Source organism: Hemiscyllium ocellatum, chromosome 6 (assembly GCF_020745735.1).
Source record: "Hemiscyllium ocellatum isolate sHemOce1 chromosome 6, sHemOce1.pat.X.cur, whole genome shotgun sequence".
Lineage (NCBI taxonomy): Eukaryota > Metazoa > Chordata > Chondrichthyes > Orectolobiformes > Hemiscylliidae > Hemiscyllium > Hemiscyllium ocellatum.
In genome coordinates, this window is record NC_083406.1 from 72046427 (window position 1) to 72118515 (window position 72089).

Genomic DNA, 72089 nt, shown 5'->3' on the forward strand with positions numbered 1-72089 from the left:
GGACTACTTCCATTAGACTTTGAGACATGCAGTGTGTTTGCCACATAACCCATTGACATATGCTGCAGGTGTGAGATTAGTGTTGCATGGGTCCCGTACAACAACATATCCACTCCTTTGACTGATCATTTCTGGAAAACATTACAAGCTGTTTGGCTTTGTGTCTGTGTCAAAATGCAGAAGCAAAACTGAAATATAGTGAGGTTATAAGTTCTAAGTGAGGTGATTATCCCCAAAAAAGCATGTCAAGGTAGTGACGCTGTGAGCAACCAAGTATACAAAAGTGAATGAATGCTAAGAAAGCAAGTGAAGAGTTCTGGTTTGTACTCTGTCCTGATGCATGCAATAAGTACCTGTCCCTATGTGCAAAGTGACCTGGTAGCAGCAGTAAAATGAAGGCTTTCAATGATATAGAGAACTGTATTCTAAGTGAGTCGGAGATGTACCATGATGTTGTAATGAAGTTAGTCTGCTGTCACATGCAATCATCTGTAAACAAGGGATGCAGGTTGTTGCTGCTCATGGAGCATGCCCAGAGATGTTAGTGACTGCTGTCCATAAAGGAGATCCAGAGGAGCAAGTGATGAACTAGCAGCCACCCACTCTGCCTTTCAGAAATATCACCGTCTAGTTTCTCTCACATGTGGGAGAATAGCAAACTGCACAAAATTGAGGTGAGAATAGGTAAAAATAAGTTGTTAATACAAACAAATACGCCTCTTGCTGCTCGCCAGTGAGATTCTCATTTCATTGTTCAAACTTCAAATGGAAAAATGGACTTTGTTTCTCGACATTGGGAACCTTACTTTTCCGTTCGTGTCATTTTCCCCAATTGATTCACCATTGCCCATTCGGGCAGCACGGTAGCACAGTGGTTAGCACTGTTGCCTCACAGCGCCAGAGACCCGGGTTCAATTCCCGACTCAGATGACTGACTGTGTGGAGTTTGCACGTTCTCCCCATGTCTGCGTGGGTTACCTCCGGGTGCTCTGGTTTCCTCCCACAGTCCAAAGATGTGAAGGTCAGGTGAATTGGCCATGCTAAATTGCCGGTAGTGTTAGGTAAAGGGGTATATGTAGGGGAATAAGTGGGTTGCGCTTTGGTGGGTTGGTGTGGACTTGTTGGGCCAAAGGGCCTGTTTCCACACTGTAAGTAATCTAAATATCGTTCAGAGAGGATTCCACTCGCATTCACAATTATAACATCCACCCCCAGAAGTGAGTTTTCATAAAGATGATCAAAAATATAACAAGTTCTACATTCGACATATTTTACCAATTAACTTAATATTTATAGTGTAATTAACATTCTCCCCTCTAAGCCATCATATTGTCCATCTTGGCAGCAACACTATACGCAATTTGCAAAAACCAAGTGCTTTAACAGTTAATATTTTTTATGATGATTTTTAAACTCTTTCCTCTCATGTAATTGAGAAGTGGTTTCATTGCTAGTAGTTCCTTTCTCAAGATGATTAAAGTTCACATTGTCTCTGTTTGATTCATAGTTCTGAAACTCACTCATGACTGATTAAGGACCACCCAAGTACAGGCTATGATTATAGATGATGATAGATTTATTAAGCAATACAAACTAAACAATGCGGTACTAACATAGGTAGAGGTGTACAGCTATGTTTTTCATGACTCCAGACCTGGTCTTCTCAGTAGCTGTAGCATTGATACTTCCAGTGTTCCATTGACTGATAATCTTTGATTCTTTTCTATTGGTTCCATTAATGTTTTTAAGTGTCTCACCTTTCTTTCTACCTTTCTGGTGATCTACGGAATAGGACATATTCCAATCTCTTTTACATGACCGGGTTAATCTGATGTCATAATCTCCTTAGATTTCAGTTCACAGATCCTTACGGACTTTTCGTGTACTTCTTAACAGTTCTTGCAAAACATTCCAAAGGTCAATTCCTTATTGCATTTCAAAGCATTTCTCAGTACAACAAGGTCTACACATTTTACATGAGACATAACCATATTTGCTTTTCCAAGGCATTAATATGTCATTCGCCATTTAATTTGTTGCTCAATGTAATGACTGGGTCACTAAGTTTGAAGATATGCTATAAACCACAATACCACACATTGCTATTTTGGCAGAAGGTGTCAGGCAAATGATATTTCAGTTTGTCAAGCACTTTTATCCTTATTATAGCTTGCTTAACTACGTTATTCAATAACGAATTTTTCTGACGAAGATTAATGGTCACACTATGCCTTTTGGCCATGGCATTAAAAGACAACCAGCATTATGGAAAGACTAGAAAACCCTACATTTCGATTCATGAAAGGTTGGTACAATTGATTCAGTTAGGGAAACTGTCAAGGATAATATTCCTGACTTCTGATAGACACTCAGGTTTTTGAAAGCTACCAGAGCAGCTTCAGAGATTTTTTCTCACAATATTTTTATACTCTGGATTCATTATTTCTGTTGAATCCTATTTAAAACCATTTTTTAGATTGTCATCAGGGTGTCTTATTTTTAACTCATCACTCTGTTCATATTTTACCTTCTGATCTCCAATCTCTTTTAGAGCTAAATATTTTTTAACGTCTAAGATTGAGTAAAAGAGACATTGTGACTGACTAACCATCTACATGCAGGAGTATAGTTCTCTGACATCACTTTACAAACTTTGTTGAGATTATGTTCATGTTGTGAACTTCCAAAACAAGGTCAAGAGCTGTCCACTTGGCCCTTAAAGCCTGCTCCATCATTCAATAAGGCCATGGCGGATCTGATTCTTGCAACATTTCTGCATATCCCAAATGATGTTTCGTTCCCTTGGTAATCTTATTAAATTTGCTTGCAGAGTTTAGTCCCCAGGTGCTAAACCAAAAGATAGCAGCAATGTTCCAGGCTAAAGAAAAATAGAGGATAGTGCTTTGAACAAAAATAACTTGTTTAAAACTCATGCTGATACAGTGAAAACATGAATGTAGTGAAGTTTTAGCTGGAAAATAAAATTTCAAAATGAAGAACCCATAGCTCTTTCTCATCTGGAAAGATGAGAAACAGAAATAGAAAGAATCAGTACTTTATCGGAATATTGGATGTAGAATCTTTAAGTATTTTTTAGACAGGGCTAGAATAGATCCTTGGTAATCAAGAATCTATTCTAGCCCTGTCTAAAAAATACTTAAAGATTCTACATCCAATATTCCGATAAAGTACTGATTCTTTCTATTTCTGTTTCTCATCTTTCCAGAAGAGAAAGAGCTATGGGTTCTTCATTTTGAAATTTTATTTTCCAGCTAAAACTTCACTACATTCATGTTTTCACTGTATCAGCATGAGTTTTAAACAAGTTATTTTTGTTCAAAGCACTATCTTCCTCTATTTTTCGTTAGCCTGGAACATTGCTGCTATCTTCTGGTTTAGCACCTGGGGACTAAACTCTGCAAGCAAATTTAATAAGACAGATTGAATTTGCTTTCAGTTGATATTAACGATTTTTTTTGCCAGTTTGAGGTTCTAGTGTCTCTCAACTCTTGGAAGTCTGAGCTTTTGATTCCTTAACTGTATCTTGAATTGAAATAATATGTTCTATAGAAGGACTATAAATAGCGCTGGACAATTGGGGCAGCACGGTGGTTCAGTGGTTAGCTCTACTGCCTCACAGAGCCAGGGACCTGGGTTTGATTCCAGCCTTGGGTGATTATCCGTGTGGAGCTTGGACATTCTCCCCATGTCTACGTGGGTTTTCTCCCACTGTCCAAAGATGTACAGGTTAGGTGAATTGGCTGTGCTAAATTGCCCAGTGTTAGGTCAGAGGGAATCGGGTCTCAGTGGGTTACTCTTTGGAAAGTTGGTGTGGACTTGTTGGGCCCAAGGGCCTGTTTCCATAATGTAGGGAATCTACAATTGTCAATTTCGATGAACTCCATACCATCCCTGGAGATGGCAACACTCTATTCCCCCATGACGACATTTCCTAGTATGAAATCAACATTACTAATAGGCAGCTTAGACACCATTCCTACAATAACAGACCTAGTTACTAAAACATTGTTTAAATGCACTCATTGGAACAGGTAAAGAATTTTATTAAATGCCTTGTATCAATTTTTATTTAACAAATTCGCATTTAGAAAAAGTCACATAATTTGCTAACATTAGACTTTGAGCTGACCTAGTATCCCAAGAGACAACAAACTTCTTGCCCCCTTTATCATAAAGGATACTAGGGTTACTTCACTGACAAATTTAAAATCCATTTATTTAATACTTTGAATAATACATAGTGTATAGTTTTACATGCATGTTGTAGCTGGCAGGTATGGATTGTGATGAGAGATTTAGGATTAGAACTAGAATTAGGTGTATTGTCACACGTACTCAAGTACAGGGCTACCGGGGTGCAGTGAAAAGTATACAAAGGCACAATTTCTGCTGCTATCTTAGATACAAAGATACTTAGGTACAAAATCTTAGGTATAAATTAGAAAAATAAAGAAATAAAAGTGAAAGTTCAGCTTTGCAGTCTTTCTAACACAAAGAGTCCACATTGGACTTCATCGAGGCTACAAGTCTTTCAACTTCTTTTCAGAGATGGATGACCAGGAATCTCTCCTGCTCTTAATACTTGTAACTGATGTATTTTTGAAGTATTTCTGATTTAATGTGGTTGCATTGTGATCATACCATACTTGGCCATCAAGTCCTGTAGTGGGTCTTCAACGTCATACTCCTTGCAATTCTAATCCTAGTTTGCACATTTCCTTTTCTTTTTTCCTCTCTCTCCAGTTCAACATTGTTTCCTTTCCTTTTCAAACTCACTTCTTTGTTTTACTCCATTTCTTTTCAATTTGAGTCATTTCATTCATAATTAAAACCCTAAACAACTCAATCTATCTTTTTTCTGCATAACTTTTTTCTTTCCCAAGACTCAAATGTAGATCTAATACTTCAAATATTTCTGCCCTTTTAGCACCTAGTTTTAATTCTATATCCAGATTTTCTGCTAGTGTCTTAAACTTAATGTTATTGACTGTCACAAGGCACTTCAGCAGTGGATGTAACCATTTTTAATTTTTTAATAAATACTGTGAAGTCATATTTGTTTAAACTCTGGCCAAGCCTAATGTTCTAATCTCAGCCTAAATCCCCAAAAGAGCCTAAAGTTTGTTATGATCCCTGTGGAGACTAACATTTTTAAAAAATCTTTCAATTAATTATTGAAAGAATGACAAGTCAAGATTTCACATTTTAGGACATTTAATGTAATCAATTATGTAAGATGTTCTTAACTAAATAAGATTTTTGTCGGCATTTATACTTTCAAGGAGGAGAAAATGAAGACTGCAGATGCTGAAGATCAGAATTGAAGAATGTGGTTCTGGAGGAGCAGGAGAGTCGACGTTTTGAGCATAAGCTCTTCATCAGAAAGATATTTCAAACCACAGAATGGAATATTGCCTTCTTATTCTCAGCCAACTCAGAAAACGTGCTTTAAATTGATGTTGAACATTCCCAGAATTAATCCAATGTTATCCCTAAGTTCTGACAAGTTAATTCCTATTATTTTTCTTTTCCCAACCTGTTAACTTGCAACATTAAAACTGCCTTTCACTGTATGGATGTCTTTTTTTTAGAATTTGAATTAGAATCCCTACAGTGTGGAAACAGGCCTTTTGGCCCGACAAGTCCACACCAAACCACTGATGAGTAACCCACGCAGACCCATTCCCCTGCCCTATAGTTAGTCCTGACTAATACATCTAACCTACATATCCCTGGACACTATGGGCAATTTAGCATGGCCAGTTCATCTAATCTATACATCATTGAAATGTGGGAGGAAACCAGAACACTGGGAGGAAATCCACACAGACATGGGGAGAATGTGCAAACTCTGCACGGGCAGTCGCCTAAGGCTGGAATTAAACCCGGGTCCCTGACGCCGTGAGGCAGCAGTGCTAAGCACTGAGTGCATTATGGAGTTGTATAACATGGAAATTGGTCCAACTCGTCCATGCTGACCAAGTTTCCCAAATTTAACTAGCCCCATTTCCTGTGTTTAGCCGATATTCGTCTAAATCTTTCCTATTCATGTACCTGTCCAAATATATTTTAAACTATACCTGCATCTACCACTTCCTCTGGCAGTTCATTCTACCCTCTGTGTGAAAAAGTTGTCCCTCAGGTCCCTTTTAAATTTTTCTCCTCTCATCTTAAAAATATGCCCCTAAAGTTTGAACTCCCCTACCCCAGGGGAAAAACCTTTGCTATTCACCTTATCCATGCCTGTCATGATTTTATAATTCTCTATAAGGTCACCTTCTATCCCAAACTAAGGGAGTCTTCTAAACTCATTCTAATTCTGTACAGATTTGATTTTTACTAAGTGCTCACTCCCGCCCAACATACTGCATGGTGAAGCTTACAGGGATTGACTGGAGGAGTGGGACTGACTATTTTGCTTCACAGAAAACTGGCATAAATAGTTCGATTGACTTCTTGTGCTTTTAATACTCCTAGGCTGGGCCACTCTGTCACAATGTGTTGATATTCATGGTGATTGGTGGACATGTGACATCATGAAATAGGTCATCAAGGTGTCTGTGGGCACAGTGAACCTGCAGAAATTAGCAAAATTGCTTTAATACATTCACAGCTCAGTTAAGGGGCCTCCCCACGGAATAGTGGATGTGGTTCTTCCTGATACTCAGGAAAACAGCATGTTTTTCTTTTATTTTACCTATTTTTCGAATCAACATGTTCAGCTATTTTATAACACACTTCTGGAACAGGTGGGACTCAAACCTTGACCTCTCAGTCTAGGGATAGGGACATGAACACTGCCAATGTTCCGCAAGAGGGCCTTCAGGAAAACAGCATGTTTCTTTTGATTAACCTATTCAGAGATGTTATTATATACCTCTGGAGAAAGTGGGACTTGAACCCAGGCCTCCCTGGTCCAGGGCAGGAACACTACTACCACACCACAAGAGGGCACCCAGAAGAACAGTATGAATTAGATTTTCTTACCCATTGCACCTGAGAGTGAAAACCTTTTCCAAATTATGTGTTTGGATTTAGCACTAGTGGAGCAAGGCCTCTTCTTCAGGCAGCTGAGGAAATTGGCATGTCCAAAAGGGCCCTCACCAACTTTTAAAGTTGCACCATACTATCCAAATGCGTAACTGCTGTGCCCAAGACCGTGAGAAACTATGGAAGGTGGTGTGCGCAGCCCAGACCATCACAGAAACCAACTTCCCACCCATGGACTCCAGATACATGTCTTATTGTCTGGCTAACATCGTCAAAGACGCATTGCACCCCAGTAATGATCACCTACAACTCCTTCTGTTGGGCAGAAGATACAGAAGCTTGAACACACATACCAATTGATTCAAGAACAGCTTCTTCCCTACTGTTATTAGACTGATGAATTGACTCTCTAACTTCAAATAATGCTGATCTTGTTAATGTTCATCTTGCCTCAAGTACACCCTGTGCAGTGTAACCTAATTATCTTACTCTGTGCAAGTTTTTTCAGCCTATGATCTGTATGTCCTTGCTTACTATGATCTGTCTGTACTGTTCATAAACAAAGCTTTTCACTGTACCTAGAGGCATTTGATAATAAATCAAATCAAACAATGTAGAGAAAATTAAAGGATGTAATCACATCACATTTTTGTCTTTCAATAACTGTGGTGCTTTTCACACACACACACACACACACACACACACACAGATTTATGTTAGTGATTAAAAGAACCAGTGAACTTAAAAGAATGTCATTTACAAAATACATTCCAAGGACAATAACAAACACTACACCAGGCAAACAGACAGAAAACTAACCACCAGGACACATGAACATCAACTAGCCATAAAAAGACATGGAGTCATAGAGATGTACAACACGGAAACAGATCCTTCAGTCCAACTCGTCCATGCCGAACTGATATCCCAACCTAATCTAATTCCATTTGCCAGCACTTGCCCATATCCCTCTAAACCCTTCCTATTCATATTTCATCCAGATATCTTTTAAATGTTGCAATTATAGCAGCCTCCACCTCTTCCTCTGGCAGCTCATTCCATACACAAACCGCCCTCTGCGTGAAAAAGTTGCCGTTTAAGTCCCTTTTATATCTTGCCCCGTTACCCTAAACCTATGCCCTCTAGTTCTAGAATCCCCAATCCCAGGGAAAAGACTTTCTGTATTTATCCTATCCATGCCCTGCATGATTTTATAAACCTCTATGAGGTCTCACCTCAGTATTCGACGTTCCAGGGAATACAGCTCCCTATCGCTCAACATCCTTGTAAATCTTTGCTGAAGCCTTTCAAGTTTTACATCATCCTTCCAATAGGAAGGAGACCAGAATTGCATGCAATATTCCAAAAGTAGCATAACCAATGTCCTGTAAAGCTGCAACATGACCTCCCAAATGCTGTACTCAATACTCTGACCAATAAAGGAAAGCATAACATACGCCTATTTACCTGTGATACTTTCACTATCCTATCTACCTGTGATTCCACTTTCAAGGAGCTATGAACCTGCACTCCAAGGTCGCTTTGTTCAGCAATACTCCCTGGGACCTTACCATTAAGTGTATAAGTCCTGCATTGATTTGCTTTCACAAAATGCAGCACCTCACATTTATCTAAATTAAATTCCATCTGCCACTCCTCAGGCCATTAGCCCATCTGATCAAAATCCCATTGTAATCTAAAGTAACCTTCTTTGCTGTCCACTACACCTCCAATTTTGGTGTCATCTGTAAATGTGCTAACTATACCTGACCCACTATCACTAGTATTCTTACATTTGGACGAAGAAGGACACCACTTTGACTGGGACAACACATCCATCCTTGGATAAGCCAAACAGAGACACACACAAGAATTCCTTGAAGCATGGCATTCCAACGGGAACTCTATCAACAAAACATCGATTTTGACCCCATCTACCATCGTCTGAGAAAAAGAATTGGGAGTGACATCACCTACTCAAAGATATCTAAACACATAAATAGAAAGTGGAACATATCACCAGCGCTTCACCAGAGGCTCACTAATTATGTTATCCAGTGTGGTGACAAAATGTCTGAAAACAAACCTCCAGCTCAGCGAGCAAACTTATATCCAGAACCCTGGCTTATGGTCTGTAATGCTTCTCACCTCTCAGCTTTGCTTTGTTGCCATCGGCATTCCCAACAAAAAGCATGACAAGAGCAAAGTGCGCAATTGAATTCTGTCAAGGCAAGAGAAAAAAATTTAGCTAGGAAAGTAAAATACATTCCTGCTATCATAGATATTGTGCACATCCAGTCCTTTTTATTTATCATTTGACTATTAGTGGCCCAGGAGAGAAATATAACATCGCTTGCACAAAGGTTTCAGGTTACTTTTAAGGAGGCACTTTCTGGCCTTCAATTAACATTTCAAAATTTGACTCAAACTCATTACTGATAGCAGGGGTGAAGAATAACAGAAGGTTAAATGCTGGAGGTGTGGGGCCTGGACTGAGGTGACATAGCAACTAAAATTCTACAGCCCAGAGCCAGGTTGCTGCACGTAAAGAGATCACTCTTTGTCTAAAATAGATGAAGGCACAAAGAAGGCTGATCTTGGGTGCCACCACCCATGCAAGTGTTATTTGAGGTCTTTGCACCTTCAGTTCGTTTAGAAGATTTTATGTTCAAACTGCAGTTGTTATTGATGCTGCTCTTGTTCTTTGCACGTGTCCTTGCTGACCCATTGGCCTCAATCTCGCAGCTTCAAGCCCAGCTTGCTTTGAATGGCAACATTGCACAACAAACAGTAGATGGTAGTAATTTTTCAAATGTTGCATCAGCATTTCACTCAATAGCAGGATTGTTGCTTCACATTCAGCGTGTGCTCCACAGTCACTCATAAGATGGCAGGGGCCTCCTTGTAACTGTATTCTGCTCCTGTGTAGGGTTTCTTAGAGATCTCACAGTTGTAAAAGGTAATCCTGACCTTTATTCCCAGTGCTTTCAAAAGTACTTGGACACCTAGAAATTGAATTACATGATTACAGATATTAATGTGCAGGAAGACAATTGTGCTCTGAAGCCACCTACACATGAATGGAGTGGATTCCTGTCCATGAGAATTGGGTTTGGAAATCCAGTTTAGAAGCAAACTGGGTTCCATCTATAATCTTGAATGCTCGGAAATTTTGCCGTAAAGGTTTCCTGTAGACTTTTCCTTGGAATATGAATTAGGACCAATCGTGCAATTGATCACTTGCTTAGTGGAGAATTAACTAGCTGCAAATTGGTTTACCCGGCAGATCATTTGTATAGGATTCTGGAAGGATCCTGGGGCATGGACCTTGGTGATTTCAAAACGTAGATGTCAAAAGCATATCTCCAGTCATGAGACACGTTGGATGTAGTGTGATCTATAAATAAAGGTCATAGAATGTTGGGCACTTGTGTGTACATATGGTGGGCTGATTTTTATCCTCTGTTAGCAGAGGATGTCTATAAGATGTTGAGGAAAGCCAGGGTTAACTGCCTGTCATTTTTGCATCATTTTGATATTGTACTGCAATGGAGAAAGTAGAGGATGGTTCTCCTGGCCAGAAGGCCATTGAAGCAGCAGCATGTGAGCTCTCCACCACATAGGGAAACTGACCCCCATTAACTTCCCTAGGTGCCTTTCTGTTCTGGAACCCATGGACAGGCTCCCTCATCGAACATGCTCTCTGGTTCACTGGGAGCTGCCTGACAAGCCCCGGCGCCACCCCACCGCTACCCACTCCATGCCCCCAAACCCCATTTATCTGATTGGTGGATTTACCTGCTCCCATGGTATCCTTATCTTCCACACCCATAGCCAGCAGTGGCTGCAAATCCTGGTAGTGCTGCTGAAACAGCTGAACTACTGGCACTCCATCTGGTTGGTAGCTCTTGGGGATGGGTGTCCATCCTTCAGAGGATCAGGAGTCCTGACAGCAACCAATTAGTTCCAAACAGCTGGAAAATGCTCCTGGGTGTCCACGATAGCCAAAGCAGGGTTACCTCAGCTTTCAGGCCTGTCATCGAGACCCCAGCTGCCGCAATATAATTTTAGCCAATGGGTGAATTTCTCTAGGGATTCTCTTTCTCCCTCTGGCAGAAGAGAGATTAAAACCCAGTGTTTTGCCAAAGTTGCAGACACAAGCTGAAGTTCCCTACCACATAATGTTTGCAATTTTAAATTCCCTCCCTACTTAAAAAACAGTGCAATTTCAAACACGTTATTCAGAAAAAGGCTATCCCTTTTAATGAACCAATGTAAGTCAGGCCTCACTTACTCATCATTCATGCAATGCTTAAACTGAAATACAGTGAAGGATTATATTTTCAAATTCTACTAATTTAATTGAGGATTCCTCTTCAAAATAATTCATAAGAAAATAGACCAAGGTTGCATACTTGATTTGTCAGGTTCTGCACAGTTGGCATGCCACTCAAAAATCAGAGTCAATGCTGCTTCTTTTAAATGCGTGTAATATTATGAAAGCAATTACTGTGATAGGAATGAAATATATTCTGCAATTAGTAAAGCAGGAACAGAGAATCGTTGCAGTTGTGTCCCTGGTTGGTCTATCTTTTCAATACCGATTATAATTCAAAAGTATTGTTGCTAAATGCTCATAACACTAATTCCCCACCGTTGCCTTTTCTCTGATGTGCATACAAAACAACAACTTATGCAACACCTTTTATGACATAAAGCATCCAAAGGCACTTCTCAGGAACACTATCCACAAAATTTGATACCAAGATATACCAGTCAAAATTAGGAAGGATTGCCAAAAGCTTGGAATTGGAGGGAAAAAGAAGAGATGGGGAGATTCAAGAGACAATCTCTCTGAAGCATCATTTGCTTAATGATGGATATGGCCAAATAGTGCAAAACTAACCTGATGGCAATGATATACAAAAAAGACCAGACTGTTAAAAAAAAAATCGACCTTGATTCCAGTGATCATTTTGTATTTTCCTGCACACAAGCAGCAACTTTCAGTGCTAAAACTGATTTTAAAGTTTAAAATTGCTTTCGTTCTGTGCATTTAGTAGAATTATATCTCATTTCCATAAAACTTTCAGCTTACTCTTTGAAGGTCATATTTGTGCTGTACTGTAAGCAGACGTCTGAACCGAATTCTTTCAAACTGTTCCAGAATATAGCAACCTGCACTGTTGTGACATAAATATAAGTACTGTTCCAGATTAAACTCTGAATGAAACATCAATTCTTCGTTTGTGTTTATCTTTCATAAAACAAGACAGTAAAAGCAATAGTTTCCAGGTATTCAATCATTCTCCCTGTCACAGGAGAGGCAGTTGTGTGTCTGCTCACAGTTCACAGCTGACAGTACTGAGATGGAATCATAAAAGTCAATTAATCATTAAAAGCTGTTACAAGCACACATCGAACAACTCTGGCATGAAATGTTAATCAGTCCAGTATCAATATAATAAATTCCTGCAAATTGGAGGGATCAATAACTTTGAAGCTGAAAAGATCAATTGCAGGGCACCAGGCCACTCCTTTGGGCCCTGGTGACATGGTTGCCACACGAATAAAACACCTCCAGGCATGTTGCCAACAGAGGTCATCTTCCCAACAGGCTGTTCACTTCAGCAATTGTTACCACGGTGACAGCATGTCACAGTTGCCCTAGTGTCCTGCTGGGGTAGGTGGAAGCCAATGCATCACTGGCTTTGATGGATTTGTCAATAATGCTTAGCAGGGGAGGAGAACTGTTCACATAACACTTGCAGGTTTGCTGTCCCAGAGTGGGTCAGGGTGATTTAATTGTTTGCAAGGAGGTGTGAGCCTGCATACATACAAGGATTAAATAATGTGCACAAAAAGCACAAGGTTTTCATCAGAAATTGCTGTAGGTTAAAAACCCAGGGAAAAAGAACAATAAGCAATGCCTGTCAAGTAACTATTTCATTCAATGACAAAATATGAAACCATTGTAATCATGCTTATACCAACATAATATACCAGATTTTAAAAGGTTAAAATTAATAAGTTACTGGTATCAGTTTTAAATTTAAATAGATGTCTGTTGATCATTAATTCTTCAATGCTTGTAGCATGAATTTAGTAGAGTCAAAAGGTTCCAGAAGAAATTTTTGTCTTGCTTTCCAAGCAGAGAAGGAATAGCTTTAAAAATATGAAAATATGCAATAGCATGAAAAGAAATTGCTGTTAAGAAATGTTAATAGACTGTCAAATGTTTTTTATTGTTTACATGCTTTATTGAATATTGCAAATACATGTTAGTGGATGGATGTGATAGGTCAAAAAGTTATTTTCTGATCTCTAGGATCTGTAGATAAAAATTATTTTCATTCCAAATCTGAGGGATGAATTGATGCAAGCATAAAACAGGATTTGTAAATGAAACAAGTATACTAATGCAGCAGCGTGGTCCAGTAAGGCAGAGATCTAGTAAGGCACAGTATTATGCCCTAACCTTACCCTCTGTTATATCTAAACTGGGCAAACTCAATTATGTCACTAAAAATGTCTTTTCTCCTGTATTTTAATTGACACAAATTTAATTGCCTCATTTGCAAGTCACAAATTACAAATGCTTTATGTGGTGCAAATGTGAACAAGATTATCTGGCTCATATATATCATGACCCTACAAGCAAAGATATCTTAACTCTGAAAGAAAATTGAGAAAAATTAGAAAACACAAGAAATAATTCTACACCTTTATGATGCTGGCAAGAAGCAACAGCTACCAGTAATACATACAAAAATTTAAAATGCCCACTACACACAATTTTTCCAATGCATTTAAATGATTGGAAAGTGATACATGGCAATGATAAAACTTCTGAATTGTGGTCTTGTAAAGTTCTCTGTCAGAAAATAGAAATAAGAAAAGTACTCCTGTGCTATCTAAATAAAGTGAGCAATCAGATCAGCTCAATCATCTGAAAAGGTCCATATAAATCTGCACACAGTACCCTTATCTTGTTAATGGTGGGTCAAGAAGTACTGAAAAGCCATGCTTAAAGATGCTGGATTGAAGAAGGCCCAATTCAGCAATAATAGAAAGGTTCTATTCTAAATTATGCAGGGAAGGAAAAAGCAAGGCAAAGATTAGTAGTGAAAAATCTTCCAACAAAGATAGTCATGGTAAACAAAAATCAATTCCGAAAAGGTAAAAAGCATGTGTAACAGAAAACAATCATAAGTAATGATTAAAACCAAGCTGAAGCTTAAAGTGAAGGTATCTCTTGAGAGCAGAAAGCAGCCCATGTCTTTATAAAATGAGGCAAAATAAAAATGTAGGTGTGTCACAGAAGAATGTGGAAAAATCATGGGAAGTAACTTAAAATATTTAGTTTGAAACAATTAGCAAATTTGATTTTCAACAGGAGCACAAAGCAGCTAATAACAGCTTGGCAGTTTGCTTTCCCCCAATTTTTTCGCACTGACTTTAACTAAAGATAAAATGAGTCATATGACAAGTATGCTGTCAATGCATCATAACCTGATGAATACTACTACCCAAGGTACTGGTCAGTGTGTCTTAATGGAATCTCAGAAATGGTCACAATTTTTTCAATCCTCTTTAAATCTGCAAATTGAATCTGGGAAAGAATAACATCAATTAAGGGCAAACTCCTACTTCACAATTCATTCAGTAAAACTTTAAAGAAGTGTAGATTGATCCAAGGTGGGCAGTAAAGCTATGTTAAGGCCAAGGTAAGTTTGCAATCCTAAGAATTTTTTTAACAGATGATAAATCAGATATTTAAAAGGAATGCTGTAACCATCATAGAAGAAATTTAACAACATGAATTTGCATTATTTTGTGCTTTTAACATAATAAGCATCAACCAGAGTTCACAGAGGAGCATTAGTAGATAAAGCTTGCCACAATTGTCATAAAGACAACTCACAGAGGTTTTGTGATAAAAGTGAAGATATGAGATAAAATATAGCAATATGCATGAGATGTTGGATGACAATTTGAAAACTAAGTATTGATGGATTGTAGAAGAATTTGAAGTGATAGTTGGATGATAATTCCATTATTATTCTTCATAGGTGCAGATTATTTAGACTTGCCCAATGCTATTGTCTTGTTACATGGCCACTTAAACCTTCACATACTTCTGCAACATAATTATTCACCATTTAAATGATTTTGAGTATTGTTTAAAAAAAGACTTTGTGGAAGCTTTTCTACTTACATTCATTAAACATACCAATATTAAAAGGGCAAAATATTTTATATGGACTGAGCAGAGACCGCTGATTTATTGCTTGATAACTACCATGTTTTATTTAAATTTAAGTCAGGCAGATTGGCTTTGATTGGTTAAAGCATTGCCCGAGGAGTGATACCTAGAATGAAGGTTGGCTATTTTGTTAAGTTGGAACAGGTGTAATATATGTACATGTTCATTCTGTCCATAAAGAGCAGTTTCTTTAGTTTGTAAACAATAATAAGGAAGATAGATGAGTCCACATGGTTTTACAATGAATCATATATGTTACAAATTGGGGGTTCTATCCTTTCTATTCAGTAGAGACAAATTGTGGTTTTGTATGCAATATTGATGATAAAGACTACTGCTTTCAATTTTCAAGCAGAGAAGAACTCAGCATTTTTCCGGATAACACTTGAAATTTCAAATTGAAAAGCAGACAAAGTTTGCTTATCATAGTCATAGAGTCATTCAGCTCGGAGACAGACCCTTTGCTCCAGCCAATCCATGCCCAACATAATCCCAAACTAAACCTGTCTGCTCCTGCATATCTTAAATAAAATTGCATTTATGTACGTTATCACTACTAATTATATGAATCTGTGATAGAGTTTGTTTGTCTATACATAAAACAATAAAAATAAGTCCACATTGCATGAATCAGTAAAAGGAATAGCCCATCTGATTCTTAGGAAAATGGCCCAAGACTTGTACCTTAATGCTGTGGATAATCATTCTTTTCCACAAATAAAAACTTGGAAAGGCGACTAAACAATTATATCTCATCCTGTTAGGAGTTGAACATATCAATGCACTGCAATTTTTTGGAGGTTGCCTTTGAGGTGCATTGGTAGTATCTCTACTTCTGAGCCAGAAGATCTAGATTCAAGTCTTGCCTGGCATGATACGTGTCATAGCACAACCACACAGCTGGATTGAAAAGCTTAAATTACATGGTGGCTCAGTGGTTAGCACTGCTGTCTCAAAGCACTGGGACCTGGGTTCAATACCTGCCTTAGGAGACTGTCTATGTGGAGTTTGCACATTCTCCCTATGTCTGTGTGGGTTTCCTCCCGCTATCCAAAGAGGTGCAGGTCAGGTGAATTAGCTACACTAAATTGTCCATAGTGTTAGGTGCATTAGCCAGGGTAAATATAAGGGAATGGGTCTGGGTGGATTATTCTTTAGAGGGTCGGTGTGGATTTGTTGGGCCAAATGGCCTGTTTCCACATTGTAAGGAATCTTTAAAAAAGGTCCTTTCCATCCTCTTAAGTGGATGTAAAAACTTAATGGTACTACTTGAAAAAGAGAATAAAGGATTCACTGATATCCTGATAAATATTTATCCTTCGACAAACAAAACTAATCCCTATTAACTTATCTCACTGCTATTTGTGTGACCTTTCTGTACTCTAATTGACTGCTACATTTGCCTCCCTTATACCAATGAAAACACTTAAAAATTATTTCATTTTGGAAATGCTCATTTTTGTATTGAAGTTCCTCTATGGGAAGGGATTCCAGAATTTAGAGTCAAGATAACTGAAGGCATGGCTGTCTCGGAGATGCTCAGAAGTTCAGAATTGGAAAAGCACAAATATCTTAGCAGGTTGAAGGGCTGCAAGAGATTACAGAAATAGGGAGACATGGGGTCTTGGAGAGAACAGAAAACAAGCAGGAGAATTTTAAACTGAAAACACAACTTGACCAGGAAGCAATCCAGGTCAGCAAACACAGGTGAGTGGTAAGTGGGACTCGGTGCAAGTTAAGACATAGGCAGCAGATTTTTGGATCATATCATGTTTATGGAGGGTAGAAGGTGGGAAACCAACCAGGCTCCTAGTTGGAAAAATCAAGTCTAGAATTTGAAAAGGTGTGTTGAGGGTTTCAGCAACATGAGCTAAGAGAGGGACAAAGTCAAGTGAAGTCATTGAGGTGTAAATAAAGAGGTTAGTGATAGCGCAAATTTGTGATTGAAGCTCATTTCAGGATCAAATATGACAGTATGTCTGTGAATAAGCTGGCATAATCTCACACTGTTGCCAAGGGGAGGGATAGGATCATAGCTAGGGAATGGAGTTTGAAGCGAAGACTGAAAATGATGGCTTTTGTATTTAATTGCCCTTTAAATTATTAGTTCTAGTTCCCTCCGGAGAAATGTCTCACCTTGGTATCCCCTGTGACTTTACAAATTTATAATGCAGAGAACTGTGAGGAGAACTGAAGTGGGGAAGAGGTCGGTCTGTGTGCTTAGTCATGCAATAGGATTTCATTATTGGCTTCCCATAATGCAAAATGTTAATTTTGCCCTGGAGGTCATATAGAGTTCGAACTAACATACCTTTAAAATCAGATTCCAGGCTTCATTTTCTAATCCCCTGTTATGTCTGTGGAAGAGAAGAATGCTCAGATACATTCAACACAATGGAAGGAGGGAATTATCAAAGCCTTACGCATGCATGACAAATCCACACTGGAGTGTGTTCTAGCTGTCTCCTGTATTACTATTATTTTCTGCTGATCAAAAATATTTGAGCAGATAAACAAAATCTCACGCAAAACTGCCTCTTGGAATAATGAGGACCCACTGTGAAGAAAATAAGGCAAACAAAAAGAGAAAATACTGGAAACACTCAGCGGGTCATCCAGCATTTGAGATGTTAGCCTGTGCTGAGAAAAGATGGAGAACTCTTATGGAACTCCATAAGTAATTCCTACCATAAATTTGTAAAAGAATAGATGCTTCTCTTCTAGGCCAATATAGTCCCAGCCCAGTTTTACACTGGAAGGCTTATAATATATCAGGATTTTTTGCTTTTTTATGGTTCAGGTTTTCTTTCTGTTGAACAATGGAAAATGCCTGAGGAGTGACCAAATTAAGAGATATGGAAACATTTGCCAATGTGAAAATAACAATGAATTGTGTTGTTTCAAAACAAGGTAAATTATTAACCACTCCATTTATTTGAAGTAGCTGAGAAAATAAAGCAATGCATATTAATTACATTCAAGAGATTGTCTATTTATGGCATTAGATCATACGATCACAAAATAATTGATTTTTTTTCAAAACATCCGCTTAAAAATAATGGTCCAAGTTTACCTTTTTTGTATCTGCCTTTTAAAATGGCAGCTGTAGATAGACATGGATACCCTGCTCCCAGTTCCGACAGATCTAGTTGATTCACACAGGAGGAAAAACCAAACTTAGCAAGGACTGTTGAATTTAGTGATGAGTTTAAACTAATTTCATTTTGGCTGTTTCAAGGGCCTAATCCCCACAATATGGGAGTCATGCGTTAATGACACAAACTCATGAAGGACATGAATTTCTGGCAATGGTGTCCATATGACTGAACAGGACAATTCCCATCCCACAGATATTTGGGCAAAGGGCATACGACATCCCATGAGTTAGTGTGATCCTGTGTACAGGAGTTTCTTTCTTTTCTTTCCTTCTTTGGAACCTCTCTGCCTCATCATAAAGGCATTTGAACTCATATCTGATGCAGCTTGGTGGACAAGCCATCGCTATTTTGAACAATTGATAGCAAGCGCCACCTGGTTATTAAAGTCAATGTTGCCACACTTTAGACGAGGCGTGAAACCATTGGAGAGGGTACAGCCAAAGTTTACAGGAACGAATACAGGGTTGCGTGTCCTCAGTCCCATGAACTGAAGGAGAAGCTATGGTAGTTCTTCGCAGACTGAAAGTAGGTTTGATTAGAGGTTATGATGATGATGGTAATGGCTCAACAAACATGGAAACAGAGCACAGAATTAGTCCTATGTGCTTCTAATACTTTTGAGCCATCTAGCCTTCCACCTTCATACCCTTGAATCCCCTCGGCCCTTCATTCCCTCATACTAATACATGTCTCTTACTTACTCCACTTAGGCCTGCACACTCCAATGCTACATCCATATCAATTTACACACAATCCATCATGCACAGATTTCAGGAGACACGTGGGGATGAGAGAATAGAAACAAATAGGACTAATTCTGTGCTCTGCTTCCAAGTTTGGTGAGCCATTATCATCATCACCACTGTCATCCTGCAGCAAAATCTGTGTATTTCAGATTACTTTTCACCAAGGCAAGTCTGTCAAGTGACACCAGCTACGTGTTTTAATAGCTAAGAATGGGCTATATGCCTCTATTTATAAGCCATATCCTCAACTTGCCCTGTAACCTTGAATGATTAATGCCTATAACCACCCATGAGTCTCTGGCACTGCCCTCCTTTTAAGATTGTATCTTTTATTTTATCTTCCTTCATCTCATTTTTCTCCAAAAATGTTTAGGATGAGAGGGGAAATTTTTAAGATAGAAGCAATGGGCAACGTTTTCACACAGAGGGTGGTTTGTGTATGGAATGAGCTGCCAGAGGAAGTGGTGGAGGCTGGTATAATGACAGCATTTAAAAAGCATCTGGGTTGGTATATGAATAGGAAGGGTTTAGAGGGATATGGGCAAGTGCTGGCAAATAGGACAAGATTAGGTTATGATATCTGGTTGGCATGGACGAGTTGGACCGAAGCGTCTGTTTCCATACTGTATATCTCTATGACACTCTAACTCTAAATATTATATATGCTGTGGATAAAGGATGAACAGTTCATGTATTGTACTTAGATGTCCAACAAGCGTTTGATGAAGTGCTACATCAAAGTTTATTGCAGAAAGCAAAAGCTCAGGGTGTAGTGGGTGGCATTCAGCATGGATCAATGATTAGCTGGCTAACAGAAAATAAGCATAATTGTGTCTTTTACAGGCTGGCAAGACGTAGTGAGACATAAAGGTTGGTGCTCTGCCCTCAAGAGTTGCAAGTTATAGAAATTAATTGGATGAAGATATGGAAGGTACAGTTGCCAATTTGCTGGTGGCACAAAGATAGTTACAAAAGCCAGTTCTGAACAGAACATAGGGGCTAAAAAAGATATAAATCATAAAATCCCTATAGTATGCAAGGAGACCATTCAGCCTATTGAGTCCACAGTAACCCTCCAAAGAGCATCCCACCCAGACCCACCTCATTAGCTTGCATTTCCCATGGCTAATCCACCTAGCCTGCATATCCCTCAACACTCTGGGCAATTTAGCATGGCCAATCCACCTAATCTGCACACTTTGGACTGTTGGAGGAAAGCAGAGCACCCAGAGGAAGCTAAAACAGACACAGGGAGAATGTGCAAACTCCACACAGTCATCCCAGGGTAGAATCAAACTCAGGTTCTTGGCACTAATCACTAAGCCACCATGCCACCCTCAGTTAATAAGTATGCTAACTGAGATGCAAAGATCAGGTAAATGGAATATAATTTGGGAAAATGGGATTTGTCCATTTTGGCAGGAAGAATAAAATATCCAAATGGTCACCTTATTTAAGGAAGGATGCAAATGCATTGGAAGCATTTCAGAAAATATTTATCAGATTAAAATCTGAAATTAGGGGTTGTTTTATGAGGAAAGGTTGGATGAGCTAATCTTTTATTCATTGGCATTTAATAAAGTAATTAGAGGTAACTGGACTGAAAGAAACAAGATCCAGAAGGTGAACAGGATGTTTCCTATTAGTGTAGAGGAGAATAATAAACTGGGGTTGCTGTTTAAAAATCTCCCACTTAAAACAGAGATAAGGGGATTTTTGTTTCTCTCAGAGTTGAGAGCTTTTGGAACTCACATCCTGAAAAGGTGGCAGATGCATAGTCTTTTTTTAAAGACAGAAGTGGAGAGATTCTTGTAAGCAAGGGGGTGAAACATTATCAGGAGTAGGCAAGAATGTGAAATTGAGGATAAAATCAGATCAGCCATGATCTTATAGAATGGGAAAGCAAGCTCAAGGGGCTGAAAGGCCTTCTACTGCTCTGTTTATATGTTTGTTTGCATCCCTTCTCCTTTCTTACTACATTTTTAAACAGATGTTACACCGGTTACTTAGTCCAACCAAAGTGATGTTTGTTTGATCCTACCTTGTTCATTTTTGGTAAGTATTTACATTGCATAATCAACACAACCCAGATATTTTACAGTTGATGCTGATCTTATGCAAAAAATCTTGCTCAAAATCTGCTTGACTTAACCAAAGCTTCATTGCTCCTGGTGGTAGAGATAGATGATGGAAGATTGTATGCCATAAAACTTTGCTGTTCAAGACCATTGTTACTTACCGAAGGTTAGTCCTGAGAATGTTTGAATTCGTATTTGACCATGGAAAAAGTAGGACACAAATTAATGTAGAATTGAAAACTGCTGAACTGACTCCTTCCAAAGACTATTAATGACAATGGAACCAAAATGCATTATGAGCAGTTACTTGCTGATACCAGCCTCGGGTGGAGGGAGACCTCCCTTTAATTATTGCTCTCCAACTTCATTTAATCCTCAAGTTCCCTCCTGCTGTCTGCAACAGACATTCTCAGAGGATTTCTCATAATAAAATCTGAGTAATTAAAATGAGTTTTAATTTCCATGGTACTATAGTATAAATCAAACCAATGTAAAAGGACAAAAACTGGGCGGATAGATAAATATCTGCTCAACATGCTGTCTAATTGGCCCCAGTTAAGTCCCAATGAAAACATTCTGAAGATGAGCCACTAATGAGCAGTAATTGTATTGATAGCCAGTGATTTATGGCATGAAATCTTGAGTCACCTACCCAATACAAAGGACTGTTAATAGTTCTCACTGTGTCAGCCCTTATAAGTGGCTTGTTCTGTGTCTATTCCCAAATTCTCCAGGTGCACTGCACAACATTGAAGGTACTTATAATCTCAATGGATGGTACTCTGAAGTATTAAATACTGAAATCATACTTGCACTCACCTTATGCTACAGGAAGAGCTGGATGTGTGTGTGTGTAGGTGCATTACCCACCCCATTAGGCAATCAGTTGCAAAAGATACTGCCCTGCAACAATATTATGTCATGGGTAGTCTTAACAAACAGTTCAGAGTCCCATGAAGAAAATTGATAGTGACTGGGTGCATGTAATTTATAAGTCTGGGGAAGGGAGGTAGGGATCAGACCCAGAAGGAGATGGTGAGGGAGGGAGATGGCTTTGAAGGCACAATGTGGGCTACAATCTTGGGGAGGTGGTCCTGATGTGCACAGTGTACCTCCTAAATGATGTGCCTCCATTTGCTTCATGCCTTTTCACCAACTTTAATGAAATACAGCCTTTCCACTTTCATCTGCCTTTCATTACCCAGCATATTATATCATTGAAGGTGGATTGTGGTCTGTAAGTGACCACTTAAAGGCTTCAATTGACTGAAGGGGTTGGGGGGGACTACTGGGTGCTTTACTCTCCCCATTGTATGAACAGGAATCAGGTTAGGAGTGGACTGGAAAGTGGTGAGCTGTCTAGCGGCAAGATTTGCATGCCACAATTTGAAAATATGTCCAGTGGGAAGGGCCATAAAATCCAGCTCAAAGAGTATCTCGATAGCCATCAGGCAGAGAGTTAGACTCTAAACTGTCCCATTATATACCCATTGACACTTTACATACCTTCATATTTGATTTATTTTCATTTCATATTTGCATCTGTTTCTTGTCTTCCTCTGCTCTCTAACCTTGACAAAGTCAATGCATATTTAAAACTAAAATAAAGGTTGAAACAATGGTTATTTTCATATTAATCACTTACAGTGCACACATCCTTTTGAAATAATGGCCAATAATGTTTTTGTCTATTCCTCATAAGGCTAGACTCCTGTACAGAGTCACAAAGTCAAGGCTGTTGAAGGGACAAAGCACAATTATTCAAATGAACTCACCTATCAATTTGCAATTATACACAAATAGAATCACAGCCGAGACTGAAAATTAGCTTCATATTACTCTGTCTCAAGGAAGAATAATTCTCTTTTATGAATACAACACAAACATTTCTGAAACAACACTGTAATAGCATAAAATATAAAGGTGGCTCATTTTGGCAGAGCAAAGCCTGTACTAACAGCATCTCAACGTAGGAGTGTCACCGACTTATTCAAAATAATCTATGCATTAAATAAAAAAAGACTAAGTTTGCCACCCTATAATTCCCTTTTGATCTTTCTACTTTTGCTTTCTAGACAATTTTGGTACTTTAGTGGTGTCAGCATTTTTAGCTCTGTTCCAGGATACGTGAGAGGCATATGTTCCATTCGCACTGATAGCGAGGCTATAGCCTTACTTGAGCTGATAGCTTGAAATGTTTCATTTCAAGGTGAGGTCTCTCCTTTTATGAACTCTTGATCTTCATTTGGACTTCTTTTTAGATCTGAATATTCATTATTAATTCTAATGTTTGAACACGGTCAGAAAAATAGCAAGGTTTTCAGCAACATCCACCTGAGACAAAATTATGGAATAAAAGGTACATTGACAAAGAAAAGGAAAGTTTATATTTTATTGATAGCTTTGTGCTTTCACCGGTTTCTGAGTGGTTGCTCAACGCTCAACTGTTTGGAACGAATATAAAAATTTCAAATATATTTTTACATTGTAATAGAATTATGAACAAAGCATCATTAAATGATACTTAAACAAATGTTACAATTGCTGATCCTGAACTTACATTTCCCTGATGAAATTGCTTTCCTTCCCACCTGATTAGAATGCGAATGCCATGCCAGGTCTGTCAAAGCAAATGCTGTCACTGTCTGCCTCAGGACACAGCAAGTAAACAGAGATGCTGACACATGCAGGATGAGGGGAGCTTCCCTAGGACTTAACCTTTAACCCTGTGTTTCAACTATCAGCATCGCATTAAAGATGATGTCAGAAAGGCTAGTTTCATTGACACCTGAAGGATGCAGCGCTTTCAATATTTAACAATGAATTCTTAAGAATCATCTACCATTTACCGCAAAACGTGAAATAATAAAACAATTTAAACAATAAGATATATCTTTAAATAAGCAGCCAGTGGATTCAAATTACCTAGTCCCTGAGCATTGTGGGCAAAGGTGAGTCAGTTGAGGAAAATATGGTGAAAGCAGAAAAATTAGATTCTTGATGATGAGAAAGAAATCATGTTTTGCAGCCAAGGTTTGAATGGCACAAAAGGGATCTCATTAATGAGTGGTGAGGGGCCTATTTGCATGCTGTAACATCTCTTAAGTCCGTAATCTCACCTCATTTATATGCAGTTTCCTATTCTTCCACACATCGGAGAGAAACGTGATGGTGACAATCCCCAATATGAAAGTCAGAGCAAGGACCTGCCAGCTACAGCCCACTGTCTGCTCCCTTGGGCCTCCATCTGAGACAGCTGTCCCCAACATCTCAGGTTACGCTCCATGGCCAGCCTGTACCACATCGGTCCAGCCTCACCATATCCTCACAGCACATCTCCAACTCACTTAGAATACACTTCGGAGTGCACTGATATCTGTTATGCTGTTACCAGGGCACTTTACAGCAGGGACAAGCACCCACCTCTTAGAATATGGCAAGGTATATCCTGGAAATCCTTGCTTGGTCTTTTAATGCTCACTCATTTTGTGCCTACTTGGATGCCCACAACATCTCTGCACTGCCTTGATTTGTCTTTTAGCACTTTGCTACTCATTTGGAAATATCATGCTCCGGGCACTTTCGCCTTGCCTTGACTTTTAATACAGACACAAAGCCAGGCAGCTTGCCATGGTTATCAGCAGTGTGGACTCAAATGGGAAAGGGGGTTGGCATGTTCCTGATTGACACTGCGCTATATCAATGTCACATCTACACCATGTGCCAGTGGCATACAAGGTGAACGCACTGCGTGTGCTTGAAGCAAATGGCCATGTCTCAAACTCTAAGGGATGTAATTAGCAATGAAGTTAAGATAAACTGTTTTCTGTCAAGATATACTGGCACAGTAAGTTAAGAACATCACCAATTGCTGTCCAAGGGCATGGAAATGGTCAGTTGGCCACTTGCAGTGATCAGAGACAAGGGGGTCAGCATCTCTACAGTCTGGGTCAGTCCTACGGATCCAGTCTGGGAATTATTGGTAAGTCATTTGGAGGGCTGCACCATCAGAGATCTGTTCAGTCATCGGTCACGGCTGTCTTTCCAAGTTGGGAATCCAGGACATGGTCAACTCAGGAGGTCTGTATACTGAATATTAGGAACAGTTTTCAGGAGCTATTGTTGTGGAGAGGGAATGAGAGAAGTCAATTATTGGGATTCAAAGCAGCATGCTAGAATGTAGATGGGTAATAAATGTAGAGGGAGAAATTCAATCTATAAATTTAAAAGTTGATACAGCATTACTCAACTTGATGGGATTGAGGTGTGAGAAATTCAAGAAAGTATGAAAATAGTTTAATCTCCTGGGCCAGATGGGATTTATGCTAAGATTCTCTGGAAGCTAGGGAGGATATTGCCAAGCTTTTGGCTTTGATCTTTATGTTGTCATTGTCTACAGGAATAGTACCAGAAAACTGGAGGATAGCAAACATTGTTTCCTTTTCAAGAAGGGGAGTAAAGACACCCCTGGGAATTATAGACCAGTGAACCTTACTTCGGTTGTGGGTAAAGTGTTGGAAAAGGTTACAACAAATATATGCTCGGAGCTCAGGGGATAATCTGGGTAGATGATCAGTGATTGTCTGAGAGCAGTGAGTGACTGAGAGCAATGAGAGTGTAAGAGCAGGTAACACCCGAGGCTTTGTACTTTTACTGCTAAGTCGGAAGCTGGTGGAGTCTGGTGGGCCCTTGGTGGTCCTGAGGCAAGAAGAAAGCTTTACACTATGCAAGACCTCCAGATCCCTGTCAGAGAATTGAAGGACCAAGTTTGTCTGTTGGCATTCTCTGGGGCACTTCTGCCAGGATTGTAACTCCTGAATCACAAAACTCAATGTGGTGTACAGTTGTTTTGATTTGTGGTGAGAAGGAAATCATGTTTGTTATACATTCAACAGATGTTATAATTCTTAAATCTTTTAGCAATTCAGGCTTCCAGTAATAATTTTTGTATTTTTCTCTGAAGATGTGCTTTTAAAAATAAATTTTAATGCAATGTATTTTGTTTTAGTACAAAAACTGTTTGAGACCATGATTTTACATTTGCAAATCAGAACTACTGCCATCCTGTGCATGTGTAAAATCTAGCATGATGGTATCAAATTGTAAACCCAATGACAACCTACTGGTTCCCCACAATATTGTAGATGGCAGGTATAGAATTCAGCAGACCACCATTAAAGGGCCAATTGACAAAAATGTTATGCTGCCCATCCCAAAATGCTGTTGAATTTATGTTTTCTTAATGTCTTTGCGTGAATCGCAAGAAGTTAGTATGCAGTTACAAGTAATGAGGAAAACTAATAGCATGTTATCATTCATCATGGGAGGAATTGAATACAGAAGTAGGAAAGTTATGCTTCAGTTATATGGACACAAGATGTAGGAACAGAAGCCGGCCATTCAGCCTATTAAATTTACCCTGACATGCAACGACATCTAATAATCCTAAACTCTTCTTTCCTGCTTTGTCACCATAACCCTTGATTCTGTTACTGATTAAAAGTCTTGTTATCTCAGCCTCAAATGTACTTAATAATCCAGCCTTAACAGACCACTAGAGTAAGGAATTCAACAGATTCACTACCCAGAGAGAAGAAATTCCTCCTTTTCTCTGAGATTATGCCCTCTGGTTCTAGACTCTTCGCCAATGGAAAGAAACATTTCTGCATCTATCTTATCAAGTCTTCCAAGAACATTGTATATCTAACTTGTATATCTAACTAATGGTCACCACTCATTCTGTTCAACTCCAATAAGTACAAGGTGAACCTATTCATCTCTTCAAAGGACACACCCTCCATACAAATGATCAGCGTAGTGATCTTTCTCTGGACTACCTTTACTAATTGGTCTACCATGCAGAAAAAATTATCAAAGGCTTTACTAACATCCAAGTAAATAACATCTACTGCTCTACCCTCATCAATCTTTTTGGTTACCTCTTCAAAAAACTCAATCAAGTTTGTGAGACACAATTTCCTTCACATAAAACCATACAAACTATACCTAATCATTCCTTGCTTCTTCAAATCCTACCTTTCAAAATCACCTTCTACAATTTACGCACCATCCATGTCAGACTCACAAGTCTATAGTTCCCAGACTTCTTCTCACAGCCTTTCTTAAATAAAGGCACAACATTAACCACCCTCCAGTCCTCCGCCACCTCATGTGTGATTATAAATGACACAAATATTTCTGCTAGAGGCCCTGCAGTTTCCTCCCTAACTTCCACAACCACTTGCAAAAGATATGTTGAAGTCAAAAACAGTTCAGAATAGTGGAAGTACTTGTGGGTATACACATAAAGAGCTCCATAAAATAGATTATCTACCTCCAGGAAGAAATACACAAAAGTCATTCCTAGGGGAAATAGAAGATTCAACACATCAGGGTGCGATTGCATGAATTTATACCAATGGACATCCAATTCAATTTAAGCTTGATGCAGGGATTGTATCATTATCCTAACTGGCAAATTACCTTTGTCTAAAATACTTGTAGTCACAGATTATTGATCTACAGGTATGTGGTGTAGGTGGAAGGAGCCATAAGATTAAAATAATATGAACAGTCACACAACTGCATAAAGAATACCAGATGTTCAAGAATGTGCATTTCATCCAGAACCAACAAAGCTCACTCTTGAGGGAGGATACATATTTTGCCCTCAACATCCTGCAATTCATTAATGTAGTTCAAACACTTCATTGGAAAACTTACCATTGACTGACATAAGAAAATACAACCAGAGAAAGACATTTTTGGTGTTCCAAGATTAATGGCTGAACCTAAGAAGATACAGCCAATAGAATTTTCTCATTTTGGAGTCTGAGAGATAGTTCGCAGATTTCACAATGCTACAGGAAAGGTTTTCCATCTCTAATATTACTGAACAGTCCTCAGAGGATAACAGTCAGCAAGACTTAATCCCACTCCAGATACGACTGGTAAAATATGCAAGCAGTACTGTCCACTCGAGATCATTGTTGAAGTTTTAATCAAGTCAATACTAACAGCACAACTACATATGATGGTGACCCAGAATAATCAATATCACTGATAACATTGGTGTGAAACAAATTTACTATACCAGGCAAAAGAACATATTGGCATGAAAGAAGCTGTCCAAAGTCTATAAATTCTTGAGAAAGATCAACCATGTGTCCAGTATATGTTACAATGGATGCAGCTACTTCTTTTATCAGCACAATGTTTTCTAAGATGGACATTGATAAATTTAAGGCTGCCCAGATAAGAATACAGAACATCAAAAGCACCAACGTCAATGGTCAACCAAGTCCTCTGTGAAAGACATTTACAAGGTATAGAATCCTCCAGAAGAGAAATAATTGAATAATCAATGTCAAGATCAACAATCCTTGACCTAATGATACAGTGATCTTCCAGGTCCATAACAAATACATTCTGGAAGAATTGTGAATCCTCTAGTATGTTTGAATTTGTGAAGTCAGAGTATTAACGGGAGAAGGTACAATGGTAAATATAATACTGTTGTTTATCCCATTATATAAAAGTTCAAGAAAGGTGGAAAAGTTTGGGGGAAGATATTAAATGAGGTAATTGATATGAAATGGTTAATATATGAGCTAAACTAAAGCTGCACCCACTGGAGAAGCATCAGGCAGTATGGCTGTTACATGCAGTTCAGGCAGACTGCTATTGGAGCCTGGCAGTATCCTGATGGGGAAAAACAATTCCTACCTAACATAATCTGCATATGGTTCCTGCAGTGTAGTAAATGGTATCCTGTTACCTAAGACAAGGACTTCTGCTGAGACCTATTTGTGCATCCAACCTCTGTAACAAGCTACTGAACAGCCTCTCCAACTAACATAAGAACGAAGAGTTGGTGGCATACTCTACTGCAACCACAAGTGGTTTTGTACCCAGGCATCACATCATCTTATGAAAAGATATCAACAATGGGCAGGAGGTGGGGGGTGGGGTCAAACATATAAAGTCAAAGACAAAGGTTGACTTGCAGAGACCTGCCCTTTAATTCCATTAGTGCCTTCTAGCCAGGGAACTATAGACCGGTGAGCCTGACGTCAGTGGTGGGCAAGTTGTTGGAGGGAATCCTGAGAGACAGAACATACATGTATTTGAAAAGGCAAGGACTTATTAGGGATAGTCAACATGGCTTTGTGCGTGGGAAATCATGTCTCACAAACTTGATTGAGATTTTTGAAGAGTAGCAAAGAGGTTTGATGATGCAGAGCAGTAGATGTGATCTATATGGACTTCAGTAAGGCGTTTGACAAGGTTCCCCATGGAAGACTGGTTAGCAAGGTTAGACCTCATGGAATACAGAGAGAACTACGGGCGGCACGGTGGCACAGTGGCACAGTGGCACAGCGTCTGAGACCCGGGTTCAATTCCCGACTCAGGCGACTGACTGTGTGGAGTTTGCACGTTCTCCCCGTGTCTGCATGGGTTTCCTCCAGGTGCTCCAGTTTCCTCCCACATTCCAAAGATGTGCGGGTCAGGTGAATTGGCCATGCTAAATTGCCCGTAGTGTTGATTAAGGGGTAAATGTAGGGGTATGGGTGGGTTGCGCTTCGGCGGGTCGGCGTGGACTTGTTGGGCCGAAGGGCCTGTTTCCACACTGTAAGTAATCTAAAAACTAGCCATTTGGATACAGAACTGGCTCAGAGGTAGAAGACAGAAGGTGGTGGTGGAGGGTTGTTTTTCAGACTGGAGGCCTGTGATCAGTGGAGTGCCACAAGGATCGGTGCTGGGTCCTCTACTTTTTGTCATTGGTTAGGTCACTGTTGGAATACTGCGTGCAATTCTGGTCTCCTTCCTATTGGAAAGATGTTGTGAAACTTGAAACGGTTCAAAAAAGATTTATGAAGATGTTGCCAGAGTTGGAGGATTTGAGCTATAGGTAGAGATTGAATAGTCTAGAGCTGTTTTCCCTGAAGCGTCGGAGGCTGAGGGGTGACGTTATAGAGTTTTACAAAATCATGAGGGGAATGGATAGGATAAATAGAGAAAGTCTTTTCCCTGGGGTCGGGGAATCCAGAACTAGAGGGCATAGGCTTAGAATGACAGGGGAAAGATGTAAATAATACCTAAGGGGCAACTTTTTCATACAGAGGGTGGTACGTATATGGAATGAGCTGCCAGAAGAAGTGGTGGAGGCTGGGACAATTGCAACATTTAAAAGGCATCGATAGGTACATGAATAGAAAGGGTTTGAAGGGATATGGGATGGGTGCTGGCCGGTGGGACTAGATTGGGTTGGGATATCTGGATGGCATGGATGGGTTGGTCCGAAGGGTCTGCTTCCATGCTGTACATCTCTATGACTCTATGATGGCGTCAAAGTAAGTCAGTTGAAGACTAGTCTCCCAACCTAGCAGGCAGATAATCAGAGATTCTCAGTAAGTAAGCTAACAACCTTCCTCACTTGTAAGAGAGGCAAACAATTGGGGTAGTGGTAACTTGAGGCCCTTCAGTTGCCATCAATTGACCACCTAAGAGCTTTAATTAGTGACAGGTCACAAAGATCACCAATAGACATTCTCTCCCAGATTAAATTGCTGAGATGGCAAGAAGGTGGTTGGGGGTTGCGGGGAGGTGGTTAGGCATGAGTTTCTCTCCAGGATATCATCAATTATTTCCCTAATCCTTCAGGGAGGTGAAAATCATAACTCAAGTATCCCAACTGTTTTACATCAAGCCCAAAGGCAGATATTTTTTATGGGCAAAATATTCACAGCCATAATTCTGCTACAATAATATAATCAGCACTACTTCTAATAATCATTTGTACCCTGTCCAATAAAATGTTACTATATTGTGGGACAGAAGGGACCACAGATTTAAAATAATCTGTTATGACTATTAAACCTCATGTTTCTCGTAACCATTCAATTTTTATATGGTTTTCATTTTATTCTGTTTTTATCCCTGGCTTACATGTTCCCAAAAGTCCACTGTTTACTTTTCAATACCAGCTGCTTGAACATAATATTCTTATTAAATTGAGCAAACCCATCATTATCTTTAACTCTCACTGAAGAATGAATTACTTGTGGATTAGTGGCAATTAAAAGGGTTTAGAATACCTCAGGGAAGGTCAATGGGAGCTAGAGGATTTGGAACATGGAAGTCACATGGAAATGCAATCTCAATTTTCCAAGTAAACGAAATTTATATATCAAGAACTCAGTCACAAAGTAGACAGACTCATTTCTGTGTGAAGGTTGAATAATGGCTGCAGAGAGAATTTTGAAAAAGGACCCAGAGAGAAAAAAAACAACCATTGGAGCTAGGACGTTTGTTTCTTATTGCTCTGTACTCAAGTTGAGTCCAACGTCAGAAGGTATGGTGTTTGAGCTCTTCGTATTTGCAGTTCACTCCAAGCACAAATTATCATAGCTGTAAATAAAGAAATCTTATAGCTGCAGTGTTTCAGAATCCAGCAAAACAATTTTTCATATAGTCAACAGAACAAAAAACATTTGTCAAAAGTTGGAATGAATTTTGGTAAGGTTGGATCATATCCCAATGTTGCGAGGCTTTTTGTCCAAATTGTTATTCTATTCAAAATAGAATGTAATTCAGCATGACAAGTACTTTTACTAACAAATTGACACTCTAGATTTAATCTCACATAACCACATTTAAGACAATCACAACTGAAATCTTAGCCCAAGGGTGAAACAGATATCCAGTACAGTACAATTCCAATTATCAGGTTTCTAATTATCTGAACAGAGGCATTTTGTGAATTACATTTACGTCAATCAAACAATTTAACTAGAGTATTTAATATTGACTTCCAGTTAGCTAAACTCAATTACTTGAACTGATTTGCTGTCTCTTGAGTTGTTGGGTTAATCAGGAACCTTTGGTACTTAATACAATTTCCGTATTCATAACAATATTCTTCTATTTAATGTTGCCTTTTCATCTGGCCTTGTGTGAATTGGATTTAAAATTTGTTTTGTGAGCTATATCGGTTAAACACTGTTGAGTATATTTAAGAGTTCTCACTCCATGGTGGGCTGTAGATCTGGTACTAGGAGGTGGCTAATTTTTGGGGGGGTTCTTGTTGCAAAATCTCAGTGTAACTCTTAACCACTTGTCATCGAGAGGTGAATCCAAAGCACTTAACTGTTACGTTTGAGGTCCACACCTGGATTCCGGGAAAAATTAGGATTGCATATTTTGTGAGAAACCAATAGTCACTGAACTGTTCTGAGAGTAGTTAGACCCACATAAAGACCTGCTAAATATTTTTTTTAAATATGTGGTTTTAATAAACGTTTCTCATATTACAATATTTTGTGTTAAGAAGGTCAAACACCTCAAATTATTCGAAGAATAATGAAAAAATAGACAAAAATGCAAAATGAATAGGTTTTGGGGATATGCTTGTCTAATTATAAACTGCATGACTTTACTGCTATAATTGGTTTTGGTGCTAATTTGTTACTGCAGGGCAAAATTGGACACTTAAACAGGACAGTGAATTGATCAATCCAAATCAAACTGTCCTAGTTTCCAGTCTCCACAACACCCCAATTATTAAATAGTTAATAACCAACAAAACAAATCTGTGCAAGTTCCTAGACAAATGTAATGTGTGTATCCTATACCACTGAATATCTACCCAATATTCAAACAAACCAGGAAAGTGGAAACGGGATAACTTTGAGAAACTATGCTTTCATCATCCCTATGTAACAACGCTCCTGAACATGAGGACAGTGTAAGCCATCAGACCATGAATATCATAATAGAGCACATTAATGGATTCCTCAAACAAACAAATAAACATATCATCAAGCCTGGGATTTCTCTACATATATGTCTCACAGAAAATTCTCATTTAGCACAGCAGTGTCTCCGAGCTCAACTTTCATTTGAGTTATTATTATGAATATTTATTGTCACATATATTAGAAAGATACAGTCAAAAGTGTTTTATCACCATTTTGATTTACAACAAGAATAAAAAGAAATTACATAAATAGAGCTCATTTTCAATACAAGGGGTCTTCAAATACAGCTTCTATAGCATGTCCTGGGCCTTAATAAGTCCCCGCATTTCAGGCCTACAGCAGCCAGGAGTCCCCGCACTGGTCATCCTCTGCCTCAGTGACCCAGAAACTGCTGCCAAGAGTTGCCTCTCCAGGCATCACCTCCACCACATCCGATGACCCTCTGAGCACCACAACAGGTGACAACCTGCTGAGTCCATGAGTCCACACTTCAGGCCTACCACAGCAAGGAGTCATCACACCAGGTACCACCACCACTGCAGCTGATGACCCACCAAGCACTGCTCCAGCTTCCACACAATATCAAAAGATGAAGAAAAGAAAAAAGAGAAAGAAAAAGATGAAAAACGAGGGAAAGAGATGAATGCAGCCAGCTTGGAGCAGACAAGCTCAGGGGCTCAAATACTACCTGACATCGTGGGAAAAATGGCTAAGTAAAAGAAATAGCTGATATTGTGGATTCAAACAAAATTGCTCTCATCCTTTCACAGGCTGTTGAATAGCTTGAAGCTGACGCAGCATCAGTACAGTTAGGATTTTTATTTAACCATATGTATACCATATCCAATAATGTTTGCAGATGACATTCAACTATGTGGTAGACTGGAAGAACACAGCAAGTCAGGCAGCATCAAGAGATGGAGAAGTCAAAATTTTGGGTGCAACCCTTCTTCAGGACTGGGGGGTGGGTATAAGGGGAGATGCAGATAATAGTGGGGGTTGGCAGTGGGGATGGTTTTGTGTGAGGAGACAGATGGGGTGGTGTGGAAGGCATTGGTGAACACAGGTAGAGGATATGACCTGGTTGGTCAATGGGAGGAATGAATCTGACTGGTAGCTGGAAGGAACAGTCGATCAGAGGAATGGAAGGGAGGGGGGAGGGCTCGAAAGATGGACGGGGAATGGGAAGGGAGGTTATTTTAAATTGGAGAAGCCAATGTTGAGTCCTCTGGGTTTTAAGCTGCCCAGGAGGAAGATGAGGTGTTATTCCTCCAATTTGCATTCTGATTCACTATGGCAATAGAGGAGGCCAAGGATGGTTATAGAACATAGAACAGTACAGTACAGAACAGGCCCTTCAGCCCACAATGTTGTGCCGACCACTGATCCTCATGTATGCACCCTCAAATTTCTGTGACCATATGCATGTCCAGTAGTCACTTAAATGTCCCCAATGACCTTGCTTCCACAACTGCTGCTGGCAACGCATTCCATGCTCTCACAATTCTCTGTGTAAAGAACCCACCTCTGACATCCCCTCTATACTTTCCTCCAACCAGCTTAAAACTATGACCCCTCGTGTTAGTCATTTCTGCCTTGGGAAATAGTCTCTGGCTATCGACTCTATCTATGCCTCTCATTATCTTGTATACCTCAATTAGGTCCCCTCTCCTCCTCCTTTTTTCCAATGAAAAAAGTCCCAGCTCAGTCAACCTCTCTTCATAAGATAAGCCCTCCAGTCAAGGCAGCATCCTGATAAACCTCCTCTGAACCCTCTCCAAAGCATCCACATCTTTCCTATAATAGGGCGACCAGAACTGGACGCAGTATTCCAAGTGTGGTCTAACCAAAGTTTTGTAGAGCTGCAACAAGATCTCATGACTCTTAAACTCAATCCCCCTGTTAATGAAGGCCAAAACACCATAAGCTTTCTTAACAACCCTGTCCACTTGGGTGGCCATTTTAAGGGATCTATGTACCTGCACACCAAGATCCCTCTGTTCCTCCACACTGCCAAGAATCCTATCCTTAATCCTGTACTCAGCTTTCAAATTCGACCTTCCAAAATGCATCACCTTGCATTTATCCAGGTTGAACTCCATCTGCCACCTTTCAGCCCATCTCTGCATCCTGTCAATGTCCCGCTGCAGCCTACAACAGCCCTCTATACTGTCAACGATACCTCCAACGTTTGTGTCATCTGCAAACTTGCTGACCCATCCTTCAATCCCCTTATCCAAGTCATTAATAAAAATTACAAACAGTTGAAGCCCAAGGACAGAGCCCTGTGGAACACCACTCACCACTGACTTCCAGGCAGAATATTTTCCTTCTACTACCACTCGCTGTCTTCTGCTGGCCAGCCAATTCTGTATCCATTCCTCCTGACCTTTTGAATGAGCCTACCATGGGAAACCTTATCAAATGCCTTGCTGAAGTCCACATACACCACATCTACAGCTCAACCCTCAACAACTTTTCTAGTCACATCCTCAAAGAACTCGATAAGGTTTGTGAGGCATGACCTGCCCCTCATAAAGCCGTGTTGACTGCATTTAATCAAGTCATGCTCTTCCAGATAGTCATAAATCCTGTCCCTCAGAATCCTTTCTAACACCTTGCAGACGACTGATGTGAGACATACTGGTCTGTAATTGCCGGGGATTTCCCTATTTCTTTTCTTGAAGAGAAGAATTACATTTGCCTCTTTCCAGTCCTCCGGTACGCCTCCAGTGAAGAGCGAGAATGCAAAGATCTTCGCAAGTGGCGAAGCAATTACATTCCTCGTTTCCCAAAACAGCCAAGGGCAAATCTGGTCTGGGCCTGGCGAATTGTCAATCTTAATGGTTGACAAAACTTTTAGCACATCAGCTTCCTCTATCTCTATCCATTCCAACATGCACACCTGCTCTTCAAAGGTTTCTTTCTTTACAAAGTGTGTTTCTTTCATAAAGACAGAAGCAAAAAACTCATTTAGGGCTTCCCCTACCTCCTCAGACTCCACACACAAATTCCCGATGCTATTCCCTGATCGCCGTACTCTTTCTTTGACCGTTCTCTTATTCTTCACATTAGTGTAAAATGCCTTTTTGTTCTCCCTAATCCATTCTGCCAAGCCTTTCTCCTCAGACCATTTTTGAGCTCCTTCCTCGCCTGCCTGTAATCCTCTAGAGCTGAGCTTGACCCTAGCTTCCTCCACCTTATGTAAGCTCCCTTTTTCCTTTTGACAAGAAGCTCCACCGCTCTTGTCATCCAAGGTTCCTTTATCTTACCACTTCTTGCCTGTCTCAGAGGGACATATTTATTCATCACTTGCAACAACTGTTCCTTAAACAGTCTCCACATGTCTATAGTGCCTTTACCATGGAACAATTGCTCCCAATCCATGCTTCCTAACTCATGTCTAATTGCATCATAGTTTCCTCTTCCCCAATTAAATATCCTCCCATTTTGCCAAATCCTCTCCTTCTGTTATGTTGGAAAAGGAGTGGGAAGATGGAATTAAAATTGGTGGTGACTGGGAGGTCAGGTGGTCTGTGCATCTGGCTAAGATGCTTGGCATGTTTCACCAAATGTTCAGGAGAAATGGAGAAGGTTACTCAATTAGTATCACAATGACCCAATGCAAAATAGAAAAAGCTGAAAGAAGAAAAGATGTTATCCATGAAATACCATAGAGACAGTTTAAAAATAAAAACTCTTGATCCTGAGGTACTTGGAATAACCGTTCAATATACCAACTGTTCAGTTGGTACTTCTTGAATCTTCTATATGGATAAACTCTAAAAAAGTGGAACTGCAGAAAAAATATTAAATCATTATATATTTTATTGTATCCACTCATGAGCACACACAAATTGATTCACCTTTTTTTGTCCTTTAACCTTAGAAACAAGCTTTTTCTGTTCCTGTTGACCTTGAAGACAACAAGAGTTCTAACTGTAAATAATTGTACACTGTAAATAACAAAGTTTGTTTCCCAAATGTTAACAGAGGAAAATTTAAACTAAAGCAATAAAACTACAGACTAGTAAATTTAATTTTGAACCACAATTGAGAAAAGTTTAATACTGAAAGATAAGAAAAGGGGGTTATATTTGATATACTTCGACAAAATGCCAGAAGTTCTGTAAGCAATATGGGTCAGAGAGGAGAGGCAAGAAATAATGTTGTGGACAGTTTCAAATCTGGTAGTGCTTTTTTTTTCCCCTGTCAATAACAATGATATTTTGCAATGACAAGTACATTTATGATTGTGCATAATCCTGAGAGTCCAAAAACCATGCATTTTTCAGACTACTGATTTCATCAAAATACTTTGGTTCAAAGTTTCAAAAGGTCAATTCTGAGGAAGAGTCATACTGGTCTCGCAAAGTTAACTCAGTTTCTCTCTCCACTGATGCTGTCTGAGCTACTGAATTTCTGCAGTCCTCTCTGTTTTCATTTTGTTGTTCCAGTGTATCTGGAAATCTATACCATAGCAGACCCAGAAGGAATTGTCAGGAAATTGAAAATTGAGATTGTTGCTCTTCAGAAAATCCAGTCCTTAGCGTCATTTACAAGGCCTGGATATCCTTTTCAGCATTTTTTTCTTTTGGATATGGAAGGCTTTGTTCCAGAAGACGCAATAGCATGAGCAGGCATTCTTATTGAACATGAAAGATTGAGATGAAGCTGAGGAAGAAGCAGGAAAAGGAGTGTATGTTCCAAACTGACCAGAAGAAATGAAATGAATGAGTTAATTGCATAACAATTATGCTACCTGCTTATTCCCCTGCCTGAAATTTATGCACTTCTACATCAACACTTTTGTTATATCCTTCACTATTTCCTTTATCCTGTGTTTAAGAGTTGAAACCAGCCAATACTTATATCAATAGCATTTTGAAAAGTCAGACTCAGAAGCTGTTATTAAACTACCAGCAGATAAAAGTGCCAAAAATGAAAAAGGTGACTGATGTGATGGCAAACACATAATTGCCAGTTCTTACCTAACTGGCAGATTTTTACATAATCCAAAGCAATATGCTGAGAGAATTGAAGGTGAACATTTTTAAATGCTCTTACCAGACTTTTAGAAGGATTGTAATTATATTTTGGGAGTCAGTTTGGCTCAGTCAGCTGGACGAAATGTTTGTGATGCAGTGTGACGTCAATAATGTGCGTTCAATTCCCATACAGGCTAAGGTTACCACAAAGGAGTTTCCTTCTCAGTCTTTCCCATTGCCTGAGGTGTGGTGACCCTTAGGTTAAACTGCCACTAGTTGTTGCTCTCTAAGGAGAGAGCAGTCCTACAGTCCATAGGACTATGCCAACTTCATTTCACTTTCAGTTATATTCACACTTGTCATTAGAAAATCACAAAAATCTTTGTCTACCCACCAAGTAAATAAAGCTAACAGTCCCCCACGGTCACTGCACTAAGTTAAAGCTTTCAACATTGTAATTCAGCTGAGTACATTTTCTGAGTGCTAACCATTCATTGCACAAATAAATTCTTGTTGAAATCTGTGCAAACTGACTTTTCTGCCCATGTTAACCATCATCCCTTACTTTCATCATTTGGCTGACGTTGAAGTATTGCTCCAGATTTACATTATCTAAACTGTTTGTCAGATTTCTCTTGATGGTGCCTTCTGAATTGCCTCCTTTTTAAACCTCAATTTGTTTCCTTCTTTTGGATTAGGATCAGTCTTGTTTTTTTGACTCTGCACCACCTCCATGCCTGGAAAGTTTCCTTGATGGTATAGAACTAAGATTCACCAAAGGACATTTGGTTACAAGTGGTTCCTATTAGAGCTGTGATTTTGTTCTCATATTATTTTCCCCTAATTTGTGTGTATTTTCCACATTTGCAGAAAAACATTTGCTTGGGTTAAAGTAGAAAATTGTGTTTAATGTAGAATTGTTCCTGATTTGGATGTGTTTCTCTACACTGCTGAACAGTTGGTATTGGGCAACGTGAGTGAATATAAGAAATTCAACTTCCAGTTAATGACTACACAAGTCTCCTTTCTCCAGTAACTGTGTTGTTCAGTTCTTGACTAAGTGGTTAGATGAAGTACTGTGTTGGAAATGAAGGATTTCACTTAGGGCTCACTTTTCCTGAAGAAATGCATCTTGACAAAATCCAGCAAACTGAATTTCTGTAAAGCTTTCTGCTTGCTAAGCCTTGTATGGTATTCACAGTGTTAGAAAATAATTTTAGAGTATAACATTTCTTGTTGCATGTGTGTGATGGCAAGCAAATTATTTATGTGTGTGCGCGTGAGTGTGTGTGTGCATTTTACTTATCTTCACAGAATCAAAACAGGACTGATTACTGTAGTTACTTTTAATAATAAACTTCTGCCTAACAACAAGTTCAACAATTAATTTTATGAATTGGTTACACAGCTTTGAATTCTAATTTTAAATTAAATGCATTTCAGGAAACATATAAATAAGTAAGTACCCAGAAGTTGCATTTTTTATACGCTTAGTCATGGATGTTGATGAAAAGACAGAGAGCAGGGAGACTAAAAGGTTGAGTTAAGAAAAGAAGTCAGTTCCGTAGGGTTAGAACATGGTGAATTGATAGCTTATCAGAAACATTTACTCCACGATGCAGGTAAGGGGAGATAAAAAAAACATCAGCTTGGAATTTCCAAAGGTCAGAATATCATTTCTGTAGCATCGATGGAAGAAGCACATCAGAACGCTACCGATACCAGACATAGCAGATTCTGAAGGAAATGTCCAGGAAATTGAAGATTCCAATGAGCAATTACCCGGCACCTGAAACTCTCTGAAAATATCAATTTAAATTAAAGAATTCAGAAGCTTCTGTTGAAGTTAAGTAATTAGTTACTCAGGAAAGATTAGACTGTTAAAAACCTACTCTAACTCTGGTTAACTGTGCTGAACAAAGAGACCTTGGAGTGCAGGTTCATTGTTCCTTGAAAGTGGAGTCACAGGTAGATAGGATAGTGAAGAAGGTGTTTGGAATGCTTTCCTTTATTGGCCTGTACATTGAGTACGGGAGTAGGGAGGTCATGTTGCGCTTGTACAGGACGTTGGTTACACCACTTTTGGACTACTGCTTTCAATTCAAAGAAGGATATTGTGAAACCTGAAAGGGTTCAGAAAAGTTTTACAAGGATATTTCCAGGGTTGGTCAGTTTAAGCTACCGGGAGGGGCTGAATAGGCTGGTGCTGTTTTCCTTGAGGTGTCGGAGGCTAAGGGGTGACCTTATGGAGGTTTATAAAATCATGAAGGACATGGATAGGGAAAATAGACAAGGCCTCTTCCCCAGGATGGAGGTGTACAGAATTAGAGGGCAAAGGTTTAGGGTGACAGGAGAAAGATATAAAAGTGACCTAAGGGGCAACTTTTTCATGCATAGGGTGGTGCATGTATAGAATGTGAAGCCCAAGGAAGTTGTGGAAGAGGGTACAATTACAACATTTAAAGGTGTCTGGATGGATATATGAATAGCAAGAGTTTACAGGAATATGGAGTAAGTGCTGGCAAATGGGACTAGATTTATTTCAGATATCTGGTCAGCATAGACGAGTTGGACCGAAGGGTCTGTTTCCGTGTGCATTGGATGAGCTGAAGAGCTAAAAGTTAATGTTGATATTCAACAGCTGCCTGACCTTGAATGAGTCGTGTGAGCGTTCCTTTTACAAGCCAAAGACGATACCAGCAGCTTCTTTTTATTCTGTAGCTGTTTCTGTACTGTCTGATTTGAACCTATAGAAGAGAAAGAGAGCTTCATTCCAAGAGAGAGACTTCAACTCGGACTAGGATTGCAAATGGTGCGAGGAACAAACCCCAGCCTCCAGACTGGCCATTGATCGAGGGGTCCCCAATGGGCAGAAGGGCATGAGACTTGTGGCCTTTTCATCTTTCATTTCCATCTATTACTATTGTTATTACCATTACTATTACTTAATAAATATCCACATGTAAGCAGATAATTGTTGTCAAGTCTTCTCTTTATTAAATTTGACAGAATCTGAAAAGAACAGCTTGGAGGATACACCCTGTGATCCAAAACACCATGCTATACCTCTTTTTGACTCCCTTATGATCCCTGCAATTTACTGCACAGTCCCCAAAGTGCACCTCCCCTGATCTCTTACATCCCTCTGTCCCTGACCTAAAACTCCACTTCTACCCGGATACCCGACATGCATTCTCCTCACTCAGACCTGAGATCCACTCTGCCCCCACCGAACCCTGCTGGACCTGATATTACCCTCCCCCTACTCAGACCCTTCCCAAATATTCCGTCATTTACCTGGCCTGCTTCTCAACTTGCACCCGACCACCTTATCCACAGGGCACCTTGTATGTCACCTATAAACCTGTTACAATACCCACCTGGCACCATACATACTTGGCATCCTACCCTTATGCTCATTTTATGTATATTTCCTCTCACAGCAGCTGTCAAAATAGCTGTTTGTGATGCTGGACATTTAAATGATAGAATTAAAGCAATTACTGCTGTGAAAAAGAGGGTGTGGTTTGACTTTCCTAACTATTCTGCACTGCAAGGGATCTGTCTGATTTCAAGCATGCTCCACATTTCTGAAAGAAGCCTGATCGGAATCTCCTAACAGAAATGAGGAGCTCTTTCTGAAAGGTGATAAGAAGGAGCAAAGTGACAATTAAATATCTGATTACTAAGCCTTGGCAAATCCAGTTCATCTACTTTCTTTCCTGTGTTGACCTCAGTGTTCTTTCGTCAGCTCCAATAATACTTTCTCCTTGCTATATTTTGTCTGAGCTTTATTTCTAAGGTGTCCCTGAGTGCTATCACCATCTAACAAGAGTTAATTCAAAACAGTCTGTTCTTTCCACTGGTGTTATGATGACACCTGTTATTCTAGAAATGGTGGATCTTAGCTGGAATATTTGCAGCCATAATTAGAATATTCCACAAGCATTAGAAGACAGGGGTGAAAATGGTCAAAGACAAAAAGTATTTTTTATTTGACAAGGAATTATATCCACATTATATTACAAATGAGCAAAGTCACTCTTACTGGGAAGATTATAATACTTTTTGGGACTGTGGCTTCTGGTCCATTTCAGATTGGTAAAATTGCAAAAGTATTGTCAGATGTACTCAGTTCGGCACATTTTTCAACTCTAAAATCCTGACCTGGCTAGAATGCTGACTTTCCAGTTACTTTTTTTGTAATGGAGCAGAATATTATTGTGAAGGTGTTCCTGTTCTTAATACTTTATTGGTGACACATGTCTAATGGATTGTGAAAATTAGTTCTTCTGAAGTATTGAAGCAATATCTAGACTTTTAGTTTTAAAGGTCACTGAAAGGACATTGGGAGACATTACTGTATAAAGCACTTAATGGAAGTCACATAACTCAAACTAACTTCCTTGAACTTGTTTACTGGAGGATATGTGTCTTCTGTTATTTAGAATTGTGTCTAAGTTTATAGCTGTCAGGAGTTGTGATAATTTTGATATTGTTTGGAGTTCCATTGGGGTGTAGACTATGAAGAGATAACACTCCAGTTCGGTCTTTGCTATCTTTCTGAGAATTCACATGAGAATATCAGGTGAGAACTGGAAAACTGAAATAGCTCTTCTCCCTGAGAAACTTCTAGAAGACTTCCTTTTGATATCTCTTTGAAAATAGTGTGACAATTATGTGTGCCCAGTGACTAATGTTCCCTCTAAGTTGCGTGAATCTCGATCGATGGATAGACTTCCGTTTCCTGTACGAAAAACTGTACATGATGTCCAAGGTGATGCCCCACCAAACCTTAATATAATTCCAGCCAAGCTTCTTGCGGCACCAGTTTCTTTGATTTCAATCATGTGATCTTAAGATCTCACTTGCAGATGTTCTTGCAGTGGAGGTATGGGCACCCAAGACACCATGATCCAATAGCAAGCTTTCAGTGAAGCTGGTCTTTCTTTATTTGTATAGCTGTTACAGCTTTTCATCCACGAACTGGGTAAAGCTTATCCAAACAAAGATAGCACTAAACCGGTCCAAACATCATCGATTTGGGAATGAGTGTATGCTGTTGGAATTAGCACGCTCCTGAATCTCTGAGAAGGTAACGATGTCCTGTCAAAAAGTACTGAGGATATATTTGAAAATACAAAAGTCGAAACTATCAAGCCTTTTCGCCTACCCTGCATACTAAACTGTGGAAACTGCATGCAATAGACAGAGCTAAGGATTCCCATAATCAAAAGTTGGCCACACCCAGTTTTAAATAATGGTGAACAAATATACGACTTTCCTGGAGGTGGAAGCTGCACAAATATGCTCATTCTTAAAAATAGGAAAGCCTAGCATATCAGTACAAAGAACAAGGCTGAAGAATTTTCATCCACCTTCAATGATATGTGCTTATTTTCCAAGTGGATGATCCATTTCAGCCTCCATCTAAGGTCCCCGGCACAACAGATTCCAGTCTTCAATCAGTTTGAGTCACTCTGTGTGATATCAAGAAACAACCAAAGACATTGGAAACTGCAAAAGCTATGGCTTCTGGCAATATTGCTGAAGACTTGTTGGAGTTCTTTGAAAAGAAATCAGTGAAGGTTGGTGAAGATAATACTGTTGATGTGAAATACATGGTCTTCTAAAAGTGTTCAATAGAGACCCACACAACAGACTTGTGAAAAAAATCATACGTCATGTAACAAAAGGCACAGCAGCAACATGGAATCAAGATTGATTAAGTGGTAGGAAATAGGGTGATGGTTGATGAAGATTCATCAGGCTGGAGGAAGGTTTGTAGTGGAGTTCTCCAGGGGTTGATGTTGGGAACATTACTAGATCTTGGTTTGCAGGGGACAATATCAATGTTTGCAAATGATACAAAATTTGGAAATATTGCAAACTGTGAGAACAGAACAGAACTTGAAATGGACATTGATAAGTTGATGGATTGGGTACATAGGTGCAAATGAAGTTCAATGCAGAGAACTGAAAGATAATACATTTTGGTAGAAAGAACATCACAAGACAATATAAAATAAGAAGTATTGTATTGTAAAGGAAGTAGAGAGTTCTGGTTACATACTTGTAAAACCCATTAAAGGATGGCATGAGATTGTGATTAATAAATCATACAATATCCTAGGCTTTCATTATAGTGGCACAGAGTGAAGGAGAGGAAGTTATACTGAATCTGTATAACACACTCGTTAGATCTCAGAGTTGTGTACAGTTCTGGATCCCACACTTTAAGGAGGATGTGAATGTTATGGAGCAAGTGCAGAAGAGGTTGAGAAAAAATAATTTCAGTGATGAGAAACTTCAGTTATGCAGATAAGTTGGAGAAGTTAGGATGTTCTCCTTGAAGAGGAATAGTTAAGAATGATTTGATAGATGTTTTCAATAACATTAAGGCTCTAGCCAGAGTGGACAGGAGAAACGTTTCTAATCATAAAAGGGAAGACTGGGATGGCATAGATTTAAACTGATTTGCAAAAATAAGAAAATGTGATATGAGATAAAACTTTTTCACACAGTGAGTCATTCAGATCAGGTATGCATGAACTGGAAGTGTAATTCAGGCAATTTCAGTTGAATATTCAAGAAGGAATTTGATGATTATTTAAAAAGAAATAATGTGCACGTTTATGGGAATGGACAGTAAATCATGATGAGACATGGTGCAGATATGATGGGCCAACTAGCCTTCTGCAGCACAATAATCCTGTGATTCTGTATTCCATAACTAGCCTAGCCAAGTTATTCCAGTTCAGCACCAACACTGACATCTCTCAAATTATGTGTAAATTAACCTGATATCTCCTTTCCGCAAACAGCAAGACAAATCCAACCTGACCAATTACTGCACTTTCAGTCAGCTCTTTATAATCAGCAAAGTATATTCAATAGGAAAGCTTGCTGACAATGCTATTATGTGACACTTGTAAAGAAATTATCTGGTCATTGACATTTTGAGCGCTGCCAGAGTTTGACCTCATTTCAGCATTGGTTCAAACATGGTCAGAAGTGTTAAAAGTCTAGAGGTGAGATGCAAATTACTGACTTTGCCATCAAGGCAATATTCAGCAGAATAAGATATCAAAGGAGTCCTAACAGAATTGGAGTCAGCGGGAATCAAGGGAAGACATTCCTAGCTTAAATGAAGGTTGCTGTGGCTATTGAAGATCAATCAATCTACTCAGGATTTCCTCGGGATAGATATTTTCTAGTTAACCTGTTCAGAGCTGTTATGACACACCTATAGAGCAAGTGGGACTTAAACCTAGGCTTTCTAGTTCAAAGGTAGGGACACTACAATTACACCACAAGAGCCCCATGTTCTTCAGGATAGTTTTTTAGGCCCAACCATCTTCAACTGTTCCATTATTGACCTTCCCTCCTTCATAAGTTTGGAGGTAAGGTTGTTTATTGATAATTGCACAATGTTCACAATTATTTATGACTCCTCAGATATTGAAGCATTCCATGTCCATAAGTAGCAAGATCCGGACATTATCCAGGTTTGGGATAAGTGGCAAGGAACATATGTACCATGCAATTGCCAGAAAATACTATCTTCAACAGGTCAGAATCCAACTATTGCACCTTGACATTCAATGGCATTATCAATGCTAAATCCCTCACTATCAACATCCTAGGGACTACCATTGACCACAGACTGCATTGAACCAAGCATATCATCTGTGACTATATGTGCAGGTCAGAAGATGGGAAATCTGCAGAAAGTGATTCACCTCCTGACTTCCCAAAGCTGGTCCACCATCTACAAGTTTCCGTTTGCAGTATGTTTTAAGGGTCTCAGGGAGAACCGTTAACTGGTGAATGTGAAGCAATTTACCAAAAGGAAACTGATTTTAGCTGTGCCATCAAAGTAAGAAGCTGTAATGTGGAGATAAGAGTGATTCTTCACTGAAGTTTGACTGGATGTACAGGTATTGCTGGGATAAAAGGGACAAGTTTCTTTTTCTGATGTTTGTAATGAAATTTTTCCAATTGTTTTTGTTGAATGTAACATAGTTCCTGTGTCTCTTTTGTGTAATAAACTTTCAAGTTCTTTTGTTAAATATACAATGGCAGCCTTGCTTGGTAAATGAAAAATCTGATTTTTTTTCTGTATTACCATTAGCTGGAATCATAACAATCTGAAAATTGAATAAAATTGTGAAAAAACTATTTGAAGAGAAAATATTGTTACTGCCTTCAAAATATTGCTGTCATGCTTTAAATTTACTTTCTATTTTTAATCTATGATTTTGTCAGGACTAGTTGTTGCGATGAAAGTGGAAAATCAAGCTATATAGATGAATGACAATGTCAACACTGAAGGAATAATTGTTATGAAATAATTACTGTAAATTTATCAAGTGAAAATGTGGTCTAATTAAAAGGAAGTGACAAGTTTGTGGTATTAAAATATGCAATATTTAGTAAACTAATAAGCTATGTTGTTTTTTTTGTTCATTAACGTTTATTGTAAATTATTAAAAGCACATCTTTAATAGTTTACAATGTATTAGATTTTTTAATCTGACATTTATATAGGCTGTTTAAAAGACTTTGTTCAAACTACATAAGATACAAACTGTATTTGCAACACAATGTGCATTTACTTTGCAATGTGTATTTACTTTATTCTTTGAGTTCTGCCAATATATACCAATGATAAATCATAGTTTGTATAATAGTTTCAATTGTGGTAAGTACTTGAATGTGTACTTGAAAACCTGACACCTCAGTCATCAGTATTGTTGAAAGTAATGATTTAATGCTAGAAATTATTGTTTCTAAAAATGACAGCTACTAATTGATCATATTAATTTTAATACAAATGATTAAAACCCTATATTAGATTATTTAGTGATCTATTTTGGGAACTTGTTAGCTAAAGGAAGTTAGTGAAAGCACCTCAGGAAAAATGTGCACACATTGAGACTATTACACATAATGTTTATTAAATGAGCCTCTAAGGATGTTTTTCCTAGGTTCTCTCTCAAGCATTTTTGAAGAATCTTGTTTCATGTTTGGGGCCCCATATTTCTGCCTCTTAAACGATGAGCAGCTGCAGCACAAAGTCTTGTTTTGTGTAACTTTGTAATGATTTCCTTCCTTCAGTTGCTACAAGAATCCCTGTTATGCCTGAAACAGAGAGAAACTTTTTAATCCAAGCAAATGCAAGAGCAAGTGCTGTTGGTTTCAGGGTAGAAACTCAATACACCAAATGCATTGTACTTGGACCTCAAATTAGAGCCATCTGGACTACAAAAGCTCCGGAGGCATTTTAAGAGAAAACAAGAGAACACAGATAGATTTATGGCCCCAGGCTTCTGCTATGCACCTGCAGAATGAGTTGAGTGTAAGAAGACAAACTAGTCATATGATGAGATTCAGTACAAACACTCTTCCCCCACTCCATATTCCATTCAGAATATAACATACTAACTTATAAAGGAAGAGTATCACACAATATATATTTCTATATGCTAGAAGGTAGAACTACCTTCACATTTGCCTGCAAAAATGAATAACTATACAGCTACAAAACTAAAACCAAGTCAATACAGTAAATACTTAGCTTATAATTTTCATAGAATCCCTACAGTGTGGAAACAAGCCATTTGGCACACCAACTTCTGAAGAGTATCCCACCCAAAACATTCCCCTACCCTATGATTACATTTCCCATGACGAATGCACCTAGCCTACACATGCCTGAACACTATGGGCAATTTAGCATGGCCAATTCACCTAACCTGCACATCTTTGGACTATGGGAGAAAACTGAAGCACCCAGAGGAAACCCCCACAGACACAGGGAGAATGTGCAAACTCCAACAGACAGTCACCCAAAGCTGGAATTGAACCTGGGTTTCTGGCACTATACATGCAGCAGTGCTAACCACTGTGCCACCCCCAAATTTATTTCTGGATTTGTTAATTTTAATTCGTTATTTGAAAATTTTACAGCCAGTTATTTGAAATGATTGAGTAAAAAATGTAATAAATAACTCACATTAAACACATTTTAATTGCTACATTCTTGTGATATTTCATTCTTCAAAACTCAATACAGAAAACAATGCAGGAAATTCTTGCCAACTCTTCTAGCTGTGAAAGAACCTCCAAAGACTAAAGTGCTTTTTACAGCAAGGCACCACTTAGAGTCATAGAGACCGTACAGCATGGAAACAGACCCTTTGGTCCAACCCGTCCATGCCAACTGGATATCCCAACCCAATCTAGTCCCACCTGCCAGCACCCGGCCCATATCCCTCCAAACCCTTCCTATTCATATACCCAACCAAATGCCTCTTAAATGTTGCAATTGTACAAGCCTCCACCACATCCTCTGGCAGCTCATTCCATACACGTATCACCCTCTGCATGAAACAGTTGCCCCATAGATCTCTTTTATATCTTTCCCCTCTCATCTGAAATGTATGCCCTCTAGTTCTGGACTCCCCAATCCCAGGGAAAAGACTTTGCCTATTTACCCTATCCATGCCCCTCATAATTTTTTAAACCTCTATAAGGTCACCCCTCAGCCTTCAACGCTCCAGGGAAAACAGCCTCAGCCTGTTCAGCCTCTTCCTATAGCTCAAAACCTCCAACCCTGGAGTTGATGTGCACATTCAGACTGGATGCCATGAGGTTATAGTTATTTGCTGTCACTTACTAAACAAAGGTGTAGCGTTTTATGAAAAGCAGTTGACTTAATGTCATCTTCTGACAAAATCCAGCAGACTAAGAGAAAATAAGTAATTGCTGTGGATTTTGAGCAGTATTTGTTATTTATTTATTGTTGGAGATTTGAAGAAGACATTTAAATCACATTGGAGGGATTCAGAATAGTACATTAAGACTTTATCAGCACTATCAATATGTATTCTGCAAATTTGCTGAGGATGACACCTAAAGAAAATAAATACAAACCTACATTTGATCCATTCTGCCCAATTTCCAATCCAATGTATTTAAATGCTCCAGAAACTTGACTTCCAGTTTAGAATTCTGCTTTAAGCCCATTTATAATCATGATTTCAAATTCACTACAGCTACCCCACAAAGAATTAATTATGTGCAACGTAAAGATACCTGTAAGTGGCTCTCACTTATTTTTCTTTATTCATTCACAGGATGACTGCATCACTGGCTAGGCAGCATTTATTGCCCATCCCTATTACCATTTAAGAGTCAACCACATTGCTGTGTGTCTGCAGTCACATGTAGGCCAGACCACATAAGGATGGCAGTTTCCTTCTCTAAAGAACATTAGTGAACCAGATGGGTTTTTTCAACAATCAGCAATGGATTCATTGTCATCATTAGACTCTTAACTCCATCGAGTAAAAAGTGATGCAGATGTTGGAGATCAGAGCTGAAAATGTGTTGCTGGTTAAAGCGCAGCAGGTCAGGCAGCATCCAAGGAACAGGAAATTCGGGAAGGTTGATGAAGGGCTTGTGCCCGAAACATCGAATTTCCTGTTCCTTGGATGCTGCCTGACCTGCTGCGCTTTAACCAGCAACACATTTTCAGCTCTTAACTCCATCGGCCATCGCCTCTCCTCTTGCCGCCAATAAAACATGGCAGGGCCTGCTTTTAACTGAAGACAACCAACCAAGACCATACTGAGAAGTACAAAATACTGGAGGCATAATTTAGGCCATATATACATTGATTAACTTCCAGTGTCTCTCACTTTTGGAAGACAGTTGATTTCCATCCAGAAATACAACTTTAATATTAATTGACCTATACTCAACAAAATGAAGAACATTTTCAAAGTTGCTTTTTCTGCCATCAGTTGATCTACACTTATATCTTGACCTCCCAGCCTTTCATCGAAATTGTGTTCCACTCGCCTTGCTTTATCCTCAGAATTCCATTAGGAGATTCCATTTCTGATCACATCTACCTTTACAATAGGCCTGATTTTCCCCTACCTGGCACATTTGTGTTCAACCCAAATTCAATCCAGCATTGTTATTTGGAATTTTTTTAATACGTGGTTTCTACTTTATTTGTGGCCATTCAGACTATCCCCCAAAAAACAAGTCTAATAACGAGCAAGTAACCATTGTCAATTGTTGTAAAAGAAAATCTGGTTCATTGATATGTTTTAAGGAAGGAAGTCTGCTGCCCTTACCTGGTCTGGCCTACATGTGACTCTAGACCCACAACAACATGGCTAACTAAAACTGCCCTCTGGGCAAATAGGGATGAGCAATAAGTGGTAGCCTGTGACCTCAACATGCCATGAGATCGTAAAAATAATCCCACATAGGTTTCTGCACATGGGCATTCCTGGATTGTACTATACTGCTTGGCCTTGTTAAATTATGCCCTCTATCTCTTTCTAGCCTGTTATTGCTTGACCTTCAGAGTATTAATAGGACTTCTTTCAAAGATTTGTGGACTCTTTTTAGGGACATATTCACTCCAAGACCCACTGTTTGAGCTTACACTGTATTTTCTTGCCTTTCATCTTTGTACTTCCTGTTCCCACTCCATGGGCCTTAATCTCCTGCTCCACATTCTATACATACATCCAGTTTTTATATTTTCTAGTGGCATTCCCAGCTTGGCTAATAATAATTGCATTTCTCCATTGACTAGCTCTGCCTGGTAAATACTTAGCCCAAATACACATGTTTGACTTTTGTCCTTTGGGACCAATGGTCATATATTAACCATCAGAACTGTTCTGATCTTTAGACAAATTGTCAATTGTGGCAATCTGATCCTCATAGCAATGCATCATTTGTGTATGAGAGCTACATGGCTTCCCCTTAATTATCAATAACTCCTACAACATTTGTAAATTTATAATCCATACTCTTCAACATTTGAAGAGTGAGTGTGACAGTCCAGTTACCATTCTGTTCAATTATTATTTCTCCATCTTTACCAGGAACCTTACCCAGATCTCTCCAATCTTTAAACCGTACTCTCACACAATAAACCATGTCTCCCTGTTGAAGTTGGTTTCTGATGGTCTTTCCTTAAACTTAAAGTTCATCCAATTCTCCCTGAGAGTCAGCTTTAATAAAAACTTTTCCACAAAGGTGCAGTACGTTTAAATACTTTGAAACAGTAGACCTAATTGTAGCTTCTTCCTAAGCTGGACTCTGATCACTTTTTGATTGAAGGAACTTGAAGGTTCCTATCAAAATCCAAGCTTTGGATGATATGTGGCAAATAACACTTACGTTACAGAAGTGCCAGCAATAATCTTCTCCAAACAAAGAGAATCTAACCATCTCCCTTTGCTATTCAATTGCATTATGATCACAGAAACCCCTACTAATAATAACCTGAAGGTTACCATTGATCAGAAACTGACCTGGACTGATTATATCAGTACTGGGGCTACAAGAGAATGTAACAGGTTGGGATTTCTGTGGCAAGTAACTCACCTGTTGCCTTCCCAGTATCTAGCCATCATCTACAGACTTAAGTCAGGAAGGTAACGGAACAAAAACAGAAATTGCTGGAAAAACTCAGTTGGTCTGGCAGCATCTGTGGAAAGAAAGCAGAGATAACATTTTGGATTGAGTGACTTTTCTTCAGAATTGAATGGAATTCTCTCCACTTGCTTGGATGTGTGAAACTCCAACGACACTCAACAAGCTCAATACCGCTAAGAGAAAGCATTCAGCTTGATTAGCATTCCATTTATTCCCTCCCCTACCAATGCCCAATAATAGTGGGGTGTCCCATTTCTAAGATGCACTGCAGCAATTTGCCAAGACCTCTTCGACAACCAACTTCTTCTCACAACCACCTGTTGTGAAAGGACTCCTGGAATGCTAATGGGAATGTGTTTGCATTGAAAGAGATTTACATGTGGACTGAATAAAAATTGAAAAGCTTCAGTGTGTTTCCAGTTTAGAAGAATCAGGAATTAATTTACAGTTTAGGGGAAGAGCCCATTGATTGGAAAGCTTTTGCTTTCAGTTTGCAGAAGTCCTTGTTGCAAGTAAGAACTACTTTTTCTGGCAAAAATAGTTAATTCAGTCCATTTAGGAAATAGGTTACCTGAATGTAAAGGTTTTAGTTTGAAAATTTCAGACCAGGAGTGTACAGTAGAAACCTGACGAGGCTGAGAATGTTTAATCTTAGTTGTGTGAATAATCAAGGAAGAGGTTATCAAATTCTCAAAATGTTTGCATCATATTTAGACGGGGTGTTAAAAAAGCATTTGGCACACTTGCCTTCATTGCTCAGTACTTTGAGTATAGGAGTTGGGAAGTCATGCTGAGGTTGTAGAGGCCTCTTCATGTTGTCCAGTTGTTGGAAAGATATTATCATGCTGGAGGGGGTTCAGAAGACACTTACCAGCATATTGCTGTGCATAAAGTTATAAAGAAAGGCTGGATAAACTGGGACTTTTTTCATTCCAGTGTGGGAGGTTGAGAGGTGATCTGGTAAAAGTTGATAAAATAATGAGAGGTATAGATAGAGTTAATAGTTGTTGTCAAAAAGTGTGGTGCTGGAAAAGCACAACCAGTCAGGCGGCATCTGAGAAACAGGCAGCCGATATTTTAAGCATAAGCTGTTCATTAGAAAGATGCTTTTCCAGCGCCACACTTTTTGACTCTGATCTCCAGCATCTGCAGTCCTCACTTTCTCCTCCCCATAATGGTTGTTGTCTCTTCCCTAGGTTGGGGATTTCAAGTCTAGGGGGGCACATTTTTACGGTGAGAGGAGAGAGATTTAAAAGTACATAAGAAGCAATTTTTTTACATAGAGGGTGGTTCGCATGTGGCGTGAACTTCCTGAGAAAGCGGTGGACGTGGGTTCAATTACATTGTTTAAAAGACATTTGGATAGATACACGAATAGGAAAGATTTATATAGATATTGACCAGGGGAAGCCAGATGGGACTAGTTTAGATTGGGATAATGTTCAGCATGGACTGGTTGAACTGAAAGGTCTGTTTCTGTGCTGTATGACTCTATGTCTCTATGACTGGGAACTGAAAGAAACAGTAAAGTCAAACCTTTTGATGAGATCGGGAAGAGAACTTTCTCACATATTAGAGCACTTTCAAGTGGTGGCATTAGGATAGATGGAATTGTACTTTACTCTGTATTTTGAAATCTTTCAAACTGTGTTATATATAAAGAATTTGGTTTATTCTAGTCTACATTCATTTCTTTTGTGTAATAAACTTCTGTCTCAAACCTTTTCTGCAGCATTGCGGGATGGTGATTCAGTGAAAGGCCACCTTGTTAAATAAAAAAAATGTATCAAGCAGATTAATCACTTAGAGGATGTGGGCTTTGCTGGCTGGACCAGCATATATTTTTCATCCCTAATTGCTTTTGAGGAAATACCTTCCTGAATTGTTTCAGTCCATTTGATGTAGGGACACCCACAATGCTATCAGGGAAGGAGCACCAAGATTTTGACACTACAAAAGTGAATGAACAGTAACATATTGTCAATTCAGGATGATGAGTCTATAAAAGCTTTTTTTCTAATGTATGTTATTAAAGGTTGTGTTTATTTGACATTATTTTCAATTGTTAGCTGAACAGGTTTTCTTCACAGCTGTTTTTCAAAGCCTTGTCACTTGCGGCGTCAGTACCAGCAGCATTTCAAAAACTTATTGGACTAATCACTGGCTCATTGGTTCTGTTTATAAATGGCAATGCATATGAAAAAGTCAGTGCTGGGAGAGTGGAAGGGCGGGGGGTGAGCATTGAAATGGCACAGTCGATAAGAGGGCGCATAGTGGGAGCATGAAAAATATGGAAGCATGAAGTTTTTACAGGGCATGGGATATATGAGTTATGGAGAAAGCATGAAGTTTGGTGGGCATGGAGGGGACATGGGAAATAAGATCATTGAGGCACAAATGTTATGGAGGGTATGGATAACAAAGTCCCTTCTAATCTGTATGGTTATGTGTGTGCTCCAGCGTTCCACTATGGATGATCAGCGTGGATGTGCCACTTGCAGCATTGATTCCCAAACCGCTGGTAAGAAAATTAGGAGGAACACTAGGAGGAGATGGAATTGGATTATCAGAGATTGTTGAGGAGTCAAGTAGGATGTGAAGGATTAGGGTTTGAATCACAACTACAGTTGTGTGGTTTCCTAGTAAATGGAGGTGAAACGTTTAGCTTGTTTGCCTCAGCCTTGTCTACTCCTGTTCATGTCTCCATCCCTCCAACGACCAACAACCCACTTACACCCTGCACAAAAATAGAACAGATTAACACATTAACACAGGGAAGCTTGTGGAGTCAGGAGCTTGCTGATCCACACCCCATCTTAAAAATCTAGCTTTTTGTTCTGCAAGGAAAGAAGGAAGGAGGGATTTTGATATGATTGACAAAGCCAACTTCATTAGGGCGAAGAAACACTTTTTAAAAATTACTGGATGTATTCAGTTCGACACCAATTGGTGGTAAAAATACAAAGGAATTAGCCAGCAAGGAAATCACAGAGGTTCAACAAATCATTAAGGGGTAATAATGGGGACATTAATTGTTCTAATGTAGATTAGATACTGTTTGTATCAAGTGCAGAGAGAGGGGATTTTCAATAGTGTGTTCAAGAGAATTTACTTCATATCCAAAATGTAAGATGGCGTTGCATCAGTTAATTTCAAAAATGAAGTAAGCTAACCAACTTATGTTTAATCAGGCAAGTACTTAGTATCGTAAGGCTGGCTGGCCATGGTAAAAGACAAGGAGCAATCCAACTGGAGGAAGGTCAGTTTCAATGGGGCAAGGGCTGATCTGGTCTTGGTAAATTGGAAGCCAATACTGGGAAGCAATCTAGAACTGAGCAATAGGCTGACAATGGAGAAGGGCAAATTAAATAAATTCAGAGGACCCTGCTCACGAAAGAGATAGTGAGTAAGATTAAATGGGAAAACCGATGTCAATGACAGATATCAGGTTGAAAAAAGAAATAAGAACCAGGCTGAACATAGAAAGTTCAGGGGAAGAAAGAATCAAGGAAAGCAAACAGTGAGAGTGAGAAGAAACTGGTAGCTAACTTAAAGGAAATCTAAAAGACTTCCAAAAACACAAGAACAGCAAAAGGATAGTAAAATGAGAAGGGACATAATTAGGCAGTTACGCATGGAGTCAGAGTGCTTGGTTAATGTACCGAATTTACACCTGCCTTTACAAAGGAAGAAGATGCTACCAAAGTTATTAGGAAAAAGAAGACAGTTGTGGCACTGAACCTGCTAAAAACTGTACATAAATATTAGTAAATTACCAGGACCAGACCTGATTAATTTGAGAATACCGAGGAAATGAAGGATGGAAATTATGGAGGTACTGAACCTAATATTTTAATCTGGGTTAGATACAGGCTGGTGTCAGAGGACTAAGAACAGCAAATGTTACACTGTTATTCAAAAAAAAGTATATGGATAAGTCTAGTAACTACAAGTCAGTTGGTTTAACATAAAATGGAAAGACCTTTTAGAAATGATAATCCAGAATAAAATTAACAGTCACTAAAAACAAACATGGAATAATTAAGCAAGGTCAGTACATGCTTGTTAAAGACAAGATGAAAAGGCATTTCCAACTCCATTCCGTTGTGAAGAGAAGTCATATCAAGCTCCAAACGTTAATTTTGTTCCTCACTCCACAGAGACTACCAGACCTGCTCTGTTTCTCCATTATCTTTTGTTTTTATTTCAGATCTCTAGCATCCTTCGGACTTTGATTTCATTTCATTAAGGGTAAATTGTGTTTTACTAATTTGATTGAGTTTCTTGCTTCATTCAACGCCATTTATGATTTACATGGACATCTAGATGGCATTTGAAAGTTCAGCAGAACATGTCAGTAAAATTAAAGCCCATGGGGTAAACGGAACAGTGGCAGCGTGGATTATTGCAAATCTTGCTGAGTATCAAGAAAATTTTCAGCTCCTATCAAGAAAGGGGGACAGTATCTTTCAGACCCAGAGGAGAAAGGAAAGATAACAGCACAGGGAGAACTTAATTGTATGAAAGTCAAAAACTTAGAATTTTGTCAATGGCATTAGTCTTTGTGATTAAGTCCTCAGATGTTAAGTGACCTTACTGATTGCAGGTTTCGGGAAATCTATACACATGCTTTTGCAACTTATTAGAGCGCAACTCATCAAATTGAATACCCACTTCCAGTTAAGTTCTACCCAAACAAGAGATCTGTGTCTTCAGATACCCACCTACATGTAAAAGCTATATACTTGACAACTTGATATTTTTCCAGAACTGCACACTAAGTATTTGCAGCTTGAGTCCTACAGCAATACAGTTTTGAATGAAGGCTGTATTGACTTGCAGTGTGAGTTGCCCAACTGCAGTAAAATGACCCACGGAAAGGAGGATAGCCGTGGCTGAGGGGGAGGTGAAGAATATTTTATTTGAAAAACCTACAAAGTTGTAAGGTTTCTCTCGGATGTGGGGACCCAAACAACTGGGCCAGTAAGGTTTGCTGCTTTAGCAGTTTTCCAGAGGTGCAAGTTTTCCAGATTGCAGCCATATTGCTGTCAAAGCACCCAGGCAACAGTCAGCTGGTTTTGTGGACAGGAAAGGGTTCCATTCTTTAATGTTCAACTAATATGTGACTATACTAGCCAAGTAACCAACTGGTTACAGGGCCAGCCACTGGGAGACACAACTACCCCCAGTACACATGGTTGGATCACCAATGAGGAATGCTCGGTTTGATGCTGAGGAGAGGTACAATGGTGTACCAGTCACATCATTCAAATGATGATGGGACTGATTAAAATGAGATCAGGATGCCAGGACTGCTCGGAAGGTATAAAATAATATACCTCAGAAAGAATCATCCACATCCTATCATGACTCTACCCTTGACAACCTCAAAGGACAAAATGGGAACAGCTTGGGAGATGAAGAGGTGGCGGAACAAGAGGTATCTTTCAATCAAGAAGGGGAAAGCGATTGTTGTGACATGGGCCTGGAGACTTCTCACTGAGTGGAAGAAACCAGATCCATGATCTGACAAGGTAGACAGGCCTGTAATAACCTTGTGGTGAACACATTTCAAGCTAAGTGATATATGTTTATTTTAATGTGTTTTGAAAGTAGCTGGCTGAGACTCTGCTTCTTCCTCTGTGGGACAAAGACAATTGATTGATTACTATTTAATTTTGCTGCCTTGTACGAAGTAAAGGCTCCTTTTTCACTTTCAATCTGATTGTGCAGAGATCACTGAAAATGGCAGTGGTAATAGTTGTGTGCAACTGTACCTGCACAACACTGTATGCTCTTATGATCAGGGGACCCCGGGGGAAACATGATTATGGGCTTTGTCTGAAACTGACAAGGCAGGTGCAGGAATGTGGACTCTGGAGCTTCCCAGTTCTCCTATATTCACCAGAAGTGACTATTTGCCTAGTTCCTTTTATGTCCCTAAGGTTTTGGAGAATCATAGAGTCTTGCAGTATAGAATCAGTCTAACTGTTCCACGCCTATCAGGTTTCCCAAACTAAACGAGTCCCAATTTCCCGTGTTTGGCGAATATCCCTAAACCTTTCCTATTCATGTATCTGTTCAAATGTCTTTCTAGACTTCCTCTGTCAAGTCATACCATATACTGTGTGAAAAAGTTGCCATTTAAGTCTTGCCTCTCTCACGTTAAAACTGTGCCCTCTAGTTTTGAATTCCCCTATCCTAAGTAAAACACCTTTACTATTCATCTCAACTAATGATTTTATAAACCTCTGAAAGGTCATCCCTTAACCTCCTACTATCCAGGAGAAAAAAGCTCCAGTTTATCCAGCCCCTTCATAAAATTCAAACCCTCCAGTCCTGGTAACGTCTCTGTAAATCTTTTCTGCACCCTTTCCAATTTAATAATATCCTTCCTATAACAGGGCGACCAGAACTGTATGCAGTACTCAAAATATGGCCATACCAATATCCTGTAAAGCTGTAACATGATGTCCCAACTTCTATACATATTACTCTGATCAATGAAGGCACGTGTGCTAATTTTTTTTTCGCCATCTTGTTTACCTTTGACACCACTTTCAAAGAATTATATACCTGAACCCTAAACCTCTCTGTTTGATAACATTCTTCAGGGCCCTACCATTAACTGTTCTTTCTATTTGTTGACTCTACCATTATAATCACTAAGCATCCTCAGTATTGTTTCAACTACCTTAAGAGGGGGCACAAATCTAAACAATTCCCTCCCATTCCCAAGACTCCTTATTTATATCTTGCTTACCTTTTGTGAATGCTCCATTTCCTATGGGGAATGCCAATAAGGGAGAATCTTGCAGAGTCCAGCCATATGTCATCATTACTCATCATTGTGGTGGGTGCATTCTAGTAATCTCAGAACCGCTTTCCTCATGCTGATCTCATCAGGTGAGGTCATTGTCACTGAAATCAACCTCATGATTCAAATGCTTTACTGGTCCTGAGAACAACATTATGCAAGCACATTGCTGACAATGAGAGGCATGAAGAGCAGCATCACATTCTGAAGGGGGAGAATGTTCCATTCCTTTAATTTCAGGCAACCATGTGATCACCTAGCAGTGTAATGAGGCCGCAGCAAACCTATAGGCAGTGCAAGTGAAGATATATTTACATAATTGCACATTAGTTACACTGGATAAACACTCACCCCACCCACATGCCTTACAAAGGTTTTCTTCCTCAGCCTAACTCTATAGGTCTATGTGTAGCCAGCCATTCACAGCTGAGATAGAAGCAGCCTGTTAACAGCTATACCTTGGTGGTCATGGTGATCTTGGAGGACTTTCTCTGGGGGTTCAAGGAGTTGACAGTCTCAGCCTTCTGAGAGTTTTCTGTACAGATACAGGCGTATTGTCCTTGACCTGACCTTCTGGTGGTAGTAGGAGTCACTGACAGAGGGGAGGTGGTGTTTATAGAGATTAATTTTCTGAGGTACCATTCTTATTCCCCTTCTCATGGTGAGTGTCTGATGGCAGCTCCCTGCCTCCTTGAGATACAGAGGCACCCGGAGAGAGGTTGAGAATCCTTGCCAATGATCTTGTGCACCCAGGTTATAGCGATAGTGTAGGATTGACTGCACATCTAATAGTCACTATGCCTTCTGATTAACCTGAATCTCCAAGGTGACCACCTGACTTTCAGTGGAGGCAGACAGGCACTTGTGTGCTTCAGTCAGAACTGTGGGTGAAAACTAGACCTGGAGTGGAGAAGAGAAAGAATTAGTTGCTGAGCAGCACAGTATCCTTTCTAACCAATCGCACACTGAGTTCTCCATAAGTAGTCCCTTGTACTCAAAGATCATTTGCTTCCACAATAAGATTGAGTTCACAGGTTACTGAAAGTTCCAGTGCATGGCCAGTTATCTCTGTCACAGGCAGGGCAGTGGTAACTGGGACAATTGGAGGATGGGATACATGGGTTACCATGTGCTCCTTTTTCTATTGATGCTTGGCCTCCCCTCCCAGATGGCTTTCCCTACATTTTGTGCTACCCTGCGCCAGGGTTTTTCAAGTGTTGATCCAAGTTTTGGACTTTTTAAAGGGACTTTGAAGATGCCTTGAAGTATTTCCTCTGCCCTCCTGAAGCTTATTTGCCATACCAAAACTTCAAGTAGAAGCACTTGTTTCAGTTGTCTCATCTCAGGTATGCAGCCAATATGATTCATCCTGCAGAACTGATCGAGAACAGTCAATGCTTCTCACACTATTTGTACATAAGACCATCAATTCTCTGGCATGCAAAGAATTCATGGTTGATCTGATAATCCTCAACACTATTTTTTTGCCTTTGCCCATAATCTTTGATTCTCTTACTATCTGTCTTTCTTAATCTCGAATAAACATAATGACTCCACCTCTACAAACCTCTACCTTAAAGAATATCACAGATTCACTCCACTCTTAGAGAAGGAATTTCTCCTCATCTGTGTTACATGGGCAATTCTTTATTCTCAAATTATATCCTGTAATCTACAAGGGGAAACAACCTATCCACACCTTTCCTGCCAATTTTGAGAATTTTGTATGTTTCAATTAGTTGGATCTCATTCTTCGAAACTCTGATAAGTCCCAGCCCAGTCAATGTAACCTCTCCTCATGGGCCCTCCTTCCTAGAATTAATGATAATTGGGAGGTGCTGGTGTTGGACTGGGATGTGTAAAGGAAGGAGTGCTGCTCCTTCATCAGGTCTTTCAACACCTGATGAAGGAACAGTACTCTGAAAGCTAGTGCTTCCAATAAACCTGTTGGACTATAATCTGGTGTTGTGTGATTTTTAACTTTAGAATTAATTATTGAACCTTCTCTGGATTTCTTCCACTGTCAGCTTGTCTTTCCTTTGAAAAGGAAACAAACTTTTCATGATAAGTGGTCTGACTCATGCTTTGCATAGTTTAGCAAGACCAGCCTTTTTTAATACTTCAGTCCTTCAAAATAAAGACTATCAGTCCATTTGCTTTCTCTATTGTGCCGAACATGAATAGCAGCTTTTTTGATTCGTGCCCGAAACCCCAATGTGCCATAGATTTCTGTAGTCATTTCAAATTAAATAATATCTCATATTTTCCCTCATTATATTCCAAGAATAGAAAACTGAGCGTGGTCACATTCGGTGCGCAAGCACTTTATGGGTATAGCTGTGTGATTAACTGTGACACTGACCTTCAACTGGAAGAACGTTGACAACAGAAGGTGACTGACACATATATCTTCTTAGGTTTCCATTCTATCTGACATCCCTCTACACAAGTACATTTACAAGATACAGTTAAGAGTGATGCCCTGAATTTCAAGTTGTGTGTCATCCAGAAAGTGAAAAGATGTGCCCTGCACACACGAGTCAGGTTCATTAATGTAGATCAAGAAAACCAGTGGTCCTAAAACCAATTACTAGGGGACATCACTGTATGCATTTTGCAGTACCATAAATAAATTAGACTTACAGTGTGGAAACAGGCCCTTCCGCCCAACAAGTGCACACCGACCCGCCACCCACACATTTACCCCTACCTAACACTACGGGCAATTTAGCATGGCCAATTCACCTGACCCACACATCTTTGGACTGTGGGAGGAAACCGGAGCAAACCTGGGGAGAACGTGCAAACTCCACACAGTCAGTCGCCTGAGTTGGGAATTGAACCCAGGACTCAGGCACTGTGAGGCAGCAGTGCTAACCACTGTGCCACCATGCCGCTCACTATCATTCTCAGCAAAATATTCCATTATGGAATCTAAGTGTGGTCCTGGGCCTGTTAGGGGTTGTCAATGAGTAGATGGTGTCACTTGCCCTGTGAAGCACAGGAAATTGTGCATTCACTTTCTAATCTTAACTTGGGTTCTTTTGTGCACTAACTTGTATTGTCACTTTGGTCCAGGACTCACTTTGGCATTAAAGGATGCCTCCTTCTGCCATCCCTGTGAAAGAAAACCATTTTCTTCTTTCCTCCATGGTCTGGACCACAGTCCATGGACAAGTGTTGCTGAAACTGTGGGCCATTTTTTGTCTAGCGTGAGACATCTCTGGGGGTGGTTGGTGGCCAATAACGATTCAGTGATTCTGCACGCTTACAGTGAGGGAAGAGTCATCCATGTGATCTTTATATAGAGGCACCTGGACCTTCAGCCTGGAAGCCTCTGGTTAAAGGAGAAATTTCTGCTCCACAGGATTCACCCCTGTAGTTGCTCAACAACTCACATGCATACATAATGATCTGAAAACCATACAAAGAAATGAGAAAACCCATCCCACCGACTCTGGGAAGAATGTGAAGGCATTAGAGTAGAGCAGAAAACAATATTAGAATAGTTCTGAGGATGAAGGACTATATTGTGGATGGATTGGAGAATTTGGGATTGTTCTCCCTGGAAATGATTATTATAGAAGGTCTCAACAGAAAACATTCGATAGACAGATTCATGGAGATGATCCTGTCCCATGAGATGAACCTGGAGGCATAAACTACTTAAGTGATGCACAGGAAGAGACTCAGCTTGTTTGATTTCTAGGAGGAATAGTTTTTATGTTGGTTAAGTTTGTCACATCATGGACTCATGTCATAACACGTCACCTTAGGCATTGGCAGCCATCTAGAAGAGGACCTGGTTCCTGCTGAATCTGGTGTACATCTATTATCAATACACTGTAAGTGACAGAAATCCTGTGGTAATAATGAATGTTTGTGAAGTCAGTTTTTGAACATTAATCCAGTAACGGAAACTCTTAGGTGAATGTCAGAGTGAAATAGCAAGCAATGCATTTAAAGAGTTAAAGGGCAAAACTTTTAAATACCTTGGTCCTTTTGATGGCTCCTTGTGCTTTTCCTGACACTTTTGACTATGTGGTTTGACAATTCATCTTGATTGATCATATCACCAGTTGCCTTTGAGAATACTGAAGGATGATTTTTGACAGATTGGTCGATAATTCCAATGGGCTTGACAGTTAAAGGCTTTACATACTTTTTTATGCACATTCATACCTATGTTAAGCAATCCCTTAGAACATATCTCTTTTTCCAAAGACCACATTACCTCTTCAAAAGGGCACCTTTCCAAAACTGGCCTGGGATCATATCCAAAGGGATACCTTGCTTCTCCAAAAGGCTATCTAAAGAAATGTGTATTGTTCAGTCCTGCCCTTACCTGATCTATTCTGCACACTTTGGTTCTACACTCTTGGGCTTGCAAAGTCCAAGCTAAATAAAGCAACCGATGATTTAATTGGTCAGCTGTCTGTGAACTGCATATGCATGAAATGTGACCTGTCCCATTTCCTTCCTTCCAAGATTGGAAGTGCCATGCACAAGGATGGAAGATCTGATTTCGGGGCACTTCTGTCACTTTCACCATATTGGGAAGGTTCTTTGTCATGGTGAAAATTCAGGCCACAGAATGGGCCTTTTCTATCCTGCCCCGATAGCAGTAAGGATCTACAAATCAATTAGGGAAAGAAGCATTTAGAAAATGGTAAAATTTGGTAATCATATCCTGGAAAGGCACAAATAGAGGATGGCACATATCGATTGTATATATTCATATCACATTTGACTGGGGTAACTGATCTATTTCAGCATTATTCATAATGCAGAACTGAATTATCTAATTTATAGTTGACTTTGTAATGACAGGCAATCAGAATTCAAGGGTTCCCTAAACCAGTTAAGTTGTAGTAATCAAAAGAGGGGCTATTGCATTATGAATGACATGTGCAAATCTGACACATTTCCACCAACTCATTGCAATTTAATATAAATTTCGCCAGTAGAAATCTACTTTGACAAATTTTGAGATTATAAGGCAATGTCTTTTTTTAAACATCTGATTAGACTCCTGACATAAATATAGGAAAGCCACAACAAAGGTTAATGAGACTTTCCGGTAAAGTTGGCTTTTCAAGCGCTACCATTTGATATGGATAGAAAGCAGCCTGCAAAAAAAAAATCCATTTGGACAGTATTCCGCATTCTTACTAAGTATTTGTATATTTCAATTCCTCCTTGTGTTCACACAGGTTTAAGTTACTGACATATGTCTCCTTGATTTCAAATTGGTATTTTAATATATGGATTTATTCTGACCTTCCAGCTGTTTCTTATTTTTCTCATACTAAATGTGCTTCTAAACTAAATGTTACTAATATGTGACAAAAATTGACAATAGCATAAATAAATAGATTGTGCATGATTTACAAGTATTATTGAATATTCTGAACTATTTATATTATTTTTATGAATACATTAAAAATTTTGTGCTAATTGTGCATAAATGAAGTAAAGCATGTTGAAAATTTATTGCATTGAATTGGTTCAAGATATGTCCACACTATTGGGATTTACTGAAGTGTAATTCCATTTAACCAGTCAGCCTTATCTATCTAAACTTTGTGGTCAAAATTCCATTATTGTTCTGGCACATACCCAAAATAAATTGGGTTGCATTCCAGGTCTATATATCACTTTTGGTCTTTAAGTTCTTCATCTTAACTCAGTGTATTCCAGTTAATTTCTCCCTATCTATGCTGATGCACTCCATCTAAGGTAACTGTATCCTTCCTTTAGTATGTTTATGTAAAAAATATACACAGTACTCTCTGTGGTCTTACAAAGGCCTCATATAAAGATTTATTTACGCTTATACTCCAATTTCATTGTAATTAAAGGCTACTGTATAATTTGAATTGTGAATGGCTTGCAATGTCTGTATATTAAATTTATTCCATATACAAGGATATCCAGACTTCTCTGAATACTGGTATTTCCCAATCCCTTTTAAACATGTTCTGTTTCTCTGGATTTTCTTACTGATCTGAACAACTCTAAGCCAAATTAAAAAGTATGAGATAGTAAGAAATAGAAGCAGGCGTAGGCCATGTCCTGTCAAAGGGAACTGTTGAAGTATCAAAATGATCTGTCAGAAGGAGCTGTGAAGAGAACTTGATTCACCAGTAAAGAGCTCCCAAGGGGAGCTTTAAAAAAATCAACATCTTGTCAGAGGGTGTTGTCAAGAGGATTTATCAAAAACGTCAAGAGGAACTGTCAAAAGTACGCATCAAAGAGAGCTGCCAAACATTCAAGGAATTTAAAAGACCTACCTTTCAAATTATTGAAGGAAAAATGCTTGTGGTGCTAATAAAATGCTTTGTTTTCTATTTCACTCAGTCTGTTAACATAAACCTAAGGTTTTCATTACTGGGAGACAGTTGCATGATGACTTTCACAACCATTCTTTATCACAGTAGAGTGCCTGCCACTCACCATTTAATTCGCAGCTACAAGTGGGCCCTTTGAAGTGGGACTATAAATGAATTCCAACACTTCTTATAAGTGACTGTTCACTTAAATGAAATATTCAATGTTTCTTATAAGGCATGATAGATCGAAAGGACCGTAAATGTGGGTTTTTTTATGAATAAGTATGCTTTTTTCAATGTTGTGAAGTCTGTTATACACACTTAGAAATCCAATTTAATCTGATCTCTGAATGTATCCTACCTATGGAAGAATACTAGGTGGGTTGGTACAATAGGTGTAAGTGCAAAGGCTAATTGTTGAGGTTGGGCAGAAGTTGGCACGGAGAGTATGGTGTGTCAGAAGAGAAGCAAAGATGGTTATGGATGGGACATGGGAGTATGTGGAGGGATGAGGGTTGGAGGGATGTTTTTTGTTTTAATTTTTTTCATCAACGAAGTTTTGACATGCTGAAGCAGGTTGCTCATCTCTGCTCACCTCTGCCCTCTTTCCAGGGTTGCCTGGCCAGCTTCCCAAGATAAAAACCTGACCTACTAAAACATTTTTTTCTGGAATAGGTTTGTGGAGCCTGAAAATGTCCAATTACATTTTCTGACCTGGGAGTAAAATTCCACCTCAAAGTATTCATTTAATGTTGTTGATACAGGGCAACTGCCATTTCCGCGGAATCAGCTTCCACGTTTTTAGTTATCCACAGTTTGCCACAGCCCGAAAATATTACATAGTACATTCCAGAACCAGGAACCAGGATGCTGCCGGGTGGTAACATTCCCATTTAAATGAATGGGTTTGCTAATATCCACGGTTTTGGGCATCTGCAGAAGGTCTTGGAACATGTATTCCACACCTCCCTTCCACCAGGATACAGGGGACTATTGTATTTCCTTATTCACCATTGTAATTTCTCCTGTTTCTGGCTCCAAATGGTGCATGCTTATGTTTGCTAACCTTCTTTCTTTTGCATACCAAAAGAACAAAGAACAGTAGAGTAAAAGACCAAACCCTTAGCCCAGCAAGCCTTTTGCACCAAAATTATGTCACCCAGTAATTGACATTTCTGCCTGGGAAAAAGGCCCTGTCTATCCATTCTATCCATGCCTTTCGTAGTTTTCTAAACTTCTATCAGGTTTCCCCTCAGCCTCTGACATGAAAGTAAACCACGTTTGTCTAACTTCCCTTCATAGCTAATACCTCCAAACTTGATAACTTCCTGGTAAATCATTTCTGTACATTGTCCAAAGTCTCCACAGCCTTCTGATAGTGTGACAATCAGAACTATATGCAATATTCTGAACATGACCTAACTAAAATTCTATAAAACTGAAACGTGACTTGCCAATTTTTATACTCAAAGCCCCAACTTATGAAGACAAGCATGCTATATGCCTTCTTGACCACTCTATCCACTTGTGTTATTACTTTCAGAGAACTGTGGGCTTGTATGCTTAGATGCCTCTGTATGTGAATGCTTCTAAGGATTCTTTTAATATATATTTCTCTCCTGCATTAAATCTTCCAAAATGCAGCCCCTTGCATTGTCTGGATTAAATTCTATCTGCCATTTCTCTGCCCATGTCTCCAGCCTATCTATATCTTGCTCTGTCCTCTAGCAATCCTCCTCACAATCCGCAACTCTCCCAATCTTTGTGTCATCTACACATCAATTAATCAGACGACCTATGTTATCCTCCAAATCATTTATATTACAAACAACAGATGTCCCAGCACTGATCCCTGTGGAACACCATTGGTCACAGATCATCAGTCAGAAAAACATCCTTCTTCTAATACTCTCTGTCTTTGATAACTAAGCCAGTTCTGTATCCATCTTACCAGCTCACTACAGATCCCTTGTGACTTCACCTTCTATATTAGCCTGTCATGAGGGACCTTATCGTAAGTATTGCTAAAATCCATGAGACAACATCTACTACTCTGCCTAATCAATCACCATTTTCACTTAGAGTCATAGAGATGTACAGCATGGAAACGGACCCTTTGGTCCAACCTGTCCATGCCGATCAGATATCCCAACCCAATCTAGTCCCACCTGCCAGCACCTGGCCCATATCCCTCCAAACCCTCCCTATTCATATACCCAACCAAATGCCTCTTAAATGTTGCAATTTCCTCTGGCAGCTCATTTCATACACGTACCACCTTCTGTGTGAAAATGTTGCCCCGTAGGTCTCTTTCATATCTTTCCCCTCTCACCTTAAACCTATGCCTTCTAGTTCTGGACTCCCTGACCCCAGGGAAAAGACTTTGTCTATTTACCCTATCCATGCCCCTCATAATTTTGTAAATCTCTGTAAGGTCACCCCTCGGCCTCCGACGCTCCAGGGAAAACAGCCCCAGCCTATTCAATCTCGTCCTATAGCTCAAATCCTCCAACCCTGGCAATATCCTTCTAAATCTTTTCGGAACCCTTTCAAGTTCCACAACATCTTTCTGATAGGAAGGAGACCAGAATTGCACGCAGTATTCCACGTGACCTAACCAATATCCTGTACAGCTGCAAAATAACCTCCCAATTTCTGTACTCATTATTCTGACCAATAAAGGGAAGCATACCAAAAGCCTTCTTCACTATCTTATCTACCTGCGATTCCACTTTCAAGGAGCCATGAACCTGCATTGTGAGGTCTCTTTGTTCAGCAACACTCCCTAGGACCTTACCATTAAGTGTATAAGTCCTGTGACTCAATCAAGTTTGTGAGACATGACATACCTTGCACAAAGCTATGCTGCCTGTCACTTATAAGTCCATATTTTTCCAAATGTAGTAAATGCTATCCCTAAGAATCTTCTCCAAAAATTGGACATTAAGGATTATCACACTGTAATTTCCTGTGTTATCCATGCTGTGCTCCTTAAGCAAAGGAACAATATTGACTATCCTTCAATCCTCTGAGACCGCTCCTGTGACTAAAGAGGATATGAAGATTTCACACAAGAACCCAACAATTTCCTGTCTCAGTATTCTGGTATAGATCTCATCAGGTTCTAGTGACTTGTCTAATGTATTGCTTTTCAAAACACCCAATAACCCCTCCATTTTTATATCGGCATGCCCTAGATTATCAAATATCATTTCTAGACTCGCCATCCATCATGTCCTTCTCTTGTACTAATCCTGATGCAAAGGACCTTACCCCCTTTCTCCGGTTCCACACATAAATTCCCTCCTTTGTCCTTGAGTGGATCTACCTTTTCCATAACTCCACCATTTCCCAAGTACCCATAACATTTACTCTCTACGTAGATCTATCCATCTGAGAAAGGATACTACATGCAACAATTCACATGTTTGAGCTCAGCTGTTGGAATCTCCTTTCTTTCGCAGGTTAGAGCAAAGCTTCTTTGGGTCTTTTTGATTTGCCACACAGTCAAGTGCCATGAGTCTTGTTCTGAATCTTCCTTGCAAGTCTTCATTTGCTTTTATATTTGTTTTTATTATTTTAACAGCTTATTCTCCTATTCAATTTACTTTTATGAATTTCTTGATTACCCTTTGTGGGATTTTAAATTCTCCAAATTATCAGACTCATTCTTTTTGGCGGAGAACATAATAAACCACTTTCTTTAATCTGGTACTATATTTACCTTTGAGCGATTGTAAGTTTAGCAAGTCCTTGTCCTCATCCTCCTCTTCTGCAAGAATGAGACAAGGACAACATATGGTGAAGAGTTGAAGAGTTACCATCTTGGTTGTAGCAAATGAATTCTTGGCATCTCTTTGCTGGACAACACCATCAACTTAGAGATTCTATCCAATTCTATTGGTTAATTCTATCTGTGTACATTCATTATTAATCCAGTGGCATCTGTGATGGCTTGACAACATTGCATTGGGTAGTTGGCAGCCGTACAACAAAGCACTGGCCCATAAGATGTATATATCTCCACTGTAAAGACACCTTCAAGTGTGACAGGTAAATTGCTGCTATCAACATGAATGACTGGGAGACAGTACCTAACAGCCATGACCTCTGAAGGCTGACTGTCTAATAGGGCATTGGAAGAGTGCAGACAGAACAGACAGTCCAGGTGGCTGAGAAGAATCCCAAGTGAAAACAGAGGCTTCTGCATCCAATGCATTCTCAGTCTACAGCAATCACCTACTGCTGAGTGTATGCTGGTGGAGTGGAACTCCTTACAATGAATGTAACCCTTCAATAAAGGGAGAAAAATAATTGAAAACAAATCCAAACCAGTGTTCTTCACTCACAAGCAGGAAAAAAACCTTTATTGACTGACATCTGACTTGAAAAACAGAGGACCTGGAACGTGAAAAAGATCAACCTATAAACTGCACAGCTGAGTTTCCATAGCTATTCACAGGTCCAGGAAAGTTGAAAACATACCACATCATTCTGCATCCTGAAGTGAAGCCTGTGTACCTGTTTATATCCGAAACATTTTCTTGCCTGCTCTCACCAAAGGGAAAGAATGAAATTGACTCTACATTGAAAGAAGGGGTTATTTCAATAAGGTAGTATTTGGATGGTTCCAGACCAATGGATCTACTAGAAATTGTTTGATCTTACACTAAACTAACCAGTTGAATGCAAGCTTCATCCTATCTTATCTGTATACAATAGCTTAACAAATTTCAGAAAAAATCCATTCTTCTCAAATCTGGACGCAAATCATAATTTTTGACAAATTCCTTTGTTTAGTAATACTCTGTCTGATGAGGATGATTGTTTTCCATGAGTCCATTAATGGCTTACAAGACAGATTCAGGATCTATACCCTCTCATGGCATTTGTTGATATTTGTGATGTCTGGTTTTGTAAAGGTGGTTCTGCTATTACGCGATAGTTGCATCCTTGTGCAACCTTGTGCTATACAAAAATCGCGTAATACAAATGCACTGAAAATGTTGGCGATGAAACATGTTAAAGCCAATGCAGACTTTAAAAGTTCGCATTTTAGTAAACACATTCCCTATTCACCCAATCACTCTACAGCCAAGTCACATTAATGAAAGGCATGTTATAGCAGAACTGTCTATTATTAGCTTGAGTCATGGTTTGCTCCTTTTACCACCCTTGCTTCTCCTCTTCATTTTGTTGTCATTGGGATAGTTTGTTGTCATTGGGATAGAACAGTACAGCACAGGAGCAGACCCTTCCACCCACCATGTCTGCACTGATCATGATGACATTCTAAACGAATCCCATCTGCCTGCACATGGTCCATTTCCATCTATTCCCTCCCTGTTCATATGTCTGTCTAAATGCCTCTTAAATGTTGCTACTGCACCTGCTTCTACCACCTCCTCTTCAGTGTGTTCAATGCATCAACCACAGAGAAAATAAAGTTCATTTTTCCAAGAAAAGGCATCTGTTGTTTAAAATCAAGATGACAAGAAATTTCTTTACTCAAGAGGATTATTCATCTTTGAAATTAACAACATAGAAGACAGTGAATGCTGTATCAATGTAATCAAACCCAAGGTTATTTTGGGACACCCAGGTAATTAAGGAAGATGGGGATATAATGGGAAGTTGATGGAAAGGTTCTGCTTTGGCTCTATTGAATAGCAGAGCACATTCAAAAGGCTGGAAGCCCTACTGCTACTCCTAGTGTATTGAACTACACAGACTCTCACATACAATATCATAGACAGGTTCTGCCCAAAGGCAGGAATTAGGTTCATTGTTTGCAGATGTTTTACATTGAGCTGTGTTCCTTCACTGCAGTTTTTAAGTGATGGCTTGTCCTTACCTTCCACCCTCAAAGCAGAACAAAAAGATAGGTCTCCGGTCCACCACAGCTGGAAAGGAAAGAAATCCACACTCATGGTGTTTCTCTAATGAATGCACTAGCTATCCGGGCAACAGAGGTAAGTTGTCTCATTATATGAGGGAGAGAAAATAAAATAAAGTTTGAGAAAGATATATGATATTGAATTAAAATGGACAGACAGAAAAAAAGTAAAACACCTGGTGAAATAAATCTACAAAGGCCAGTATCCCACCACTAAGTCTTCTTTATTTACTCATGCATAGTACATGACACTGATCCAGCTAGCTCAGAGCCATCTCCTAGAGTGAGCAGAACCTTTGACACTCCTGGTTATATCTCATGATTTGGAGATGCTGGTGTTGGACTGAGGTGTTCAAAGTTGAAAATCATACAACACCAGGTTATAGCTGAAAATGTGTTGCTGGAAAAATGCAGCAGGTCAGGCAGCATCCAAGGAACAGGAGATTCGACGTTTCGGGCATAAGCCCTTCTTCAGGAATGTCAGGAACAGTTAAAAATCACACAACACCAGGTTATAGTCTAATAAGTTTATTTGGAAGCACTGCTTTCGGAGCACTGTTCCTTCATCAGGTGGTTGTGATGAAGGATCAGCACTCCGAAAGCTAGTGCTTCCAAATAAACCTATTGGACAATAACCTGGTGTTGTGTGATTTTTAACTGTTTATATCTGTCAGCCAGTACTCCCTGATTGGGCCAAGTTAACAGCCCAATCAGGGAACTTATATTATGTGATATCCACCTGGCTGACCTCATTCCAATTACTACAAATGTTTTATTTATAACTCCAATTTGAATTTACTTCTGACTGAATGATACTCTATGCTTATAAAATTTTCTTTTCAGGAGCAGACTATTTGATGTAACATTTAAGGTAGTGTCTGGTTTGGAGGGAAACTAATGGTTGGTGGTTCCCATGAGTTTGCTGCCTTGACCTTCTGATTTATGAAGTATTGCTGAAGGAAGCTTGATGAGTTACTGTAGTGCATTTTGTAGAGAAGGAATGAGCATGTGCCTCACGGTGTTGTATTTCTTTCAGTATCAAGTCAATCAAACACGATTGTTACACAGAAACCTGTAAACATACAAACATTCAGTCCCTCTGGCTTGCTCTGCCATTCAATGGCTGATCCAATCATTTCCTCTATTCCACATTACCACCTACGCCAATATTGTTTGATTCTCTTGTTAATCAAGTACCTATCTATGTCTGGATATCCTGCCTTCACCACTCTCTGGGACACCCCTTATTTTTAAACTTTGACCCATAGTCCCAGTCTCTCCCATAAGAGGAAACTCCCTGTCAGCATTCACTGTGTCAAATTCCCAAAAGGTCACCTATATATCAATAAGATCACCTCTCCTTCTAAACGTCAATGTCTACAAGCCCAGTCTATGCAACCTTACAGCATAAGAATAAAACCCATTTCAGGTATCAGCCAAGTGATCATTCTATGAACTGCTGCTATTGCATTTTCATCCTTTCTTAAATAAGTATACCAAAAGCTGTACAAGGTTGTATTTATGTTACTTCTGATAATGCATTCCTGATTTCTGGATCTAACTGT